General features: G+C 44.5%; 3 protein-coding genes and 1 pseudogene across 8 annotated transcripts; 3 read left to right on the plus strand and 1 right to left on the minus strand.

Moving 5' to 3' along the window:
• Positions 1–2,795: 2,795 nt before the first annotated feature.
• On the plus strand, positions 2,796–14,975 carry LOC125534278 (disease resistance protein RGA2-like). Its single transcript, XM_048697541.1, has 6 exons — positions 2,796–2,824; positions 7,196–7,531; positions 12,772–13,102; positions 13,145–14,159; positions 14,301–14,416; positions 14,472–14,975. Exons 1-6 carry the CDS (start codon positions 2,796–2,798, stop codon positions 14,973–14,975), a joined length of 2,331 nt encoding a protein of 776 aa, XP_048553498.1.
• Positions 14,976–21,600: 6,625 nt separating this feature from the next.
• On the minus strand, positions 21,601–25,735 carry LOC125534960 (annotated as a pseudogene).
• A 152-nt stretch (positions 25,736–25,887) lies between these two features.
• Positions 25,888–33,698, plus strand: LOC125534958 (disease resistance protein RGA5-like). Of its 6 annotated transcripts, none has more exons than XM_048698016.1 (12): positions 25,888–26,755; positions 27,174–29,108; positions 29,252–30,593; positions 30,688–30,803; positions 31,350–31,518; positions 31,605–31,792; positions 31,897–31,950; positions 32,077–32,162; positions 32,266–32,569; positions 32,683–32,759; positions 32,869–33,112; positions 33,201–33,698. In XM_048698016.1, the coding sequence occupies exons 1-3, from the start codon at positions 26,058–26,060 to the stop codon at positions 30,585–30,587; spliced, it is 3,969 nt and encodes a 1,322-aa protein (XP_048553973.1). In that variant the 5' UTR covers positions 25,888–26,057; the 3' UTR covers positions 30,588–30,593; positions 30,688–30,803; positions 31,350–31,518; positions 31,605–31,792; positions 31,897–31,950; positions 32,077–32,162; positions 32,266–32,569; positions 32,683–32,759; positions 32,869–33,112; positions 33,201–33,698. The 6 variants fall into 6 exon arrangements, with proteins under 6 accessions (XP_048553973.1, XP_048553974.1, XP_048553975.1 ...); XM_048698017.1 differs by having other exon boundaries at positions 31,907–31,950; XM_048698018.1 differs by having other exon boundaries at positions 31,350–31,498.
• A 28,133-nt stretch (positions 33,699–61,831) lies between these two features.
• LOC125540554 (noroxomaritidine synthase 2-like) lies at positions 61,832–63,442 on the plus strand. The gene is made up of 2 exons (XM_048704170.1): positions 61,832–62,650; positions 62,780–63,442. The coding sequence occupies exons 1-2, from the start codon at positions 61,892–61,894 to the stop codon at positions 63,440–63,442; spliced, it is 1,422 nt and encodes a 473-aa protein (XP_048560127.1). The 5' UTR covers positions 61,832–61,891.
• Positions 63,443–71,829: the final 8,387 nt, after the last annotated feature.

A 71,829-nucleotide genomic window follows, 5' to 3' on the forward strand; every position in this document is an offset into this window, starting at 1 on the left:
CAAGGCCAGGTCTACTAAATATTTCAGATCTGCTTTATTTTAATCACATGGAGAGATGATGCTTTCTGTAGTAACTAACAAGCAACTCCTCTGTGCAGGTCATAATGACAAAGTAACAAACAAGATTGTCATTTGCTCAAGCCCAAAATACCGGATGATGCAGCTGACAGCTTTTTATTACCCAAAACTGGCACTGCAAAGGTAACAAGGGATTATTCATTTCTGCTCTGAGTAGAGGGACATTATATGTGTACTGTAATCAGCTAAATTCACCAGCCATGTATCTGCAGATGTGAGCATGGAACGGAGGGTACGTAGCTGCCTGCCTGTTGGTGAAATAAATGGCCAGCTTGTGTTCTTGTGAGCAGAAGAAAGAATGCTGCTCATCTCATCTGGCTTGCTTGAGGTCCTGGTATTCAGTTGTTTTTTGGAAAATGCTATTCCGTGTGCCTGCTTACTGGAGCACGCGGCGTCGATCATGGCCAAATTAAGGCAGTGAAGTTCCAAGATGTCATCATCACCAGAGAGGAGATGAGATGAGCACCATTCGCTGCACTCTGCACCATCGAGCAGCTCAAGATGCTCTTCAAATGATGAGCCGCTTCTTGGCCATCGACTGTAGGATCTTGTGTAGCAGACTTGGGTAGCACTGTGTGTCGATCGGCTATGGGAAGATGACCAAGGTGGTAGACTGGTAGTGGTGTATGGAATGGGTGCAGATTAGAAGCAGAGTCATCCCATTCCAGTCCAATTTTGCCATGAGGCCTTCATCATGCAGTTGTCGAACCTGTGAAGTTTCCCTTTTCAAGTGTACGTACATTCATAAAAATGGCAAGGAGAAGATGATTTTTGGTCGGTCACCACATGTTATTAGACATTCTATGTACTCCCTCCGTTCGGAATTACTCGTCCAATAAATGAATGTATCTAGATGTATTTTAGTTGTAGATACATCCATTTTTGTGACAAGTAATTCCGAACGGATGGAGTAGTATATTATCATTGCCGTCATCATCCTATATTTACGTCTCGGAGTTATAACGGCGCACCTTTCCTTCTGGTTACAGTTACACTGATCGTGATCTGTTATTTACTCTGATTGTCAGCTCTAACTAGCTAACATAAGATATGATGAAATATAAGTTGCAGTACACGGGGCCTTTGCAACCAGTCCGGTTCAGAAAAGCTTGATGCCGAATGGTTTCAGAGCGGCGACTGCGCCACGGCCACCATGGCGGGTATGGTGTGGTGTATGCCAATGGACGCATATAAGAAGAAGCTCTGACAGTGTGCGAATGTCGAGGAGGCGCGGTGGAGTCAAGGGCTTTGTGTCCTGGCTGTGAATTTGATGGTTCAGTTCTCTCAGGACGATTTTATCTTTGCCGAGAGCGATTTAGCCACTGTACCTGATCAACAATATTCCCTCCACTACAGCGATTCAGAGATGAAGACGCTTTGCGTCCGCAGGGAGGCAGTTTACTCTTTTTTTTAGACAACCTTGCGAAACTTTATTAACCCGTCACAATGTTTACAGGGACGAAGGAAAGATCTCCTGGATGGCCTAAACAAACATGGCAGCCCAATCCAAGAGTAAGGGAATGTTTCGCTAGGTTGTGAGCTTCAAAGTTTGAGCTCCTAAATTCATGAACTATATCACAAGAAATATAGGAGGACGATCTATCTAACACCTCCTTCAAAACCGCACCATAAGAAGCGCGGCTATCATGCTTTATGTCATCGACTACCACCTTGCAATCCGAGGCAATATGAGCGCGCCGAATATAAAGATCATCAGAAAGTGCCAGAGCTTCCCTTAGAGCCAAAGCTTCAAGTGTAGGGGGGTCTGTAACTAATGTGATTGAATACCATCGCCGATGCTTCCAGAAAAACACGTCTCTGCAAATCGCTGCTGCTGTCCCATGCCTCCCCCTTCTCGATACTGCTCCGTTGACATTAATTTTTGCACTACCCAGTACCGGTGGCTGCCAAGATGGAGGCAGTTTACTCGGGTCAACAAGACAGGGACAAAATAGCAACACGCTGGGCTGCGCATGCACGAGAAAGCAAAATCTTCCCACTAGTTTTAAAATTTCTTGACATTTTTAACTCTTCAATGATTTTGCAAAATTCACGACATTTTTAAAATCCATGAATGTTTTTAAAAATCACGACAATTTTTCAAAATAGTGAACTTTTTCATAATCCATGAATATTTTCAAAATTTTGAATATTAACCCATGAACATTTATTAAATTTGCAAACAGCTTTCAGATTTTTTTTAACGTTTTCTGATTTTGTCAACTTTTCAAATCTGCCAAAAAACCCAGAGAATTTGTATGTGTTCACTACGGATCCATGAATTTTCATTTTCAAAAAAATGTAATTTGTAAGCTGTAAAAAACAAAATTCAGCCCAGTTGAAAATGTGTGTGTGTGTGTGTGTGTGTGTGTGATGGTCATTGTCAACCCTTCCCCTCGTAAGCAGTGGCTAGGGCAAACTCTTTCGTCCAGACTTCGGTAGTGATCCCATGGATTCGCTTTCACTCTTTCTGCCACTCCGTCTGTTGGTGGCGGCATGGGGAAACCTGGTGCCTCGACTTGGGCTAATAGTTTAGACTTAGATTTTCTTAGTCCTTGCACCCGGATGAATGGCATCACTTCTTTTTTGACTTAAGTCTTCTGGACTCTGGTCTTCCTCGAGTTCGTTCATCTGGATGGAGTCGATGGAACTTAAGTGTAAATTCCTACAATCTCCTTGGGGGCGATGATGATCGGGTTTCTCATCGTGCGCGTGCAATGGCGAGATCTGATGAAGAGAAAGGAAGGTGAACAATGGTGACTCCGGGGCGTTATTTAGGGGCATGTGAATGGAGATTTATTGGTTGTCATCGACAAGGTCAGGGCGGCTTTGATAAGGGAGTGGTGGTAACAACGGGTGGGCAGCTCGTTCTTTGTGGTCAGTCTTTGTTGGTGTTCCTGGGGCCTCAATGTAGCTTTTGTTATGTTTGGGGTATTTTGTTCTTTTGCTGAACCTTTAAAATAGATAGATTCAAGGTCCTTTTAACAAAACATATCTTTTTTTTTCTATTTTGTAAATAAAAATGAATTTAATGAAGAGAAAGGAAGGTGAACTAGAAGCGACGTGGGCTGAGAAATGTGGGATGAAAATATACATATAGAATATTGGTGATCATTATGGGCTATGGCTAGAGACGATGCGAGTGACTTGACCTTATTTCCATGTATTTGAGAAAAAAGATGATTAAAACCTCCTTTGAGATAGTTTTTTCTGCTTGCACTTCACTGATGTCTTAGGCAGGTATCTAGAAGATAGGGACCGATGATGCTTTGAGGACCAGTGCGGAGCTGCTTTGCCCCAGCTCAATCAATTTGATGAGCATGTGCAACACTATGAAGGATTCCCTTGCGGCGAACCGATTGCGTTGGAGGGCTCTCAGAGCTTCATCTTGTCTAAACCGATGTTGCCTTTTGATGTGAGGAATTGCGGTCAGCTTTGTTATGTTGTGCATATTTTGTCACCACTATAATACGTTCTAGCCTATATGTTGTGTTGTCAGCTTTTTAACCCACAATGCAAGTTTTGATTGCGAGTGTGCATAATGGGTTTTCTGGAAGTGCTTTAAACTCGATCTCTCCTTTTCTTGCCCCCTGTTCAAGCTCTTGTGTAAGACTAATTGTATTTCTGTTATGTTAAGTAATGAAAAGGGGATAGCTAGTTCAAAAATAAAATTTCTCACTGTGTCATGTGCTTTTGTGCGGAACATCATCTAAGCCCGGGGTTTGTTTGGTGTCGTTTGCTGTAAGGTGTGTCTTAGCGACCATCGAGGCATAAGTTTATGTGTTTTCTGATTTCTCCAAGGGGGTGCAAGGCACTAGTGTCAAGTTTTTTTATTAAGGATACTCTTAATTATGCAAGACCAGTTGTATTTTCCATTATGTTAACTAGTAATAAACAGAGAATAGTCTTGTTAAAAAAAAATCTCAATGCCTCACTTGCTTTTGTGGAAAAATGTCATCTAGGCTAGGGGTTGTTTGGTGTCATCGGTGTCAACAGTGACAGCACCGGAGTGGCCCACCCACTCAGACGGCGGCGACGGCGAGGAGACGTCAAACGGCGGGCAAGGACCAAGGCGCCTCGTCTACCCGTCCAGCTGCTCTGCTCCCCGGCCGGCATGGTCTCCTCCGTCCGGTCCGCTGGAACTGCAAGCAAGCCCCACCCACAAGGTCATCTCTCATCTGCCTGCCCTTCACGGCAGTTGCTTGTGTTTATTCCCACCAGGTTCCTTGCACTGCTTGTTTGCTTGCTGGTCTCCGTCCGTCATATTGTCTGTCTTTCTCTCTTGGTGCGTGCGTCCCCGGAAATTAAGTAGTAATGCCCACGGCCCACCATACGTCAAGGGAGGCCCTGTGCCAATTCAAGTATAATATGACCAACCCGAGTCTAGGTGCCCGGCTTTTTAACACTCGCTTACCAAGTTCATTCACATGGCATGTCCTTGTGCTCAGTGGCCTGCTTGTGCTGCCCAGCGCCTTGAACACCACAATGCCACCAGCGCCAGACCCGCGGCCTAGCCTTGTTTATACTCTTGGATTTGCTTCACAGGATGCGATGTGATTAGCTCGGTTGATCAGATCCGCTGGTGGCAATGTGTAGACGAGCATACACATCTTTCGCTGAAGCAGGTCACTGGCCCCTCCGGCCTGAGCTTGATCACTAGATTCAAGGGCACCACAACTGAGGCTCCTTCAGTTAGTTACCAGTATGTTAGTTGAGACCTTGATACTGAAGGAATCCGTGTGACAAGTGCAGCTAGCCCAATTATTACTACTACATTTGAGGAATCACTCATATACTACTTTTCTTCTTCTGTTTTATGCGGGAAAAAGACTTTATAGATCAAATAATAATGTTTACATCAAGTCCCCCCGTCCTCACTGTCCTGGCTGGCTGGCTCTGGTCTTGGCAGCCCTGGTGCTCTTTGTTTAGTCTGAGCGCTACTTTGTGCAATCTTTGTTTCCGAGTGCTGTGAGGTCTTTCTTTTATGTTCCCGCGGCTGTCCAATGCAAAGCAGTGCATTTTGTTCTGATCAGTCAACAGTGAATCAGGATCTCGATTAATGCTTGGGATTTATTTGCCGCCCTCAACTTTTTACATGCGAAACTAGCCAAGCAAGTGTCTCGCAATGATTCACCTTTTACATATTTCAGCTAGACTCAGTTAAAATTAAAGTTACAACTCTCTACTTCTCTCTCTCTCTCTCTTGAAATAAAATTACAACTCTCTGATGTCAACTGCCGCCCCCTTCCTAAAAGAACTGTGCAAGGTGTGGTGCCCAGCTTTTTCTTATCACCTACGCAATTCGGGTACAACAATTTTTTCTGATCCTCTAACATATGCTGCAACTTCTTCTTCTCCAAATCACTTGCGCAGTTTCTCTTTGCATCGGCAATGGCCCGACCTAGATCATCAACGGGCTCATCTGATGCCTCTTCTTCAGCTTCTTCCCGCATTGCCAGCTCAGCTTCTTCCCGCATTACCGGCTCAGCTTCTTCCCCCATTGTTGTATCATTGTATTCAGGGAACCCATGGCCAGGATAGTTGTCGTCGTCCTCTTCTTCTTCATTGTCTTCCATCATAACCCCTCTTTCTCCGTGCTTGGTCCAAACATTATAGTGGAGCATGAAACGGGACTCAAACAGGTGGACGTGAATGGTTCTTGACGTAGAGTAATTGTGACCGTTCTTACAGCCAGCACATGGACAAGGCATAAAACCATCCGCCCGCTTGTTTGCCTTAGCCGCAAGCAGAAAAGTATGCACGCCCTCAATGAACTGGGGAGAGCATCGGTCATCGTACATCCATTGTCGGCTCATCTTCATTACACAACACCGAATAGACCAAATTAATACAAGTTCATACATAAAGTTCATACAACACTTAAATGCAACAAACAAATAACTCTCTGGCTAGAGCATTTAAATGCAACAACAAATGCGATCAAGATCGCAATTAAGGTAACAATTGATCTAACAGCATAATGATACCAAGCCTCACTATCGATGGCATATTTTCTAATATTTCTAATCTTCAAGCGCATTTTCTCCATCTTGATCTTGTGATCATTGACGACATCGGCAACATGCAACTCCAATTCCATCTTCTCCCCCTCAATTCTTTTCAAGTTTTCTTTCAAGTACTCGTTTTCTCTTTCAACTAAATTTAACCTCTCGACAATAGGGTCGGTTGAAATTTCCGGTTCACATACCTCCTAGAAAAAATATCTATGTCAATTTGATGGGCATAATTTGTCATAAACACGAAATGCAACTAGTTTTAAAAGAGAATATATATACCACATCCGAATCATAACAAGGACGAGGGCCGACGGGGACGGATATCAAAACCATGGCACTATGTATAACAAACAACGTACGGGTAAGATAATTATACGAGTAACTATATATCCAAATCACACAAACATCAATTTTTATATAAAATTTCATGAACAAGAGGCTCACCACAAGGTGGTGCCGGCGACGGGACGGTGCGGGCGATCGACGGTGGTTAAGACGGAGATTTAGAAGGCACTAAGTAAACCACACCTACATATGCAAACTAAGTGTTATTTTTGACCTCAAATTGCATATAAATCAAATACTAGCACATATCTATATTTCCTCCCAAATTACTAAACTCACAAATTAATCACTATATAAAGCATTGCAAGAGCTAATCTAGCAATGAGAGATGAAAGGACAAAGTTGCTAACCTTTGTGATCATTTGAATGGATGGGGGCCTTCAAATCTTGACAAATTTTGGGCAAAATGTGTGATGAGCTCGAGAGGAAGAGGGGAAGAACAGAGAGGAGAGGGGAAAGGGGAAGAACAGAGCGAGCTCGGGTGGACGAAGGGTTTATGTAGGACGACCTTTAGTACCGGTTCGTGCCAAGAACCGGTACTAAAGGTGCTGGAGGGGCCCCAGACTGACAACATCATGCCACCACTCTCATTAGTACCGGTTCGTGGCACGAACCGGTGCTAAAGGTTCGCCACGAACCGGTACTAATGAAAGCGGCCCGGCTAGCCGTTGGAACCGGCACTAATGTACACATTAGTGCCGGCTCAAATTCAAACCGGCACTAATGTGCTTCACGTTTGACCCTTTTTCTACTAGTGTTATCAATGGATTTTTCAGAGAAGAGGAAACCAGTGATGGTCTGCATTATGTTATGCATGACCTATTGCATGATTTGGCATTGAAGGTTGCATCGCATGATTGTCTTAGTTTACATTTCTCTGATGTTGGGCCAGTAGATATTCAGCCATCCACCCACCACTTGTCTATACGCACAGAGAACTTGGGTGAATATAATGCAGTGTCTTCTCAAAACATTAAGAGTGAATTGGAAAAATTGAAGACATCATTGAAGGTTGAACATTTGCAAACATTGATGTTATTTGGAGAAATGGATAAAGGTTTTGCCAAGATATTTGGTGATTTTTTGGGGGAAGGAAATGAAGGAAATATGCCCTAGAGGCAATAATAAAGTTATTATTTATTTCCTTATTTCATGATAAATGTTTATTATTCATGCTAGAATTGTATTAACCGGAAACATAATACATGTGTGAATACATAGACAAACAGAGTGTCACTAGTATGCCTCTACTTGACTAGCTCATTAACCAAAGATGGTTATGTTTCCTAACCATAGACAAAGAGTTGTTATTTGATTAATGGGATCACATCATTAGATGAATGATCTGATTGACTTGACCCATTCCGTTAGCTTAGCACTTGATCGTTTAGTTTGTTGCTATTGCTTTCTTCATGACTTATACATGTTCCTATGACTATGAGATTATGCAACCCCCGTTTACCGGAGGAACACTTTGTGTGCTACCAAACGTCACAACGTAACTGGGTGATTATAAAGGTGCTCTACAGGAGTCTCCGAAGGTACTTGTTGGGTTGGCATATTTCGAGATTAGGATTTGTCACTCCGAATGTCGGAGAGGTATCTCTGGGCCCTCTCGGTAATGCACATCACTTAAGCCTTGCAAGCATTGCAACTAATGAGTTAGTTGCGGGATGATGTATTACGGAACGAGTAAAGAGACTTGCCGGTAACGAGATTGAACTAGGTATAGGATACCGACGATCGAATCTCGGGCAAGTAACATACCGATGACAAAGGGAACAACGTATGTTGTTATGCGGTCTGACCGATAAAGATCTTCGTAGAATATGTAGGAACCAATATGAGCATCCAGGTTCCGCTATTGGTTATTGACCGGAGACGTGTCTCGGTCATGTCTACATTGTTCTCGAACCGTAGGGTCCGCACGCTTAACGTTACGATGACAGTTTCATTATGAGTTTATGTATTTTGATGTACCGAAGGTTGTTCGGAGTCCCGGATGTGATCACGGACATGACGAGGAGTCTCGAAATGGTCGAGACATAAAGATCGATATATTGGACGACTATATTCGGACACCGGAAGTGTTCCGGGTGATTTCGGAGAAAACCGGAGTGCCGGAGGGGTTACCGGAACCCCCCGGGGAAGTATTGGGCCTTAGTGGGCCTGAGGGGAGAGAGAGGGCAGCAGCCCAGGAGGTGGAGCCCCCCCCATGAGGAGTCCGAATTGGACTAGGGAGGGGGGCGCGGCCCCTCTTTCCCTCTCCCTCTCCCTCTCTTTCCTTCCCCCTCTCTCTTCCTAGTTGGACTAGGAAAGGGGAGTCCTACTCCCACTAGGAGGAGGACTCCCCCCTCCCTTTGGCGCGCCCCATAGGGCCGGCCGGCCTCCCCCCTTGCTCCTTTATATACGGGGGCAGGAGGCACCCTAGAACACACAAGTTGATCTTCGTGATCGTTCCTTAGCCGTGTGCGGTGCCCCCCTCCACGATATTACACCTCGATCATATTGTAGCGGTGCTTAGGCGAAGCCCTGCGACGGTTGAACATCAAGATCGTCACCACGCCATCGTGCTGACGGAACTCCTCCCCGAAGCTTTGTTGGATCGGAGCCCGGGGAGCGTCATCGAGCTGAACGTGTGCCAAGAACTCGGAGGTACCGGAGTAACGGTGCTTGGATCGGTTCGACCGGGAAGACGTACGACTACTTCCTCTACGTTGTGTCAACGCTTCCGCGTCGGTCTACGAGGGTACGTAGACAACACTCTCCCCTCTCGTTGCTATTCATCACCATGATCTTGTGTGTGTGTAGGAAATTTTTTGAAATTACTACGTTCCTCAACAGTGGCATCCGAGCCAGGTTTTTATGGTTTGATGTTACATGCACGAGTAGAACACAAGTGAGTTGTGGGCGATATAAGTCATACTGCTTACCAGCATGTCATACTTTGGTTCGGCGGTATTGTTGGATGAAGCGGCCCGGACCGACATTACGCGTACGCTTACGCGAGACTGGTTCTACCGCCATGCTTTGCACACAGGTGGCTGGCGGGTGTCAGTTTCTCCAACTTTAGTTGAACTGTGTGTGGCTACGCCCGGTCCTTGCGAAGGTTAAAACAGCACTAACTTGACAAACTATCGTTGTGGTTTTGACGCGTAGGTAAGATTGGTTCTTGCTTAAGCCCGTAGCAGCCACGTAAAATTTGCAACAACAAAGTAGAGGACGTCTAACTTGTTTTTGCAGGGCATGTTGTGATGTGATATGGTTAAGACATGATGCTAAATTTTATTGTATGAGATGATCATGTTTTGTAACCGAGTTATCGGCAACTGGCAGGAGCCATATGGTTGTCGCTTTATTGTATGCAATGCAATCGCCCTGTAATGCTTTACTTTATCACTAAGCGGTAGCGATAGTCGTAGAAGCATAAAATTGGCGAGACGACAACGATGCTACGATGGAGATCAAGGTGTCGCGCCGGTGACGATGGTGATCATGACGGTGCTTCAGAGATGGAGATCACAAGCACAAGATGATGATGGCCATATCATATCACTTATATTGATTGCATGTGATGTTTATCTTTTATGCATCTTATCTTGCTTTGATTGACGGTAGCATTATAAGATGATCCCTCACTAAATTATCATAGTAAAAGTGTTCTCCCTGAGTATGCACCGTTGCGAAAGTTCTTCGTGCTGAGACACCACGTGATGATCGGGTGTGATAGGCTCTACGTTCAAATACAACGGGTGCAAAACAGTTGCACACGCGGAATACTCAGGTTTAACTTGACGAGCCTAGCATATAACAGATATGGCCTCAGAACACGGAGACCGAAAGGTCGAACGTGAATCATATAGTAGATATGATCAACATAGTGATGTTCACCATTGAAACTACTCCATCTCACGTGATGATCGGACATGGTTTAGTTGATATGGATCACGTGATCACTTAGAGGATTAGAGGGATGTCTATCTAAGTGGGAGTTCTTAAGTAATATGATTAATTGAACTTAAATTTATCATGAACTTAGTACCTGATAGTATCTTGCTTGTCTATGTTGATTGTAGATAGATGGCCCGTGCTGTTGTTCCGTTGAATTTTAATGCGTTCCTTGAGAAAGCAAAGTTGAAAGATGATGGTAGCAATTACGCGGACTGGGTCCGTAACTTGAGGATTATCCTCATTGCTACACAGAAAAGTTACGTCCTGGAAGCACTGCTGGGTGCCAGGCCTGCTGCTGATGCAACTGACAACGTTAAGAACGTCTGGCAGAGCAAAGCTGATGACTACTCGATAGTTCAATGTGCCAAGCTTTACGGCTTAGAACCGGGACTTCAACGACGTTTTGAACATCATGGAGCATATGAGATGTTCCAGGAGTTGAAGTTAATATTCCAGAAGAATGCCCGGGTTGAGAGATATGAAGTCTCCAATAAGTTCTATAGCTGCAAGATGGAGGAGAATAGTTCTGTCAGTGAGCATATACTCAAGATGTCTGGGTATTGTAATCACTTGATTCAACTGGGAGTTAATCTTCCGGATGATAGCGTCATTGACAGAATTCTCCAATCACTTCCACCTAGCTACAAGAGCTTTGTGATGAACTATAATATGCAAGGGATGGATAAGACAATTCCCGAGCTCTTCGCAATGCTAAAGGCTGCGGAGGTAGAAATCAAGAAGGAGCATCAAGTGTTGATGGTCAACAAGACCACTAGTTTCAAGAAAAAGGGCAAAGGAAAGAGGAAGGGGAACTTCAAGAAGAACAGCAAGCAAGTTGCTGCTCAGGAGAAGAAACCCAAGCCTGGACCTAAGCCTGAAACTGAGTGCTTCTACTGCAAGCAGACTGGTCACTGGAAGCGGAACTGCCCCAAGTATTTGGCGGATAAGAAGGATGGCAAGGTGAACAAAGGTATATGTGATATACATGTTATTGATGTGTATATTACTAACACTTTGTGTGCTACCAAACGTCACAACGTAACTGGATGATTATAAAGGTGCTCTACAGGTGTCTCCGAAGGTACTTGTTGGGTTGGCGTATTTCGAGATTAGGATTTGTCACTCCGAATGTCGGAGAGGTATCTCTGGGCCCTCTCGGTAATGCACATCACTTAAGCCTTGCAAGCATTGCAACTAATGAGTTAGTTGCGGGATGATGTATTACGGAACGAGTAAAGAGACTTGCCGGTAACGAGATTGAACTAGGTATAGGATACCGACGATCGAATCTCGGGCAAGTAACATACCAATGACAAAGGGAACAACGTATGTTGTTATGCGGTCTGACCGATAAAGATCTTCGTAGAATATGTAGGAACCAATATGAGCATCCAGGTTCCGCTATTGGTTATTGACCGGAGACGTGTCTCGGTCATGTCTACATTGTTCTCGAACCGTAGGGTCCGCACGCTTAACGTTACGATGACAGTTTCATTATGAGTTTATGTATTTTGATGTACCGAAGGTTGTTCGGAGTCCCAGATGTGATCACGGACATGACGAGGAGTCTCGAAATGGTCGATACATAAAGATCGATATATTGGACGACTATATTCGGACACCAGAAGTGTTCCGGGTGATTTCGGAGAAAACCGGAGTGCCGGAGGGGTTACCGGAACCCCTCGGGGAAGTATTGGGCCTTAGTGGGCCTGAGGGGAGAGAGAGGGCAGCAGCCCAGGAGGTGCCCCCCCCCATGAGGAGTCCGAATTGGACTAGGGAGGGGGGCGCGGCCCCTCTTTCCCTCTCCCTCTCCCTCTCTTTCCTTCCCCCCTCTCTCTTCTTAGTTGGACTAGGAAAGGGGAGTCCTACTCCCACTAGGAGGAGGACTCCCCCCTCCCTTTGGCGCACCCCATAGGGCCGGCCGGCCTCCCCCCTTGCTCCTTTATATACGGGGGCAGGAGGCACCCTAGAACACACAAATTGATCTTCGTGGTCGTTCCTTAGCTGTGTGCGGTGCCCCCCTCCATGATATTACACCTCGATCATATTGTAGCGGTGCTTAGGCGAAGCCCTGCGACGGTTGAACATCAAGATCGTCACCACGCCGTCGCGCTGACGGAACTCCTCCCCGAAGCTTTGCTGGATCAGAGCCCGGGGAGCGTCATCGAGCTGAACGTGTGCCAAGAATTCGGAGGTGCTGGAGTAACGGTGCTTGGATCGGTTGGACCGGGAAGACGTACGACTACTTCCTCTACGTTGTGTCAACGCTTCCGCTTCGGTCTACGAGGGTACGTAGACAACACTCTCCCTCTCGTTGCTATGCATCACCATGATCTTGTGTGTGCGTAGGAAATTTTTTGAAATTACTACGTTCCCCAACAGGAAATGCTCTTCGTGTTCTTTATTTGCCTGACATGACATATCACGTGGAATTCATGTTACATAACTTTTCAGGACTTGTCCACCTACGATTCCTGTGTCTAGGATTCCTGTGTCTAGGGACAAATGAGTGGCAGATGCATTTACCACTTGGCATCCTTAAATTTTATCACTTAAGGGTTCTAGATCTTAAGTCATGGCATGGCAGTTGTGATTTTCCTGAAGACATGAGCAACCTTGCAAAATTGTGCCATTATTATACCCCAAGCGATGAGGATCTTCATTCTCATATTTATAATGTGGGAAAACTTAAACTCTTGGAAGAGTTGAAGGTATTTCAGGTCAATAAAAAGAGTGAAGGATTTGAACTAAAGCAACTAGAGCATTTGACCAAGCTAAGGGAGCTTGGCATCTACAACCTGGAGAAAGTGCATACAAAAGACGAAGCAGCTCAAGCAAAACTGATAGAGAAAAACTACTTGAGGAAGTTAACATTGGACTGGGATAGTGATCGATCTACTGTTGAGCCTGGTGTGGAAGCAATGGTTCTTGAGAACCTTCGACCGCATGGAGATCTTCAAATGTTGTGCATTAGAGGGCATGGAGGCCCTTCTTGCCCAACATGGCTAGGTGATGAGCTCGCTGTTGATGCTCTACAATCTCTTAGTCTTTATTGTGTTTCTTGGGGAGTTTTCCCTTCTTTAGGGAAGGCATGGGATCTTCGTCAACTAAGATTGGAGCATATTGACAAGCCGAAGGAGTTTACTATAGAGAAAAGCTTTTGCATGCTAATAAAGCTTGAACTAATTGGCCTAGGAAGTTTTGATAATTGGGTTTACCCGGCTGAACAAGAGTCTTCCGTTAGTGGAGACTTGTTGCCACCGGATGCTCATATGTTCCCTCTTTTGCAAGTTCTGATTATTCGGGAGTGCCCGGAACTATTGGGGTTGCCTTTCTTAGAACACATTGTTTCCCCAGATTGGTTCCCCAAGCTACAAGAGCTTGAGGTATGCGACTGTCCCGAATTCTTGCCAGTGATTCCCATCTCCTGGATGGAAAGTCTTTGTTTTGTCAAGATGAAATGTATAAAGATGCTAAAGGAGTTAGCGTACTCAAAATCATCCAATGGAGCAGAATTGGAAATTATCGGAGAGGGTGATCTGCATAGCATCGACCAAGTGTTAGTTTTTGATAAAGAAACTAGTCTTGGGAAGCTGAAACTCGAGAGGTGCCCGCCTCTGGAGTTGAAGCACCTCTTGATGCTAACCTCGCTAAAGACATTCATTGTAAGAAAATCAAATGGTCTGGTTGGACCACTAGGAGGTCAGGGTGATGTGGAATGGCAGCTCCCAGTTGAGATTATCACGATGTGGGAGTTAAATGGTAATAGTGGGAAGGAATTGACAGATCTCATCCCTCACCTCCCAAATCTCTCCAAATTGGACATAAGGTTTTGTAAAAACATAAAACACTTGGTAGTGGGGGTGGATTTGCGACATACAACATCGGCTGAATCAGAGATGAATGAAGATGAAATAAGAGCAGCAGAAGAGGAAGAGGATGAAGGGGTGCTGCTCTTCCCAGCTCATCTCTTTGACTCACTTCAGGAGTTGGTCATCTGCGAGTCCCAAGAGCTGGTACTGGTGGTATTGCGGAGAATTGTGGTATTGCGGAGAGGATCTGAAATGTCACAGCTTGCAGTTTCTCCTTGCCTGTGGCCGGCTCAAGGAATTACAAGTCATTGGAAGCCATAGGTTCTTTGCTGGTTGGGTTCCCAATCCCTGGCGGGAGCCTGTTTCATCCACATTGCAGGAGCTCTGCACGGATGATGCCAGGGGACTTCTTAGTGCACCTATCTGCAGCTTCCTATCTTCCTCCCTCACCAAGCTGGAACTTGGTGGGATAGGGTCTGAAGGGATGAAGCGCTTCAGCAAGAAGCAAGAGGCCGCCCTTCAGCTCCTCTCCTCGCTCCAGCAACTTAAGTTTTTGTGTTTCCACAGTCTTCAGCAACTCCCTGCAGGGCTGCACAAGCTTACCAGTCTCGACAAATTATTGCTCCGCTTCTGCCCAGCTGTCTCGTCGTTGCCCAACGATGGCCTCCCGGATGACCTGGTAGAGCTAGATGTCTCTCGGTGCTGCAACGCTGAGCTGAAAGAGCAGTGCAGGGGGTTAGAGGAAACCATCCTATATGTCAAAATAGACTGACCCAAGGTAGGACAAACATACTTTCTTGTGTTTTTTCACTTTGCCCTTTTCCTGCAATCCTGCTTAATAACACTTCGATTTGTTCCCATCCACTGTGCAGGACAATGCCTTGGAATTTCGAGCCTCGTATTGCTCTGCTCTTTCCATACATCTGGTGAGTACATCTGTGGTACATGCATGACTTGTGGCAGCCGTTTTCTTTCCTGTACATCTAAAATAAAACATAAATTGAGAATCCAACACAATTATCAGCAAATGCCTTCTACAGGTCTCTTTTTCTTTCTTAGATGTAATTATCAACACAATCTGTGATCACCATTTGGTATGGTTCTCTGTGTGCAGGTGTTTGTTTGATTTTATAGTCTTCTTCATATTCTGCATTTAAATTTGGGTTATTGTCATTCATCAAGACGTGGTAGTCGACTTCCCTATTTTGGGTGTCACAATCAAAGTATCACTATGGCATAGTGATGGAATAAATGAGGCTTTGGGATTGAGCTACTGATATTGAGGTTATCAGTTTTTTTCTTACACTACTACATTGCTGTCAGTACCAAGTGTTCTTACATTCCTAATTTCTATTGCCTTGTCATTCAGGTGTTCATGTATTTTTTTTGGTAGGCTTGTAGCTACTTGTGTTTACATTTTGTCCAAAGCCCATGAAGATTTGATGGTGTATAAGATCTTCACAAGAATAGTCTGCAACACTTTACAGCACAGGTAATGCATATTCGTGCTGGAAGTCTGAATGTGTGCAACATGTTACATTACTGGTAATGCATTGAAGGTCATGTGCAGTTTTGAAACTCAGTCATAATTGACACTAGCTTATTATGTTGTTCGATCTCAGTATAACATTTACTATAAGTAAATCACCTTTATTAGGTTTTCATTTTCTTTCCTCACTGAAGTAAACACAAGTCAAAAATGTATTTATTCGTCTCAAAAGAATGCTTTGTCCCCCAGCCAATGACGTTATCTTTTAGGATCTATTAATAGTGAAAACTAGTTTATCATGCTGTCCATAGCATATTGGTATAACATTAAATGGAATGTCAAGTTTGTCATTTTCTCTTGTCATTCTACTTCCTCTGTTCCTAAGTATAAGTCTTTGTAGAGATTCCACTAGAAACCACATACGGATGTATATGGATGTATTTTAAGTGTAGATTCATTCATTTTGCTCCATATGTAGTTCATCTAGTGAAATCTCTACAAAGACTTATATTTAGGAACGGAGGGAGTAGTAAGCACTGTCAGATAATGTTTTGCTCCCTGAACCAGAGTCATTTTTTAAGCACTACTTTGGTCTATTTCAAGTTGTGTTATTACTTTTTTCATGTGATTCCTGGGATTTATTTGCTGCCCCTGACTGTTTAAATGTTAAACTTGCATAACTAGTGATGGTGCTTCGGTTTGTAGATCAATCTCCTTGGAAGCAACATACTGAGTTTGGGGAACGTTGTGGTTGACTGAGGCAGTCTTCTGCCACACGCAAGAATGGTGCTGCTTGGTGGATGCAGTTTCAGCCGTTCCCCAAACTTCATACAGATGAATTGCACTGGGAGAAGGAAGCAGCTAATAGTTTGATTATAAAATCTCATATGTGAAGCTGACAGGAAATGGGCCGAAGTTGGGTAGTCTTGGAGTCCTGAATCAGGTATGTTTCTTGAGCTATTCAAAGTTCATAGTACTACTCGTTTTGTCACCAGTTTTCATGATCATGATGTAGCTTCTGTTGTTGAAACTGCATGTGTTTAACTGCAGGACAGGCGTGAGTAACTGCAGAAGGTCTAGATGCCGCTGAACAGTTGAGGGCACTGGAAGGAACACACCAGAAATGTTCATCCATGCGAGGTAAGAAGGCTGTGAACTGCAAGACGTACACTAGCTCGTGGGAGGTTAACTGACTTCAAAACATTTCAGAAACGGCTGCGGAGGTGGGTGATGGATTGGCTTGCAGCAATCCACACAGTAATGGTCATGCAGATATATAGAGATGTGGTATGCTCACAGGAACCATGCCAAGGAAGAAGAAGCAAATGGACACATTGGCCAGGCTCGCAGAAACGTGGCCTGCAACTAGGTATGTACTCCCTCCGTCCGAAAATACTTGTCATCAAAATGGACAAAAATGGGTGTATCTAGAACTAAAATACATCTAGATACATCCCCTTTTATTCATTTTGATGACAAGTATTTCCGGACGGAGGGAGTATATCTAAAGCCCGTCGCCTCGTGACAGTCGCTCAGACTGACTTAAATTGGAGCAATGCTTAGTATTGTCCTTCATTCAGTGTTAGTAATGCATTGCGACGTATTTTTGACCCTGACCCTGAACACGTATCCTTTACTTCTGCTTTGTCAGGCCCTGTGCCCGCTGTGCCCAAGATATCTGGCAGGCCACTGAAATCAGCCATTCTTCCTTCACCAGAGTCATAATCCTGGGGGATTTGTAAGCCGTTTCTTGGCTTTATTTGGCGATGAGAAGACGTCGGAAGTGATAATTGAGGGAAGTCTTTTATCGCCCAAAACTGGCACTGCAAAGGTGAGAAGGAGATTATGCGTGTCTGCTCTGAGCAGAGGGACATTATGTGTACTATAATCAGCTATAACTGAATGACTTGTTGAATTTTGCAGGTGTTGTGATGTCACTCAGAAATTGCTGCGATGAGTACATCATTCACATTCATACCGTGCGTGCGATGGTTAGTGTTTTGGTCATTCGGTATTAGTGTAGTACAAAATATTCTGAACCCTGACCATCAGAAACATGTTGGTTGCACATATCCTTGTCAGGAACCAGACTGCATCATCCTCTGACGAAATCGACACTTGTCATGCAGTTAACTGAAGAAATCAACACCCTGCGGTTGGTTGGCGCCGAACCGGACGGGATCATCTCGGCCGTCCGATCTTCATCTAACGGCAACTTACCGCTTCGCCCGGAGTTACAAGAAGACTGGAGCTGTTGAATTTACCTGCTTTACTTTAGCGATAAAAAAATAAAGTTACCTTTGGTTGGCTGTAATGGGTATAAAACCCCGGATCTACCTGAGAGCCCTGGACGCCGTTGCGTGCCGGATGTGCCTTGTTCGTGGCTGGAGAACGCCAGCCCTGGGGCCCATGCCCACTGTACTAATCCATACACACCTGCTTCTGGGCCATAGTTAAATTTGTTGTTTGTTGAGCATTGTAATGTACTCCCTCCGTCCGGAAATAGCTGTCATCAAAATGAATAAAAGGGGATGTATCTAGATGTATTTTAGTTCTAAATACATCCCTTTTTATCCATTTTGATGACAAGTATTTTCGGACGGAGGGAGTATGTTTTTTTGCATAGGAAGAATGAACTAACTATTGCAGTGTAGTTGAACCAGATCATCTATTGCAGGCTTATTGATTGTACGTACTTCCCTAAAGGGGCAGGGATGATTGGTTGGGGTATATTGTCTCTTCAGAATTTTGATGTGCTTTTTGATCATACTACGTGTCTGGTGGAAGATGTGCCTCCCATGCATCGTTGTTGCCGGTGTGTTTCTCTGCAGCTCATTCTTTTATGTTGGTGTGTTTCTTCTTGTTAGTTGTTACGGTGACATTGTGTGTAAGAATTAATGGATCTGGGGCCTGTTTCCTTTGATTTCCCCTAGCGTTGGTTGTGGCTCGATCGAAAAACCAGAGCTTAGTTAGTTTCAGCAATGCAAAGGTTGGCTGAAGATTTTATTTCTTCTTTGCGTACAGAGAAATTTATAACTAGGTATATCATGGGGTATGTATTAGACGCAGAGTTTGGAATTTACCTGATGATGGAGTATGAGTTGCATTACATTACAGCGGGCTTCTTCTATTGCTGCTGCTAGCCAGAATCTTCGGACAGACAACTTGTTACAGACAGTCAGAGCTATGTAAATGTAAATGTGCTGCTGAACATGGATGGGATGGCAGTGCTCTGCTCACCTTTGATGTGCAAAGGAAAGAGCCCTGCCCCTTAATTTGCCCCAATTAAGTCCGGTTCGATGTCAATGCCGCAGGCTTTCAGGGCGGCAAGCAGGTTCCATGATGCGCACGCGGCCAACATGACGGTGTGGTGTGGTGTATGCTATTGCCAAGGGAGAAACAGGCAGCAGAAGCTCTGTCAGTCTACAGAAGGGCTTGTGTCCTGGGTCTGAATTTGGCAGTTCGTTTCTCTCAAGAGTGAAGACCCATTTTATCGATCGTCCTTACGAGCGATTTGGCCACTGTACTTAAGAGCGATCAATAACATTCGCTGGACTACTCCCAACTTCTCGGGCTGGTCTGGTGGGACGCCTTTCTGGAGATCAACAAGCGATGATTTTTTTATTTTTTTTATTTTATCTTTATTTCGTTTTTCTCTTTTATGTTTTTCCTTTTTATTTAATTTTTTTCAAACATGTTCCGAATATTCAGAAAAACAAAAATGAAACTGTTAACAATTTTGAAATTTTGAACATGTTTTGCATTTCGTGAATATTTTTTGAATACACCAATATTTTTCTGAAATTACAAACAATTTTTCAATCCGTGGACATTTTATGATTTTCCGAAATATTTCCCAAATCATGAATATTTTTTTATTAAACGATCATTTTTTCAAAATCACACATATTTTCTGATTTCCCGAATATATTTTTTTCAAAATCATGAATAGTTTTTGAATTCACGTACATGTTTTGAATATCCAGACATTTTTTTTCAAAATCATGAATATGTTTTGATTTCCCAAATATGTTTTCCAAAATTACAAACATTTTTTGAATTCATGAATATTTGTCAAATTCCCAAACATTTTTTTAATACATGAAAACTTTTTCATAATCATGAACAGTTTTTTAATCCAGGAACATTTTTTGATTTCCTAAACATTTTTGTTGAAAACGATGAACATTTTTTGAAAAAGCACGGACTCCTTTTGGAATTTTGACAATTTTTTTCATGGACTCCAAGGCATTAGTCGCTTCGATAGGGGAGCGGTGATAACAACGCGTTGACAACTCGTTCTTCCGCCCTAGTGTTGTTTGTTGTTCCACTGGCCTCGATGTAGCTTTTGTTATGTTTGAGGTATTTTGTTCTTTTACTGAACCTTTATAATAGATTCGGGTCCTTTTAACAAAAAATATATTATTTTCTACTTTGTAAATAAAAATGAATTTATGAAAGGAAAAAAAAGAGGAAGGTGCACTAGAGGTGGCATGGGTCGAGAAATGTGGGATGAAAACATACATATAAACACATGGATGATCATTATGGACTATGACAAGACGATTCGGGCGACTTGATCTTATTTGCATGTGTATGATAACTGTTATACTAATACTAACATTGCTTTGTGTTATCCAAACAAAATGTGGCTTATAATTTGAATCGAGTAAGTATTAATAGAGGCGCATCACGATACATTTGGAGGGCGGGTATTGCCGATGGTCTTGGTGGGTCATGCCGTGGCGGCGCCCTAGGGTCCATGCTCCGGCTTGTATAAGGTACCATGGCTTGGTTTACTTATGCTAAGATAGAAAGCGTGCACATGCATAGCCGGCCCAAACAAATATTTGATCAAGGCAAGTTAACATAATTTATACTAAAGTTCTATACCATTTTAACATATTTTACCACAATACAGTCTTAATGATTATGTTTTCTATGTATTATTTAGCCGACGTAGGTGACCACATACCAATATGGCTAAATGTTAATTATAATATTTTCCTTATAAACTATATATATATTACTGTTTTTTAAAATTTAAATTGTGTGTTGCAACATAAGTTTTTTATTTTCCTTATGATTCGCTGTTTTTTTTTCAGTGTGTATGTTTTTTTCTGAAATCAATTTTCAGTGTGTATGTTGGTTGGTGAGAATATTGATTTTTTTAAACTTCGAATTTTGAATTGAGTCCTTTAATTGTTTTTAACAAGGGGAAAATGGGACCAGCCGGCCAGGCCCATGTACCCTGGCCCTTGAACAGTAACATCACCGAAATGGCCCACTATCGCACACACTATTCCTTCCTCCTCTGCTCTTCTCTGCTCCCGACCACGGGGGGGCGGCGGCGCCGAGGAGACTGACGGCGGGCAAGGACGAAGACGCCTCGTATTCAAGCTGCTCTGCTCCCCAGCCGGCATGATTGCTCCGCCGCCCTCTCCTCCGTCGGCTGGAAGCAAGCGCCACTCACAAGGAGGTCAGCTCTCGTCTGCTCTGCCCGCGCCCTTCAGGTGCTTGTGTTTATTCCCACCAGGCTCGTTCCACGGAGACCACGAGGTGCTCTGGCAGACGCGCGCTTGTTTGCTTCAGTGAGTCGCGGCTGTCTCCGCCCTATTGTCTGTCTTTCTCTCTCGGTGCGTGCGTCCCCAGAAATTAAGTAGTAATGGCCACCATACATCAAGAGGCGAGCTTGAAGGGAATAAAGCTGGGCCTTGTGGGAGCCAATTCATGTACTATAATATCATCAACTCGACTCTAGGCTACAGCCAACTTGATTTAGAATTAGTTCCCCAAAAATAAAATAGATCAAGATAAAGCTTTCACTAAGTTCGTGTTCAACTTTGGAACCTTGCCTGCACTGGAAGCACTCCTTAAGTGTTGTCACACAGAATACCCGACCGGCAAATTACATAGTTGTACTGATGTAATATAAATATGGTACAATTACATCCAGGTTTATTGTCCTGTATGGCATAACCATAGAGAAAGTACGATGGATTTCGCCATAAGTAGTTCTAGTGCCAGAGTGATTTTGAGAAAGCAAATAGGATAGCACAATAAACTTCACAACAACTAAAACAGAAAAGGAGATACGACCGGGTTGTAGAGGAAGAAATAGCGGCATGGCATGGACAACACGTCAACATCAGGTCTTCGTCATCCTCCTTTTATTTTATCTTCAAACCATCAACTTAGAAGTAGCACCACATAGCAATCTTCACTTCAGCATCTTCTGCAATCAAACTGGATATATTACGTTACCACCTTTCAACCACGATTATGACCATCAATCGTAACAATTCTCAATACAACAAACAGTAATACTGCTTCAGAAGCACTTTTCCCTCTTCTCTTGCATTGTTCTCTTTTATTTACAACACAGGGAAGCAAAAGCAAAATGAACTTGCAACCTAGACATAGGAACAGGATCCTGACCTTGGCATACAGAAGAAGGGATCACGGCGTCCCCTGCACCAGAAGCATGGAGGGTCTCTGATCAGTGGCAACATATTTCGCCGCAGACCAGGTGTCGGCTGCCTCAACCCTTTTGAGCAACAGAACCTTTGGCCTCTTAGGGTGCTCCTTAGCTTTATTTTCCCAGAGTTCAATGGTTCCTTGATTGACCTCAGAGTCCAGAGCGACTTCACGAAGATCTCTGAAACATTCCACTTTGATGTCATCACAAAGACCCACTAGATCTTTGCAGAGCATGTGAAGTGAAACGAGACCTGGCAAAGCTCCTTGTGCAATTGTGGGGAATTTGGATTGTTTCACCACAATGCATAGGCGTTGCAGGCTTGCGAGATCACCATCAAGGTTTATGTCTAAATCATCAAGACGGTCTTCAACCAGTTTGAGATAAACCAGGCACCATAGCCCACGTAGACATGCTAGAAGAACAGGCCCCTCCAGATTAGTACATGTAAGGCACAATTCCCTGAGACCAGACAGGGCCTTAGCAAACTCTTTGAAGTGACTCAGCCTGCCGTGCAGTTTCAGTGAGCTAAGATAAAAAACCAGGGGAGCTGACCCAGCCTGTCTTGATGTCGTGCTGAGCTGAACTAGATCTTTGGAAGAACCATTAAGATGAAGTGATAGAGAACGGGCGCCTTGTGAAGTATCCATGCCAGCCTGAGCAAACTTGCGAATGGCATCTGAGAGTTTGGTGTAATTCCCATCTGTGCTGGTAATCACGCACCATATCTTCACCTTTGTCAGTTTTTTCATACGTTCCATCAATTCAGGGAATGGGGAGTTCCTTTCCACAACAACTCCTGATAGAGTCTCCAAGTTGCATTCTCCTGACAGTAACTTGTCAAGCTTCTTTCTACTCAACTTGTTAAGCTTAATCTTTCCGAACAGGTGTGCTAGGTGGGGCAGACTGATGACTTCCACAGGTAGTGTTTCTATCTTGGTCTTCCTCAAGTCGAGTGTCTCCAAACAATGTAGATTTCCTATTTCATCTGAAAGTCTCCTAACAGAGCTCCCGAGGGTCAGATATTTGAGATGCAACAGCTTGTATATGTTCTTGATATGTTTGTCCCGCAAATTATTGCACTCTTTTAGATCCAACACTTTCAGCAGCTTACAGTTGATCAAATCCGAATAAACAGCTTCTTCTGCATTCCAAAGACTGTTAGAGACCGGGGACGCAGGTCCTCACTGGATACTGTACTCTTAGATGGTTTCAAGAACCTAAAGAAGTTTTTCGGTTGGTTGGGGCGATGTGCAGCTGGACCGGCGGCACCATGATCCATGTTGGTTTCTCTTCTATTTCTTTGGTTATCCATCATGATGTGACGAAAATTGCCTCGGTTCTCAAGGGATGGGGCAACAAAATTCGAAGAGATGGACTTATACAGCATGAACTGGTGCATGATACCGTGAGGTTTGCATGTCTTCTTTTCTCCACGGTTGCTTGTATCGACCGGCCGAATGATATTCCTGTCCATCAGTTGCTCCAACTTTTCATCGGCAGACTCCTGGTAAGTGCGTTCAGTCTCACGCTTTATGTATCCTTCGGCTAACCATCGGCTGGTAAGAGTTTTCGTGCTGACAGGACGATCATTTGGGAATAAACTTGTGTACAGCAAACATGTCTTGAGATGGAAAGGCAAATTGATATAATTATTCACCAGAATCTGTCGAAGTTTTGTGAAGTCTCCATGCTTGTTCTCGTCCATATGAGTACATAGGAGCCTGCTGGTATTTTGGCAGACTGCTCCTGTAATCTGCTCTTGTTGTAACAAATAGTTGGCCACACTGATGAGAGCTAGTGGATGGCCATGGCATTTGCGAACAATTGCAGCTGAACCATCCTCCAAGTCAGTTGAATTTCTATTGAAATCACCAACCCACTTCTTTAGTAAATCCTTAGAGTCTCCTACACTAAGAGTTCTCATATTGTAAATATAACCGTGATCTTTGGTGCATGCTTTGGCTACTGTCTGCACAGTTGTGGTCACTAGTATTCTGATTATCCTTGTCTCAGAAAAGAAACTCTTTATTGCTTCCCAATGATGCTTCTCGATATCATCAACTACAATTAAACACCTGCAGCCAGGTAAATTGACAGAACGTTAATTATTATGTGAAATTGCATAGCTGCACTTGTGTCCATAGGCTAGCACTTGTTTGAATTTAAATATTTGCATGATTCGAAATTCATGGTGATGGACTAGAAGTCTAGAATTGCTATGTGAGTAACAACTATCCCACTAGTAAACAGGTACCAGCTCCCGGTTGAATATTTCGTTCACGAATAGGAGAAACTCCCTCGGTTCCTTTTTGTAAGTTGTACTAATTCTCAAAAAGTCAAACTCTTTATCTTTTGGGAAAATTTACAGAAAAACTAAACAAATGCTAAGAGGGAAAAAAAATCCTGTAGTTACAAGCTCACCAACAAACAAATGTACGTAGATCTTGATCTGTTAGCTGTTACGGCTGGATGTGATTTTTACACTTTGGCCTATGTTAAAGTGAGCAACCTTTACAAAGCAAGTTATCCATCTAATTTTGATATTCTCATATAAGCAAATGTCGGCAAAAATATATTTCCGGGTATTGATGGTACTTATGAATTATTTTCAGAAGTTAGCAGACACACCTGGTCTTTTCAAATCTGATACGTTGTTGCAACCTCGAGACTTGACTTTGCATTTGTGACACGGATAGTAGAGTTTCTTTTGGAAAAAGTTTCTGCAGTATCGCGAGCAAGAGCTCATGCCCATCTTTGTGCTCCGATGCCGTATGCCAGGCACGGGCACCGAACTTCTCTTTGGCTTCATCGCAGTCGAACACCGCCCTTGCGAGTTGGGTCTTGCCCGAGCCGCCAAACCCGACGATGGATATCACCAGGAGCTTCTCACTACCGAGCAAACCCAGGATCTCCTGCTTGGGTTCCTCGATGCCCACCTGATCTGCAGGCTCAGCTAGAGTAGCAAGCAATTGGTCAGCAAGGTCGATGGCTTGCTGGCTGCCGTTGGCACCATTATCGGTTCTCTGCTGCTTGGCCCTCTCCAGCCGCTTCTTGAGTTTCCCAACCTGAATGGCAAAGTCCACTAAGTCGCCTTTTGACACGGCCCCTCGCTTGCACGCGGCACAGGGAAGGAACTGGTCGAGGCAATCCTCGATGTCGAATGCCAAATCGCGCATGTCTGCGGTGGATATGTTCTGCAAGACACTAGGCTGCTGCCCCTTGTGCTGGTCGTTGATTTTAGCAGCAATAATGGCGAGCTCGGTTTTCAGATACCTGATGTCGTCTTCAAGGTCGCCGAACTCGCTGAATCTCTTGTCTATCACCGCCGAGAGCTTGGACACGAGGTTGGTCACCACGGCGCCCACCACGGCGCCCACCACCGCCACCTCCATCTCCCTGTGGCCTGGCAACTGCAACTGCTTTGATGATGGAAGCCTAGAGGGATGGCTGGACGGGGATCATAGAGGGACTTGGCATGATACCTCTTGTTTTCGTTTTCATTATTTTTTCTTTTTTCTTTTCTGAGATGGGACCGCTTGTCAATTATGTTTGTCCATAGAAAATGCCCCGCCCTGTACATCACCCCCTACCATTATCTTCTCACCAGTGCGGTTGAGCCACTCGTTTCTCTCTCAAACAGAGTCAAGAGTCGAGACTGGGAGCTAGGATATGCTCTCTTTTTTTTTTTTGAGGATGGGAGCTAGGAGATGCTGGCAAGATGATAAACTGGGAGAGGATACTGGCCGCACAGATTGGTGCCAGGAAAAATCCAGGAAAAGGGAAGGCACCTCGTCTCTTCCCTGAAGCTCTCTCTGCTCCCTCTCTTCTTTGTCTCTTTCCAATTCAAAGCCCCGCACACACGCTACCACCACTGTCCGAGAGACATGGAACTGCCTCTGGTTAGTGCTTCCCTGGGTGCCATGGGCTACCTTGCAGGGAAGCTGGAGCTGGATCCACTCCTTGATGTGGAACTCAAGCTTGAGGTGTGGAAACTCACAAGCAGGCTGGTGCTGCACTCGGAGGCACGAGAGTCTCCCGTAGAGGCCACGATCTGGATGAAGGATGTGCGCGAGCTATCCTATGACATGGAAAACTGCATCGACCTTGCCGAGCCGGATTGGGTCGCCAGGATGTCTGGATTCAAGGCCCGTGTGAAGGAGGCCAATGAGCAGTACGATAGGTGTATGCTTGGAAGCATCCCCATCTGTTCAAATGCTGCAACTGATTTCCAGATCCCAATCGTTGATGGCCGAAGGAGGCCAGACCTGCCAGTCGTCGGTCTTCATGATGGTCTGTTTGATGCCCTCTACCAGTGGCTGACCGATGATGATAAGGAGCTCAAGGTGGCATCCATTGTCGGTGTCGGGGGAATCGGCAAGACCACGCTCGCCAAACAGCTATGGCATAAGCACAAACCTGGAGGCTACTTTGGCTGCCGGGCCTTTGTGCGGACGGCCAAGAAACCTGACATCAGGAGGTTCCTCAGGAGCATGCTCGCACAAGTTCGTCCGCACCAACCACCCGACACTAATGAGGTGCACGAGCTGATTCACGACATCAGGCAGCATCTACAAGGGAAAAGGTTTTTCTTAGCCCTTTGCACTCTCAATAACATGCATATCTGATAATTATTCAATCTAATTATCAAAATTTTATCACTCTTAGAAGGGGAATAAACTATTTTCTTTTTGTTTCTCTAATTAACGAATCTAGCTTCATAATTAACTAGTTGAGTGACCTGCGCTTTTACGTGCCTAGTTATTTACTCTTATCTTAACTGTTATTTCACTTGCTCCGTCGGATTTGATATATAGAAACACATCCTAGAATACATGATTTATACTTTGTTAGGAATCTTCACATTGAGCGTGTGATTTGTTTGAGAAGGCTTTTGTGTGTGACAGCTACAGATCGATGACATGCACTTTCTTATAATTGATGATTATTTCTCTATTTTGTCTGAATTGTATGTTTAATATATGCTGCAAACTTTTATTTAGCAGATACTTTCTTATAATCGATGATTTATGGGCTACATCTGTATGGGATGTTGCTAGACGGGCTTTCCCGGAGGGTAATGGAAGCAGGATAATAACAACGACTGAAATTAAGGATGTTGCACTTGCATGCTGTCGTTATCAGTCCAAATCCATCTATAAGATGGAACCTCTTAGTGTCAATCACTCAGAAGAATTGTTCATCAGAGGAGTGTTTGCCTCTGGAGAAGAAAAATCTCGCCAATTGGATAAAGTGTGGGAGGAGATAATAAGAAGATGTGCTGGTTTACCACTGGCAATTATTAGCATATCCAGTGTTCTAGCAAGCCAAGGGGAAGCAAATACAATACATCACATGGAGCAAATACAGAACATTTTACCAACAAATACAACTCATGTGGAGGTACTCAAACAAGTACTCAATTTTTGCTACAACTGTCTTCCCAGTCATTTGCAGACATGTCTGTTGTATCTCAGTTTCTACCCAGAGAACTATATAATCTTGAAGGAAGATATAGTGAAGCAATGGGTAGCTGAAAGTTTCATCCTTGCGCCAAGACAGGAGGACAAAATGAAGGTTGCTGGGAACTATTTTCATAAGCTTCTCAATATGGGCCTGATCCAACATATAGAAGTGGGCTATAGTAATGAGGTATATTACTATGCAGTGCACCCCATGGTACACAATCTCATTACATCAAAGTCTAGAGAAGAGAATTTTATGACGGTAATAGATTATTCCCAAAGGACAATGGGGTTTTCTAACAAGGTTAGTCATCTGTCCCTTCAGTTTGGCAGTGCAACACATGCAACTAGACCAGAGATTATCGGACTGTCACAAGTTCGATCACTTGCATTTATTGGACTAAAGAGCTGCTACTCTTCCATTTTGGAGTTTAAGGTTCTTCGAGTCCTGATCCTCCATATTTGGGCTGATGAACCAAGCAACACCGATGTCGACCTCAATCCCACCTCTGAACTGGTTCTACTGAGATCATTGCAGGTTACATGCAACGACACCATACATCTTCCGGATCTGATGCAAGGTCCAAAGCACTTGGACACACTAGAAATAAATGCAAGGGTGGCAGCTATTCCAGCCAGGATTGTGCATCTCCGGAGCTGGTTGCATCTCCGTCTCGGAGTTGGGACAGAAGTGCCTGATTTGACTGGTACCCTCAAAATTGTCACCAGCCTAAACCCTCCTATTTCATTGGACGACACCAGCTGCCCTCATGATTCAGTGATGACAATGGAGTTGCTGTCACCCATCTGTAGAATCCCCAAGTGGATTGAACAGCTTGCCAACCTATGCATTCTGAAACTTGTCCTCGGAGAATTGCAAAGTGATCATATTAGTATCGTGCAACGGTTGCCATCCCTTACTGTTCTCTCATTGCATGTCCAGAGACGAACTACAGAACCAATCGGCTTCGGCACCGGAGCATTTTCTGCTCTCGAGTATTTTGAGTTCAGGTGTGGTGTGCTCTGCTTGAGGTTTCAGAAAGGAACAATGCCCAATCTTCAGAGGCTGAAACTAGGTTTCAATGCCCACCGAGGAGAAGAGTATGGTGGTTCGCTTGTCGGAGTTGAAGGTCTGTCAAACGTCAAGGAGATTTCAGGAATGATCGGGTCAGCTGCCGGTGCTGTGGAACGTGACTTGAAGGCTGCAGAGTCCGCATTCAAGAAAGCCATGGGCAGGCACCTTAACGTGAGTATAGAAAGAGCAGACATGGTTGAGGAACTGGATGTTCTGGCTGAAAAACAGCATGAGATCCCTGAAGAACCAAAACAAGAGTCTCAGGACGCGCGTGGTCAGGCACAAAAACAACATCCGACCCAAGGGCAACCCATGTCAAAATCAAGTGAACAAACTGGAATTCTAAAACAAGTGTATCATTACATGCGTGGTCTGGCATCTCGGTCGTTCATTAAAAGGTACGGTTCTTTCTCCTGATCCTGCCTATTCTTTCTCTATCAGTATTATTATATATATATGCAGAGGGAAACGTGACTCCCCTCTGGCGCGCACCTCGATCACTCTGCTCTAACCACTCCTGCCTCCTCTGCTTTGCTCCCAGATCTGGACCAGCAGAATTGAGAATCAAGGGAAAGGATGATCTGCATATTTTATACCAACTGTTAGTTTCCAATAAAGAAACAGGTCTTGAGAAGCTGACACTTGAGAGATGCCCACCTCTCGAGTTGAAGCACCTTCTGAGGCTAACCAATCTGAAGACATTGATTGTAAAACACTCAGATGGTCTGGTTGGATCACAAGGAGGAGGTCAGGGTGATGTGGAATGGAAGCTCCCTGTTGAGTATATAAAGATCAACGACTTACATGGTAATACTGGCGAGGAACTGACAGAGCTCCTCCCCCACCTCCCAAAGCTCTCCAAATTGGAAATATTTGAGTGTGAAAACATAAAAAAGCTGGTAGTGGGGGTGGATGTGCAACCAACAACACAAGAAACATCAGAGATGGGGGGAGGTGAAATAACAGCAGCAGCAGCAGCAGCAGAGGAAGAGGATGACGGGGTGCTGCTCTTCCCAGCTCATCTCTGTGACTCACTAAGGGAATTGGTGTTCTATGACTGCCCAGAGCTGGTCCTGGTGGACCCGCCAACTCTTGTTCCTGGAGAAGGAGGGTTCCAAGCTTTGCGATCCCTCCAGAGATTAACAATATTGCGGGCCCCAAAGTTGCTATCCACCTTCTCCTTTTCCCGACACCTTTTTCCTTCCTCCCTGCAGTTCCTGAGCCTTGTAGGTGTGGAAGGCATGGAGACACTCGAGCCCCTCTCAAACCTCTCCTCTCTCACCAGATTAGAATTAATTCGTTGTGGAAAGGATCTGAAATGTCAGGGCTTGTGGTCTCTCCTTACCACCGGGGGCCAGCTCAACAAATTAAGAGTCACTGGTAGCCATAGATTCTTTGCTGATTGGGATCCCAATCCCAGACGGGCTTTGGAGGATGCTGAGGGAGGTGAAGAGTGGCAGACACAGCTTGTTTCATCCACACTGCGTGAGCTCTGGACAGATGACATAGCAGGACTTCTTGCTGCACCCGTCTGCACATTCCTCTCTTCCTCCCTCACCAAGCTGCAACTTTGGGGGGATTTGTGTGAAGGGATGGAGCTGTTCAGCAAGGAGCAAGAGGACGCCCTTCAACTCCTCTCCTCCCTCCAGGAACTAGAGTTTTGGTCTTTCAAGGACGTTCAACAACTCCCTGCAGGGCTGCGTAACCTTACCAGCCTCAAGATATTATCAGTCAAGTACTGTCCAGCCATCTCGTCATTGCCCAACGATGGCCTCCCTGATTCACTGGAAAAGCTATATGTCCGCCACTGCAGCGAGGAGCTAGATGAGAAGTGCAGGGGGTTAGTGGGAACCATCCCAGATATCATAATAATATGATCCAAGGTAACACAACCATTTTTTTCTTGTGCTTTTCCACTTTGCCCTTTGCCTGCAACCTCGCTTAATAACTCTGTGTTTGTTCCCATCCACGGTGCAGGACAATGCCTTGGAGTTCCATGTACATTCTTCTAGCCTTGTAGAGCTCTTCCCTTCCCATTCAAACACATGCATGACACAAGGGCTGTGGTCTTCCTTTTCCTGTACTTAAATCTGGTAAGTACATCTAAACTGGAACTTTACTCCTGCTCTACTATATCTGATAAGACACAACGTGTGCTGATTGGCCCTGATCGTTCACCACACACTAATAACAGCAATATTTGGGGATTTTTGGTGAAGTGTATGAACTAGGAGAGGTTGATCTATCTAGCAACCAGAAATTAGATAAAATTGATAATTTGATGGAAGCAAAGTAGATGTGAGAGGAGAAGCAGAAAATAAAATATTCCTGAACTGAACTATAACTGGGCTCCCTCTTGGTTCTAATTTCAGGCAGAGCCATTACATGCAAATTAGCTGCAGGAACCTTCATTAGGGGTGTCTACACCAATATCAGTTATATACACTTCAACTTATACTCACCGCAAAAAAACAAAAATCCACTCTTACTCCTGCCATATCAGATTTGTTTCTCGACGCCCCTTTTCTTTCCACAAATCGATAAAATCGACATCATTATCAGCCAATGCCTTCTGCAAAGCTTTCTTATTTTCTTCCAACAAAACCTGTGATCACCATTTGTTTTTGTTATGTGTGCAGGTGTTTGTTCGATCTTATAGGCTTCTTCATATCTTGCATTTAAATTTGGGTTATTGTTATTCATCAAGACGTGGCAGTCTGCTCCCCTATTTTGGGTGTCACGATCAAATCAGCAGTAGGACATCAGTATGGAACAATTGAGACTTCGGGTCAAGCTACTGATATTAAAGTGATTTTTTTCTTTTCATATACTGCTATGTTGCTGTCAGTACCAAGTGTTATTGCATTTCTAATTTCTGTTGGCTTGCTGTTCAGGTGTTCTTATGTTTGTTTGGTGGGCTTTCAAGCCACTTATGTTTACATTTTGTCCAAAACTCATGAAGACTGAAGGTATGCCTGGAAAATCTTCAGTTTTAGGGACCAAGGATCATTTGGCATAGTTATGGAAAACAATGACTTGTCAGTGTTTTGCTGCTGATCATGTTTGCAGTTTTGCCATCCAGGTATGCTTGCAACTGATAGGTTTGCAGTTTTTCAGTTCAGTCTACGTTTACTAATACCAGGTTTTCTTGCATCTGTCATACTGTTGTTGTTTAACGAAATTTAGTGGCGTATAGGATCATAGGCAGTACCGCAGTAGTAGCAGTCTCAAGGCAAATAGGTAATGCATTGCAGGTCATGTACAATTTCGAAATTGTAAAATTCCACTATGGCACTAAGGTGCATAATTGCAGCCTATTTATGAATCAGGATGTAACATTACTGTGTAAATTACCTTTATTAACAGTGAATCAGGATGTCGATTAATGCCGGGAATTTACTTGGTGCCCTGCCCCCAACTATTTACATGTGAAACCTGCCTATCTAGTGATGGTACTGTAAATACCTTGTCCTGATATATTTTTACCTAATTCAGTCAGACATGCATGTACTATCACTAGCTAATCTCAGTTATGATGTTTCCTTTGCTTTATAGATCAATCTCCTCGGAAGCAACAGATTGAGTTGAGGGAAAGGTGTGGTTGACTGAGGCAGTCTTCTTCCACTGCAATAGCCACACACGAATGGTGCTGGTCGGTGGATGCAGTTTTAGCTACTTTCAACTGTTCCTCGTGACATCCTTGATACCTTGCCCCTCATTCTATTCTTCCTCGGACGTGTACCAACCAAATCCCTCTAAGCGCACACTGGTCACCCAAGAATTGCTGCAGCCGTTGCCAATAGCATCCCCTAAGGCACATTGTGAAGTTGTTGTTGCAGAAAGATTTTTCGAGGGTCAGGTTTGTGCAAGAAAAGTATCATGTTCAAGTTTAAATATTCAGATCTGCTTCATTTTAGTGGCATGGAGGGATGATGCTTCCTGTACTAACTAACAAGTGACCCCTCTGTGCAGACAAACAAGCCATAAGTGAATGGCTTATTATTATTTCCAGAAGATGCAGCTTATTATGGAAAACTTGCACTGCAAAGGTAGGTAGGGATTATTCTGGAGTCATCGAGCAGGCCCCAGTGAAGTGCAACTCTGCAAGATAGCTACATGTTGTTAATTATCAGGTTAATTGACTTGAAAACATTTCAGAGTCAGCTGCCAAGGAGGGTGAAATTGCTAAGGCACAAGGAATATTCCGTGGAATATATGAAGCCATGCTAAGGAAGAAGCAGCAAAATCGCAGCCCATGCTAAGTGGAATATATGAAGCCATGCTAAGTGGCTCTCCACGATGCTGACATTGGCATATAGCACTTCTTGGCTCGCTGTTGAGAGGAATGTCATGAAGAATCTCAGGTTGCAGTCACGAGGCCATACCAAGATACAGTTTCCTTGTAAGAATTGTGCTAGGTTCAAAATAATGCACTGCACTGGAGAGATAGCTTATACGTATCAATTATAACTGGCTGCGAAATGTTTCAGAGTTGGCGCCAGGGAAGGTGGTGAATTAAGTTGCAACAAGTCTGCGGAGTAAGAGTTATGCAGATAGAGATGCAATATGCTTGCTGGATCCATGCTAAGGAAGCGGATACATTGGCTAGGCTAAGCAGGAGCATAGTCTGCAGCTATTTGGCAAATGGTGCTCTGCTCATCTCCCCTGCTTCTCAAGCATACAAACCCGATGGATATGCTTGCTTGCTTGCTTATTCGGAGTAGTATCTGCTGGAAGCTTGTCTGTCGCTGCCTTTGTTGATTGTTGCTGCAGTTCTATGGATTTGAACATCTGCCAAAGCTCGTGCTCATGTTTTCTTTGATTTCCCCGGCCGTTTTTTTCCTTATTATGAACTGTTGTTCTGCATCACAAAACAGAGCTTAAATAATTTCGACGATGCAATGGCTGGCTAGAGATTTATTTATTTAGTTATTTGCATTCGGAGAAATTTGATCTTTTATGAGATGCAGGAAATTTATAGCTGTTCAGAGCTCTTTCTTTCTTTCTTTCTTTGCATTCAAACACCACATCTCAATGTGACACATGCCCCGCACAAGGAAAAAACACACGCAAACTATTCTGACCGTGACTGGCATGCAGATGCAGAACAAGGCCAATTACTTGCACATCTCCTTGTCAGGAGAACAACCAGGCTGGCTGCATCATCTTGTCAAGAAATTGACACTTGTTATGTTGTTAACTGAAGAAATCGACACCCAGCGTTTATCGTGACATAACACCACCCTTGACCGTGCATCCAACAACTCTGAATTCACCAAAGTAAGGCAGTGAAGTTCCCCAGAATGTCATCATCACCAGATAGGAGAGCAGAGGAGAGGAGCACCATTTAATTACTGCACTTGGAGCCATCTATCAGCTCAAGATGCTCTTCAAATGATGAGCTGATTCTTGGCCATCGACTGTAGGATCTTGTGTCCGATACTACTACTTGGTAGCACAATCTCTGGAGGGAAGATGACCAAGGTGGTAGTGGTGTATGGACTGGGCGCAGAGCAGAACCATCCAATTCCAATCCAATTTCGCCATCAGGCCTTCATCATGCAGTCGGCGAACCTGTGAAATTTTCTCTTTTGAAGTGCACATTCATTCATAAAAGAGGCAAGGAGAAGATGATTTGTGGTCGGACACCACATGTTATTAGACATTCTATGTATATTTTCATTGCCATCATCATCCGTTATTTACGTCTCGGAGTTATAACGGCGTTCCTTTCCTTCTGGTTACAGTTACACTGAACGTGCTCTGTTATTTACTCTGACTGTCAGGTCTAGCTAGCTAACATATGACGAGGGGCAGGAGTTGTGTCACCAGATCATCCTTGACCAGTTGCTCGACATCACAGCCAATATGTGTTGCCAACGTGTAGTACTGCTCGCTGTCGGGGAAAAGAACATGTAGTAGTAGTACAGCTAATGAAAATTCAGGGTGAGATGTGGCTCCCTCCCTTCATTGCCGGTGCGCTTCTCCGCTGCTCATTCATGTTGTTGGTGTGTTTCTTCTTGTTACGGTGTCAATGTGTAAAAAACCAAAAACGGATTTGGGGGCTGTTTTCTTCAAATTTCCCCAAGCGTTGTTGCTCGAACACAAAAACAGAGCTGCTTAATTAGTTTTCAACGATGCAAAGATTGGCTGTGGGTTTCTTTCTTTCTTTGCATGCAGATGCAGAGTTTTTTGATTGAAATAATTAGCAGGAGCTCTGCTTTTCAATCAAGCAGTGGGAGAACTGTACATTCACCGGGCCTGAGTTTGGAATTTACCCTGACGATGAAATATGACCGGGCCTGACGGGCATCATCTGAGGAAAGAATGATGGTAGTATTGTTCACGGGTGTTATTCCTGCCACTCATGGAGATGGCGAGATGGATCCGGCGATCGTAGGAAGGGAACAACAAGGACAAGTAGGATAGGCGCCGCCGTAAGCTAGGTTTAGGTCCAGTCTTTTTTTTAATGGAATATATCAAAAATGTAATGAAATTGCTTTGGTTTATGTGAAAATCATCCGGTTTGCTGCGACTACGGTTGTAAGGCTGGCTCCTGCATTTAGCGATTCCGCCGGTCCATGGACGGATACCGTGTCCCAGATTGAGTCAGCGTTGCCCTGAATAATCTTGTAGAACGTACTCTTTCAGATCGAATATTAAATCAAACCCTAGCCAGGTAGCTGCATACAGACATATCTATATATGTACGCAGGTGATCCTTATCCTTATATAAAGATAAAGAAAAAAAAAGTAAACGCGGGTGGACGATGGCCGACGCCGAGCAGCAGCAGCTGCTGGCGGCGGCAGAGCCCGAGGAGTGCAGCCGGTCGGCGGTGATATTCCTCTTGGGCTGCACCGTCATCGCGCTCTTCTCCATCGCCATCTTCCTCGTGATTTCGTGGCCCTCCATCGACGACCGCAATGCTAACGACCTCAAGGTCCTTGCGCTGACGCTCCTCCTTGCCCCGGTCGTCTGCCTGACCGCCCCCATCATCAGCCTCGTCACTGGTATGCTCATTCAACGGCACCATGGAAACCCAGAAGGAGAGAGGATCGTCGATGAGTTGCTTCTGCTCTGGTGATCCATCAAATCGTTTTGCCTGGAACACATCATCATCAGACTAGGTCCATCCATCATCGTAATCTGAGATTTATGCTACCTAGCTAGTACCTGCGGTTTATTATCAGGTTACGAGAGTTTATGCGTCATGCTTGAGCATACATAAATAATTAAGATGATTGGACGCCATTGGAGATGACTTCTATTGTCAGTTTATTTGCAAGTAGGTATGGGGGCAACTTATATATTGTACGGTGATGTTAAAACTCCAACATCAGATTTTTAACCATGACAAATTGAATGTTTTTTGTGCAAATTATAATGCGGCAACGAGGGCAATTTTCTTTAGTAAGCATGGAAAATCCTGGCCAAAACTGAACATGACAAGGATTTGTCGTGCTTGCTAAAAGTTGCCGTTCCTGCGACAATATAATTTATTATAAAAAAGTTTGATTTGTCATGTTAAAAAATCTGATGCTTAATTTGTAGCGAAATCCATATTGTATGGTTGGTTAAACAAACCGCAAAAGCACACACACGACAGACATGCTCGAAAGATGGTTTGGATAAGGCGGATTTATTATAACATCGTAATGCACTAAAGTATAAGACAATAGGTTCCATTGCTAGGCTCCATGCCCGACACAACCTTTCTTATTTATCATTCATCTATCTTCACATTTATCTTCACTGATCCATTTTTCACTATCAGAATGAACCTTTGCCGAGTGTCCGGGTGTTTGCTGAGTTTATTTTATCCGGGCACTCACAAAAGTAAATGAAACCGAGTGGGAGAAAAAAAAACTCAGAAAGACGGGTGCCCATGACAAAGACAGTACTCTTTACCGTGTTCGGCCTACATGGCACTATTTTTTCCTTCTTCTTTTCCTTTTTACATTTTTTTTAAAAGGAGGGTCATCCCGGCCACTGCACTAAAATGATGCATGCAGCCATATTATTAAGCAAACGGTTCAAAATGTCTGTGATTTGGTACAAGCTCACTGAGGAGCCAAAGTAAATTGAATATAAAAGTTGCCACAACCGGCAAAAAAAGGGTCAAGATGACTAAACATCTATCCTATTATTGGAACACCATGCAAACCTGTTGTAAGGATCATGTGCTACCGTCTCCAAACGGTTGCACCCAGCCATAAGCTCCTTGACTACCGCATGACTGAGTAATGATCACGTATGGATCCAAAAGGTACCTCTATATATGACCTGCAAAAGAATTATAAGAGTTTGTGTGTTAAAAATCATGTCATTTTTGAAGTTCCATATAGCCCAAAGTAATGCGCATACTCCTATTCGAATATGTCCTGCAGTATTTGGCTCCACTTCATTTAGCCATATCCCAAATAACGTGTTAATACTATTTGGAGGGCAGACATTAAAGACTACATGACTCGTACGCCATAAAAACATGGCGAGAGAACATTTGAGAAAGAGGCGTTGTATAGTTTCATCTTGATCAGAAAAGCAACATCGTTTATTACCCTCCCATCTCCGTCGGCAATGGGAGGTCGCCGATGATGATCACCTTGTTGAACAGTATAAGGTAGAACAATCACGGACCACCAGCAGAATCGGATCCTAGGTAGAGTCAGCAACTCTGTTCTGTGACATAGTGCTTGTAGTTGTGTTGTGACAAATTTTTTGAAGACTGGAATGGTAAGGTTGATCTATCTATCTATCTATCCGTCTGTTGTTTTCCTAGGCTTTATTTATTGTACAATCAAGAATGTGGTCTTTTAATAGACCACTCTGATAGACTTACAACAGCTCTGTTTTGTGGCTCTATATATTATTGCAAGGAAAGTTACAAATTTTTATGTCCCGATCGATGCCTCAGTTTCATATTATGCTTACTCTACTGTGTATGGTTTACTATGCTTATTTTGTTGACGTCTAGGATCCTTGCGGTGAAAATGTTTCTATTGGACAAAATTCACGTTGTGACGCATATAAATAAACAAAATAGAAGCCAACCGGGCGGGGCCCTGCAGCTCCGGAGTGGGCCACCAGTTCCTTCCTCCTCTGCGCTGCTCTGCTCTGCTCCCGATGACGAGTCCAACAGCAGACAGCGAGGGGACGCTGAGCGGCAGGCAAGGATGAGGACGCGTCGTCTTCCGGCTCCTCTGCTCGCCGGCCGGCTCCGTCGGCAAGGCAGCGCAGTGCCACCCACAGGGTCAGGTCAACTCTCATCCCCATGTGTTTGTGTTTATTCCCGTGACGTTCGTTTCCATCGCGACCTTCTTCTTCCTCACTGCCCACAGACAAATGCCATAGCCGTCCACCCTCAGGACAGCCCCACCCGACAGAGTTTCATGTTGTCTCTGCAAGTTCTCCGTGTTGCCACAAATAATTTTTCTGAGGAAAATGTGCTTGGCCGCGGCGGATTCGGCATCGTTTACAAGGGGGTGCTGCACGATGGAACAATTATTGCTGTGAAGAGAATGCTGTCCACGGTGATCAGCAACGAGCCCATTGATCAGTTCCAAGCAGAAATCGCAATCCTGAAGGTGCAGCACCGCCACCTCGTGTCTATACTGGGGTACTCGGTCGAAGACAACGAGAGGCTGCTCGTCTACGAGCACATGCCCAATGGTTCTATGAGCAAGCATCTCTTCCGGTGGAAGCTGCTAGGCTTGGAACCCCTCTCCTGGAAGAAGCGGCTCAGCATTGCACTGGACGTCGCTCGTGGTATGGAGTACCTCCACTCGCTGGCGCAGCACTGCTTTATCCACATGGACCTAAAGCCGGCGAACATCCTGCTCGGGGACGACTTCCGCGCAAAGGTGGTAGACTTCGGGCTGCTTAGGCCGGCACCAGACAGGAATGCTTCGGTGAAGACAAACGTGGCAGGAACTTGGGGCTATTTAGCACCAGAATATGTTGGTATGTTAATTTCACCTCAATGAATGGATTTTTTGGGTCCAAGATCAAATACGCGTAGCAGACAATTTTTGTGGCTCCAAAATCAAAATACGCGTAGCAGATGAATGGTCAAGGTTTATCCTTGTCACCATTTAGAGCCATACTCATCAGCATATTTTGAATCTCCCTCCACTGACCCTGTTCATATGCGTAGCATATTTTGAATCAGCATATTCTTTTTGAAAATGAAATATACTATGCCGATGCGCTTGAACACCAAGTGAGTCTGAAGCCTGTTTCCAAGCAAACACTTTAACTTTAGGAGGTACAAAATTATTTGTAGAACGTAAAATCAACATGAACAGGGGGCAATAGCCCCCACCCCCTCGGTGCACTTCACGATGTTGTAATTATTCAGTTGTTATTTATAGCCGAGTACATGTATTCCCTCCGTTTTTATTTACTCTGCATATTAGAGTTGACTGAAGTCAAAATTTGTAAAGTTTGACCAAATTTATAGAAATGAATATAAATATTTACCATAACAAATCTATATGATGTGGAAGTACATTCAAAAATGAATCTAATGGTATTGATTTGTCATTGTATATGTTAATATTTTTGTCTATAAACTTTGTCAAAGTTTGTAAAAACTTAACTTTGACCAAAACTAATATGCAGAGTAAATAAGAACGAAGGGAGTATCTTATAATCACTAGGGCATAAAAATTAACGGCTTTGATCGAAAGAATGATGTGCTTTTTCGCCATCAACCATAGCTTCAATTCGTTACCGGATTTGGTAGCGGCACTATCAGTCGATCGCCTTGGGAAGATGACCAAGGTGGTAGTGGTGCATGCAATGGGCGCAGAACCATCCAATTCTAATCCAGGTTTACCATCAGGCCTTGATGCAGTTGGTGAGCCTGTGTGATGTTGTACAAAGTGAAATTTCGCTTTTGAAGTGTATATTCATTCATAAAAAAAGGCATGTAGAAGATATTGGTGTTCACCACATGTTAGACATGGTATGTACTCCCTCCATTCCTAAATATAAGTCTTTTTTAGAGATTTTAATAACAACTACATACGGATGTTTATAGATATATTTTTGACTGAAACTTAGCAGGAGCTCTGCTTTTTAATTAAGCAGAGGGAAAACTGTACGTTCACCGGGCCCGAGTTTGGAATATACCCTGTCGATGAAATGTGAGTGGGTGCAGTAGACGGGGCCTAACTGGCATCATCCCAGGAAGGAATGAAAGCATTGTGCACGGCTAGGGTGTGCTAGCCATGATGTGCAAGGAAAGAAACCTGCTTTTGCAACAAGCCCGCTTCAGAAAAAGCTTGATGTCACGTGCTTTCAGAAGGGCAACTACGGCTGCGGGTGGCCGTGATCCGCGTCCATGGGGGTGTGGTCTATGCAGATTCACGTCCCTTTCTTTGCAAGGGCGTTACAAATTCAAACCCACATCTCATCCATGCCCGCAGAACCACATCCCTTGGATTTTCATTTCAATCTTCCTCTATGTTGTTTGCAAAATCTTTGAGGATGGCTTCCTTTTCACCACTTTTTGGAAGCGTTTCGCCATTTCTTTTCCTTTTGTGTGTTTCTTTCTGGTTTTCTTTTTGGTTTTTTCCATGTTCTTTTTTTCATTTGTTCACTCTTCCTTTATTTTCTTTTCAAAAATTAATGAGCATTTTAAATTTCTTCAATAGTTTTCACATTCATAAATATTTTTTCATATGCATGAATATCTGTAAAATTCACGAAACCTTTTTAGAATAGTGAACATTTTTCATAATTCATGAATATTTTTAAAATTGTGATTATTAACACATGAGCATTTTTAAAAATTGAATAATATCTTTTTTTTAACGTTTTCTGATTTTGTGAAATATTTTTAATCTTCCAAAAACACAGAGAGCTCGTTTTTTTTAAGCTAGCGCCATGAGAAAAAGTGTAGCGATGCATGCTAGCTAGGAGGCTAGGCTTGCTGCAGATTTACATGCGCATGTTTTTATTTGTCCGAAAATCCTTCCCATATAACTCCTTTTCCTAATACGCATTTTATCCAATTTTGTATGTTCCATGTTGGACTCGGCCTATACATGTCATATGTATCCCTCCGAATAAACCTTCCCACCTTCCGGTAAGTTTCCTTTTCTAATTAATTTTCCTTGATCTAGTTTTGCACACACATGTTAGACTATGTGACCTTTGGGATTTTACAGATTTACACGTGCATGTTTCTTATTTGTCTGAATTTTTTTCCAATATAAGTCTTTTTCCTAATATGTACGTCATCCAATTTTGTATTTCGACATACCTTGCTTACATATCGAATGGACGCAATCAAGTATTTCGAAGGAGAGTTTGTCCACACTAGCTATATAACAGAGATCATGGTAATGTTATTGGTGACCTAAAAAGTTTGTCATCATGTTTTAGAACATATATATTTGGTTACATGCCTAATCTATTCTAGTTATATTGGGTATGATTTCATGTATTTAAGGAATTTACAGACTAGAATGTTTAGCAGCGTTCACTGCTCAGAACACGCTGCCAGGTCACCGTTTTGTGGCGTTTAGGAGTCACTTGGACGCGCTAGCACTAGTAGAAAAAGGGTCAATCGTGAAGCACATTAGTGCCGGTTTGTATTTGAGCCGGCACTAATGTATACATTAGTGCCGGTTCCAACGGCTAGCCGGGCCGCTTTCATTAGTACCGGTTCGTGGCGAACCTTTAGCACCGGTTCGTGCCACGAACCGGTACTAATGAGAGTGGTGGCAGGATGTTGCCAGAGTGGGGCCCCTCCAGCACCTTTAGTACCGGTTCGTGCCACGAACCGGTACTAAAGGTCGTCCTATATAAACCCTTCGTCCACCAGCACTCTGTTCTTCCCCCTTTCCCCTCTCCGGCCCTCTCCTCTGTTCTTCCCTTCTTCCTCTCGAGTTCATCACAAAATTTGCCCAAAATTTTTCAAGATTTGAAGGCCCTCATCCATTCAAATGATCACAAAGGTTAGCAACTTTGTCCTTTCATCTCTCATTGCTAGATTAGCTCTTGCATTGGTTTATATAGTGATTAATTTGTGAGTTTAGTAATTTGGGAGGATATATATGTATATATATATATATATATATGTGCTAGTATTTGATTTATATGCAATTTGAGGTCAAAAATAACACTTAGTTTGCATATGTAGGTGTGGTTTACTTAGTGCCTTCTAAATCTCCATCGTAGCCACCGTCGATCGCCCGCACCGTCCCGTCGCCGGCACCACCTTGTGGTGAGCCTCTTGTTCATGAAATTTTATATAAAAATTGATGTGTGTGATTTGGATATATAGTTACTCGTATAATTATCTTACCCGTACGTTGTTTGTTATACATATAGTGCCATGGTTTTGATATCCGTCCCCGTCGGCCCTAGTCCTTGTTATGATTCGAATGTGGTATGTATATTCTCTTTTAAAACTAGTTGCATTTCGTGTTTATGACAAATTATGCCCATCAAGTTGACATAGAAATTTTTTCTAGGAGGTATTTGAACCTGAAATTCCAACCGACCCTATTGCCGAGAGGTTAAATTTAGTTGAAAGAGAAAACGAGTACTTGAAAGAAAAATTGAAAAGAATTGAGGGGGAGAAGATGGAATTGGAGTTGCATGTTGCCGATGTCATCGATGATCACAAGATCAAGATGGAGAAAATGCGCTTGAAGATTAGAAAGATTAGAAAATATGCCATCGATAGTGAGGCTTGGTATCATTATGCTGTTGGATCCATTGTTACCTTAGTTGCGATCTTGATCGTATTTGTTGTTGCATTTAAATGCTTTAGCTAGAGAGTTATTTGTTTGTTGCATTTAAGTGTTGTATGAACTTTATGTATGAACTTGTATTAATTTGGTCTATTCGGTGTTGTGTAATGAAGATGAGCCGGCAATGGATGTACGATGACCGATGCTCTCCCCAGTTCGTTGAGGGCGTGCGTACTTTGCTGCTTGCGGCTGAGGCAAACAAGCGGGCGGATGGTTTTATGCCTTATCCATGTGCTCGCTGTAAGAATGGTCACAATTACTCTACGTCAAGAACCATTCACGTCCACCTGTTTAAGACCGGTTTCATGCCCCGTTATAATGTTTGGACCAAGCACGGAGAAAGAGGGGTTATGATGGAAGACAATGAAGAAGAAGAGGACGGCGACAGCTATCCTGGCCATGGGTTCCCTGAATACGATGATACAACAATGGGGGAAGAAGCTGAGCCGGTAATGCGGGAAGAAGCTGAGCCGGCAATGCGGGAAGAAGCTGAAGAAGAGGCATCAGATGAGCCCGTTGATGATCTAGGTCGGGCCATTGCCGATGCAAAGAGAAACTGCGCAAGTGATTTGGAGAAGAAGAAGTTGCAGCGCATGTTAGAGGATCACAAAAAATTGTTGTACTCGAATTGCGTAGGTGACAAGAAAAAGCTGGGCACCACACTGGAATTGCTGCAATGGAAGGCAGAGAATGGTGTATCTGACAAGGGATTTGGAAAGTTGCTGGTAATGATAAAGGATATGCTTCCAAAGGACAACGAATTGCCCGAGAGTACGTACGAAGCAAAGAAGGTTGTCTGGCCTCTAGGGTTAGAGGTGCAGAAGATACATGCATGCCCTAATGATTGCATCCTCTACCGCGGTGAGTACGAGGATTTGAACGCTTGCCCGGTATGTGGTGCATTGCGCTATAAGATCTGCCGCGATGACCCTGGTGATGTCGAGGGCCGGCGCCCCAGGAAGAAGATTCCTGCCAAGGTGATGTGGTATGCTCCTATAATACCACGGTTGAAACGTTTGTTCCAAAACAAAGAGCATGCCAAGGCGATGCGATGGCACAGAGAAGACAGTAAGAAAGACGGAAAGTTGAGAGTACCCGTTGACGGGTCGCAGTGGAGAAAAATCGAAAGAAAGTACGGGAAGGAGTTGGCAGATGACGCAAGGAGCGTATGGTTTGGTCTAAGCGCAGATGGCATTAATCCTTTTGGGGAGCAGAGCAGCAACCATAGCACCTGGCATGTGACTCTATGTTTGTATAACCTTCCTCCTTGGTTGTGCATGAAGCGGAAGTTCATTATGATGCCAGTGCTCATCCAAGGCCCTAAGCAACCCGGCAACGACATTGATGTGTACCTAAGGCCATTAGTTGAAGAACTCTTACAACTGTGGAATGGAACAGGTGTACGTGCGTGGGATGGGCACATGGGGGAAGAATTTGACCTAAAGGCGTTGTTGTTCGTGACCATCAATGATTGGCCTGCTCTCAGTAACCTTTCAGGACAGACAAACAAGGGATACCGCGCATGCACGCACTGTTTGGACGATACCGACAGTATATATTTGGCTAATTGTAAGAAGAATGTGTACCTGAGACATCGTCGATTTCTTCCGAGCAGGCATCCCGTAAGAAAGAAAGGCAAGCATTTCAAAGGTGAGGCAAATCACCGGACGAAGCCTCGCCACCGTACTGGTGCTGATGTACATGATATGGTCAAGGATTTGAAGGTGGTCTTTGGAAAGGGTCATGGTGGACAACATGTTCCGAATGACGCTGACGGACGCGCACCCATGTGGAAGAAGAAATCTATATTTTGGGACCTTCCCTATTGGAAAGACCTCGAGGTCCGCTCCGCAATCGACGTGATGCACGTGACGAAGAATCTTTGTGTGACCCTGCTTGGCTTCTTGGGCGTGTATGGGAAGACAAAAGATACACCTGGGGCACGGGAGGACCAGCAACGTATGCACGGAAAAGACGGCATACATCAGGGTCATGCAAGCTACGCTCTTACCAAAGAAGAGAAGGAAATCTTCTTTGAATGCCTGCTCAGTATTAAGGTACCGTCTGGCTTCTCGTCGAATATAAAGGGAATAATAAACATGGCAGAGAAAAAGTTCGAGAACCTAAAGTCTCATGACTGCCACGTGATTATGACGCAACTGCTTCCGGTTGCATTGAGGGGGCTTCTACCGGAAAACGTTCGATTAGCCATTGTGAAGCTATGTGCATTTCTCAATGCAATCTCTCAGAAGGTAATCGATCCAGAAATCATACCAAGGTTACAGAATGATTTGGTGCAATGTCTTGTCAGTTTCGAGTTGGTGTTCCCACCATCCTTCTTCAACATCATGACGCACGTCCTAGTTCACCTATGCGAAGAGATTAACGTTTTGGGTCCTGTATTTCTACACAATATGTTCCCCTTTGAGAGGTTCATGGGAGTCTTAAAGAAATATGTTCATAACCGTGCTAGGCTAGAAGGAAGCATCTCCAAGGGCCGTCAAAATGAGGAGGTCATTGAGTTTTGTATTGACTTTATTCCTGACCTTAAGCCGATTGGTGTTTCTGAATCGCGGCATAAGGGCAGACTGGATGGAAAAGGCACGCTAGGAGGGGAACAAATAATATGTATGGACGGATATTCTCTCACTGAAGCACACTACACAGTTCTACAGAATTCCGCCTTGGTGGCTCCGTATATGGATGAACACAAGAATTTGCTACGCTCCAAACACCCGGAGCGGTCTGATGACTGGATTACACGTGAACAAACCAGGAGTTTCGCCAGCAGGTTGCAAGCACGTACCATGCATGATACCTCTATTGAAGATGACCTGTACTTGCTGTCCCAGTTACCATCTTCGAATATAATGACTTTCAAAGGGTACGAGATAAATGGTAATACATTTTACACGATCGCCCAAGATAAGAAGAGCACCAACCAAAACAGTGGTGTCCGCTTTGATGCAGAAACCAAGACGGGAAAGGAAACATATTATGGTTATATACAGGACATATGGGAACTTGACTATCGACGTGGTTTGAAGGTCCCTTTGTTTCGGTGCAAATGGGTCAATATGACACGAGGCGGGGTAACGGAAGACCCGCAGTACGGAATGACAACAGTGGATCTCAACAATCTTGCGTGCAGACGAACCATTCGTCCTAGCCAATGATGTGGCACAGGTTTTCTATGTGAAGGACATGTCTACCAAGCCAAGAAAAAGAAAAGATAAGGAAGCGAATGCATCGTACGATGAGTCAAAGCGGCACATAGTTCTTTCTGGGAAGAGAAACATCGTGGGAGTGGATGACAAGACAGACAAGTCAGAAGATTATGAAAAGTTTGATGAAATTGCTCCATTCACAGTGAATATTGACCCGAGCATCCCGTTAAATGATAAAGATTTTCCATGGCTACGACGCAAAGGGACACACGCGAAGAAAAAGTTTCACACCCAAAGATCTGGGATGTGATCGGCTTAGCTATCATCACTTTCTTCTGTGTTTCACACCCAGGAGGGAATCTCTGTAATAGTTAGGGTAGCTAGTTATGTGTTTTGGCATTTGAAACGCGAAGAAATTTTATGTGCAAGCAAATTCTTTCATGCATTTATTGATTTTTTCAGCTAAATGACCCTGAAATTGAAAAGCATTTCAAATGAACTCAGAAAATGATGAAAGTTGGCATGGTATCATAATTTCACCCACATAGCATGTGCAAAAAAGTAGAGAGGGTTACCGCAAAAACTGGATACACTTCGTGTACAAAATGGACAATCTGTTTCGAAGTATCAGGGTTTCGGACGAAAACTCATCCGTTACAAAGGCATTTCATTTTTAAATAACTTAAGCATTACCAAATTGAATATAATGATAAAACACACTAATATTAAACATAATAAAAAAGAATCACTGGAAAATGTATTTTTAAAGTTAAGTTATTCACAAACTAGTGATTCACACAAATTTCAAATAATTCAAAATTTAAACTATTCAAATTTAAAAACTACCGGCACTAACTGAAAGTTTCTAAAAACTATCAAAAATATTCACAAAGAAACTCTAAATACAGCAAAAAACAACTAAAAATAAATAAAATAAAATAAATAAAACAAAATAAATAAAGCAGAAAAGAAAAAACTAAATGAAAAAAGCCCACCTACCGGGCCACAGCGGCCTGCATACGACTAGAAACCCAACCTGTTGTTGGGCCAGGATGCAGGCCCGCAAGCCCAATAGGCCCCACAGGGCAGAGTAGCAGAGGTAGGCCCAGAAGGCCTGCTTTAGAGAGGAGCTCGAGACAGCAGCGGCGGCGGGGCTTATAAGCAGGTGTGAGCGCCCTTCGACTAGCGAGGTGGGACTAAACTTCTGCGCCCCTCGCCTGGCAGCGCACCCCCTTTAGTACCGGGTCGTGGCACCAACCGGTACTAAAGGGGGGGCCTTTAGTACCGGTTGGAGCCAGGAACCGGTACTAAAGGGGGGTGCTCCCCCCCCCCCCCGCTTGGCCTGGCCAAAACAGGCCTTTAGTACCGGTTGGTGGCTCCAACCGGTACTAAAGGTGTCCCCTATATAAGAAACACTTCGAAAATTTTCAGTTTCTCATCTCCCACTTCTCTCTGCCGCCGCCCCGTCCCGCGCTGTCGCCGCCCCCGTCGCGCCGTCCCCGTCGACTCCGCGACGCCCCCGTCCTCGTCGCGTCGTCCCCGTCGACTCCGCGGCACCCCGGTCGCCGTCCCGGTCGCCGATCCCCTCGCTTCGCCGTCGCCGTCGCCTTTGGATCGACCTCGCCCTCGCCGTCGCCGTCGCCTCGACCTTGCCCGCGCGCGCTGTGAGCCCCTCCCCCGGCCACTCTCCTCCCTCCAATCGATCGTAGCGCACACCGGCGCCGGCGCCGGCGCCGACCGTAGCGCACACACACGCGCGCGCGCACACACACACTACATGCACACACACACACACACACACACACACTACACACACACTAGACGCGCACACACACACAATTTTTCTGTTTTTAGCTTTTAGTTTTTTCCGTTTTTCTGTTTTTCATACAAAGTTTTAGATGAATTAATTAATTAGATTAGATTAATGTCAAATAGTATGTAGAAATGTTAGTTATAATATATATAATGTCAAATGTTATAGAAATGTTAGTTATATAGAAATGTTAGAAATTTTGGAAATGTTAGTTTTAGCTAGCTAGATGAATTAGATTAATTTCAAATTGTTAGACGATGATCGATGTTTTTTTAGTTTCTTATATTTTTAGTTATAAAATTTAGAATTTGCATATATGAAATCATCACAATCCATCATTTAAAAAATGTTACTTTACTTTTGCGGCATATAGTATTTTGTTGTCGACGATGCCCGGCCCGCATCCTCGCCACACGTCCGCGACGACGTCCTGCTTCAGAGGACCCATGTCCGGGACTGGGCTCCGCCGGGCTGGCACTGGGAGGTGCTACCTTCAGGGGCGTGACGCTTGGTGAGGAACCCGGCCCCGGGTCCCGTCGTCGACCCTCATCTCCTTTGGTGGCATTCACGTGGGGCACTTTCGGTGCGGAGGGAGCCGGCCCCGCCGGAGGTGGTACGTCGCCGTGTCAGGGAGGAGGACGAGCACGTCCATCGCTACATGGCTGCTATGGACGTCAGGTTCTCCAATACCTGGCAGGTTCTTTGGGGAGATCACCCGAGCTATGATCCAGTGATGGTTCCTTCTCTTTGGGTGTCCACCGCCCGCACCTCAGGAACCGCGAGTGGCCTAGATTACTCTGTACTATTCGATCTTTATTAGCTTGCTAGCTAGCTAGCTAGTGATGTATTCAATATTATATCCATTATTCGAGATGATGTATTCGAGATTATATCTATTATTCGAGATGATGTATTCGAGATTATATCTATTATTCGAGATTATACTAAATTGTTTTATATTTATTTTGGCATAGTTAAATAAAAGCTATGGCAGACAATACCGACAGAGAGAGAGAACAGACCATGCTCGATATCATACGCGGGCCAGATGATGATCAGAATGAAGAAGATTTTGACGGCTCCGAATTTCTAAACAACACCGGAGAGGGTGATATGATATTCGATCGCGACGACCGAGAAGATGAAGTCATGAACTACGACGAAGAACATGTTGATCCTGAAACAACAAACACCGGCGAGGTATATATATTTATATAAGCAGGAATCTAGTGATCATCGCATGTTTTAAATGAGTTGAAGATATATTAACAAATCGATCTTTCTTCTTTCAGCCATCCGGATCGAGCAAATCTTCAGGCAAAAGGACGAAACAAGGCCCGAACAAAAAGTTGAAGGAGGGCGTAAAGTACAATATCGAGGCAATCAGACCTAATGGCGAACCATTAGCGCCTAAGAAGATTGCGGACAAGTTCGTTCGTCAGTGCGGAGTTATTGTGAAGGACCAACTCCCGATCTCCCTTTAAGAATGGAGAAAGCCAGCAAAGCCACGTCCAGATGTTACTTTTGTCGACGAGAATAAAAAAACTGCTTTGGGATACTCTCGTGGAACATTTCACCCTACCAGATAATTTCACAGAAGCAGATGTGCGGAAAGTCAAGGACGCCGCTTTTAGGAAGATGGCGGTTGCATTCAAGAACCACAAGAGAATGACGTGGGAGAAGTACGTCAAGGGAGGAAGGAAGACTCCAGTATTCGAGGGGATACTAGAGAATCAAAGTGCTCATTGGGACTGATTTCGTGAAATTCAAAGGATTCAGAATTAGCTAAGGAACGGTCGAGAATAAACAAGAAGAATGCCGAAAAAAAGGATAAGTTCCATAAGCTGGGGCCAGGTGGCTACGCGGTGGCAATGCCTAAGTGGGATAAGTCTGAGAAAGAGATGGAGGATGTAGGTGTCACTCCGGTTAGTAAGAGCTGGCCCCCCAGGTGCAGGACTTGGTTCTATGCGCATGGGGGGGAGTTGGACCCGAAGACAGGCAATGTTTCGACGAAGGCATGTCTGAACGGAGCCGACGATGCGCTACTTGTTGCAATAGAAGAGGCTCGATCGGGGGTGTTCCAGCCCAACAGAGAGAACGACGAGCTTACGCGTGCCCTGGGAAATCCTGAACACCCGGGAAGAACACGAGGCAAGGGCGCTATTCCGTGGTATGAGGGGTTTTCAGACTAGAACGCCGACTACAGAACCCGTGCGAGAAAGAAGATTGCGGAGGAGAAGAAGAGGAAGATGGAGGAGGAGCAAAGGAAGCTCGACTATGAACGCCTTAAGGCCTAGAAGCAAGTCAAGCGGAATTGGCAGCTAAATTCCAACGGCAGCAGGAGCAGATCGACTCACTTAGCCAGCAAATGGGGTCTCAGCAGCTGCAGCAACTAGCGGATGATCCAGCATTGGATACCACCGCCCCATCCATGCCGAGAAGCAGCGTGGGTTCCGCCCCGGGCGACGCAGTAGTGCTGGATAGATACCCCGTGGATGACATCACGGAGAACACTAACTACGAGCTACACTTCAAAATGAAGAACATATCCATGAAGGTGGCGGACGCCGTTGCTTTTTCAAATTCCCCCGAGGCAACCTTCCATTGCAACCCGATTCCAGCGGGCTATGCTCGTGTCTTGGTTGATGAGGTGGTGGACCAATATTCGGGGCTAGAGCTTGACATTCCTGGAGGTGATGAGGAGCACACACTCGGAGATGCCAAACATCGTATCATCCTATGGAGAAAGGATTGCATCATTTTTCGAAGGCCACCGACACCGCGTCACCCGACTCCTCGTCGAAGTCCGCCACCGAGTCAGCAGACTCCCGCTCCTCCAAGTCCACCAACGCGTGAGGCCACTCCTCCTCCTCCAAGTCCGGCAAAGTGTCAAGCCACTCCTCCTCCAAGTCCGACACAGCGTCAGACGTCCACTCCTCCTCCAAGTCCGGCACAACCTCAGGCCACTCCTCCTCCAAGTCCGGCACAGCTTCAGGCCACTCCTCCTCGTCCAACTCAGCCCCGTCAGCCGTCTCCGCCGCCTCAGCAATCGCAGAAGAGACACCCCGCAGCTATGGTGCGTAGCGGTACCAGTCGAGGTCATAGTACAGGAAGTACAAGCGGAGGCAAGCGATATAAATATGGTCCAAACCTCACTACTCCTCTTCCTGTGAGGGCTTACGACAGGACCGAGGAGCAAACCAATGCCATAGTGCTGGCAGAAGTCGACGCCCATTTTGGACCGAAACCGCCACCGCCGCCAAGGGAGAAAGTGCCTGTGGAAGTAGTTGACCACTTCATTCGTATGGCTGAACCACCAGCTCCTAAGCCTGTTGACACAGACTATGAGCGCCACATCAGGAAGTTACATCGACAACGTCTACAGAAGGAGGCGAGCTCGAGCTCGAGCAAACAACAAGCAGCTGTTGAAAAATGCGGGAAAACCGTTGCCCAGCTAGGAGAACAGGCGGCGCAATCGACCCCCCCCCCCGCTTGTTGTGCCGACAACACGTGACAGTACGCGCGCCCAATATTATTGTGGCCAAACAGTTTATGTTCCCGAGGTGGGCGATGTGGTAATAACCCAGGAGCATATAATGCAGGCTGAAGAACTCAAGATCACTGTTGGGCAACTCCTCGAGATCGAGGACATGCCTGTGATTACAGAGGAGGAAATAAAACGGAAATATGTCCGGGGCCAACCTTTGGTCAAGCCAGAAGATGTCAAGAAGCTCCCAACGAGAATGTATGAATTGCATCAATGGTACATGGACATTACCAAGAGATCCGATCGAGAGTCCCTCATGGTGTATGTCAAGAAGGATCATTACTACCATGAGAAAGCTGTGGCCGTTGAGTATTCTGAACTGTTTCAGTTATACAATCAAGACGCACTTGACAAATCTATCGTCAATTGGTATTGTCTGTAAGTGATTTCTTTCTGTAATTTAAGTCTCAAGCTAGCTGTAGTGATCCTTTTGATCAATCATTACCTGTAATTATCCTCACTATATTCTTTTCTGTGGTATTATGCAGGATGAAGATGTATGAAATGAGAAAAGGTGGACGCTATGGCATTGGGTTCATTGACCCAAACACCGTTAATCAATACACATGGAAAATGAGCAAGTATTATGAAAAGCAGGTAGAGGACAGCATGCTAGAGTTCTTGAAGCGCCTCAAATACAATAAAGATATACTACTTCCTTACAACTTCGAGTGAGTCACACTTTCTTGTACTACAAATTCTCTGTTTTTGCCTACTAGCTAGCTACATGTTTTTGCTTACATATGCCCGCTTAATTAAGACATGCAAACGTGTGTGCATGCAGATTTCACTGGATCTTGTGTATCATTAAAGTTAACGCCGGAACACTTGAAATACTGGACTCGCTACTCAAAGCAAATAGTGACTACAACATCTTGTATGGGATAGTCAACAGGTAATTTCAATCATTATTAACTATATATCTCGGCCTATTTAGTTCGTCATTTCATGATATGAACTATTTAATAACCTATTTATTCATTTTCTTTGTCGGCGGGCAGGGCTTGGGCAAGGTTCATCAGTGTCACGGAAGGCGAATGGAAACCACAGCTGAAATGGTTTCGATCCAAGGTAAGTAATTAAGTAGTACTAGCTAGCTAGCTGGCTGCCATCTCTTTAATTATCATGCTTGATTAATTATTATCTGATCAAATTAAATTCCATTCTCGTAATAAAGGCCCTGAAGCAGGCGCAGGGGACTAATCTGTGTGCATACTGCGTTTACGAGAACATTCGCATGATGGCGTCCGAAAGGAGCAGATCAAACTAAAAAGTTGAAGGAGGGCGTAAAGTACAATATCGAGGCAATCAGACCTAATGGCGAACCATTAGCGCCTAAGAAGATTGCGGACAAGTTCGTTCGTCAGTGCGGAGTTATTGTGAAGGACCAACTCCCGATCTCCCTTCAAGAATGGAGAAAGCCAGCAAATCCATGTCCAGATGTTACTTTTGTCGACGAGAAGCAAAAAAATCTGCTTTGGGATACTCTCATGGAACATTTCACCTTACCAGATAATTTCACAGAAGCAGACGTGCGGAAAGTCAAGGACGCTGCTTTTAGGAAGATGACGGTTGCATTCAAGAACCACAAGAGAATGACGTGGGAGAAGTACGTCAAGGGAGGAAGGAAGACTCCAGTATTCGAGGGGATACTAGAGAATCAAAGTGCTCATTGGGACGATTTCGTGAAATTCAAGGATTCAGAATTAGCTAAGGAACGGTCGAGAATAAACAAGAAGAATGCCGAAAAAAAGGATAAGTTCCATAAGCTGGGGCCAGGTGGCTACGCGGTGGCAATGCCTAAGTGGGATAAGTCTGAGAAGAGATGGAGGATGCAGGTGTCACTCCGGTTAGTAAGAGCTGGCCCCCCAGGTGCAGGACTTGGTTCTATGCGCATGGGGGGGAGTTGGACCCGAAGACAGGCAATGTTTCGACGAAGGCATGTCTGAACGGAGCCGACGATGCGCTACTTGTTGCAATAGAAGAGGCTCGATCGGCGGTGTTCCAGCCCAACAGAGAGAACGACGAGCTTATGCGTGCCCTGGGAAATCCTGAACACCCGGGAAGAACACGAGGCAAGGGCGCTATTCCGTGGTATGAGGGGTTTTCGGACTGGAACGCCGACTACAGAACCCGTGCGAGAAAGAAGATTGCGGAGGAGAAGAAGAGGAAGATGGAGGAGGAGCAAAGGAAGCTCGACTATGAACGCCTTCAAGGCCTAGAAGCAAGTCAAGCGGAATTGGCAGCTAAATTCCAGCGGCAGCAGGAGCAGATCGACTCACTTAGCCAGCAAAGGGGGTCTCAGCAGCTACAGCAGCTAGCGGATGATCCAGCATTGGATACCACCGCCCCATCCATGCCGAGAAGCAGCGTGGGTTCCGCCACGGGCGACGCAGTAGTGCTGGATAGATACCCCGTGGATGACATCACGGAGAACACCAACTGTGAGCTACACTTCAAAATGAAGAAGATATCCATGAAGGTGGCGGACGCCGTTGCTTTTTCAAATTCCCCTGAGGCAACCTTCCATTGCAACCCGATTCCAGCGGGCTATGCTCGTGTCTTGGTTGATGAGGTGGTGGACCAATATTCGGGGCTAGAGCTTGACATTTCCCGGAGGTGATGAGGAGCACACACTCGGAGATGCCAAACATCGTATCATCCTATGGAGAAAGGATTGCATCCATTTTTCGAAGGCCACCGACACCGCGTCACCCGACTCCTCGTCGAAGTCCGCCACCGAGTCAGCAGACTCCCGCTCCTCCAAGTCCACCAACGCGTGAGGCCACTCCTCCTCCTCCAAGTCCGGCAAAGTGTCAAGCACTCCTCCTCCAAGTCCGACACAGCGTCAGACGTCCACTCTCCTCCAAGTCCGGCACAACCTCAGGCCACTCCTCCTCCAAGTGCCTTCAGCCTCCTCCTCGTCCAACTCAGCCCGTCAGCTCTCTCCGCCGTCAGCAATCGCAGAAGAGACACCGCAGCTATGGTGCGTAGCGGTACCAGTCGAGGTCATTAGTACAGAAGTACAGGCGGAGGCAAGCGATATAATATGGTCCAAACTCACTACTCCTTTCCTGTGAGGGCTTACGACAGACCGAGGAGAAAACCGATGCCATAGTGCGGGCAGAAGTCGACGCCCATTTTGGACCGAAACCGCCACCGCCGCCAAGGGAGAAAGTGCCTGTGGAAGTAGTTGACCACTTCATTCGTATGGCTCAACCACCAGCTCCTAAGCCTGTTGACACAGACTATGAGCGCCACATCAGGAAGTTACATCGACAATGTCTACAGAAGGAGGCGAGCTCGAGCTCGAGCAAACAATAAGCAGCTGTCGAAAAATGCGGGAAAACCGTTGCCCAGCTGGGAGAACAGGCGGCGCAATCGACCCCCCCGCTTGTTGTGCCGACAACACGTGACAGTACGCGCGCCCAATAATATTGTGGCCAAACAGTTTACGTTCCGAGGTGGTCGATGTGGTAATAACCCAGGAGCATATAATGCAGGCTGAAGAACTCAAGATCACTGTTGGACAACTCCTCGAGATCGAGGACATGCCTGGGATTACAGAGGAGGAAATAAAACGGAAATATGTCCGGGGCAACCTTTGGTCAGGCAGAAGATGTCAAGAAGCTCCCAACGAGAATGTATGAATTGCATCAATGGTACATGGACATTATCAAGAGATCCGATCGAGAGTCCCTCATGGTGTATGTCCAAGAAGGATCATTACTACCATGAGAAAGCTGTGGCCGTTGAGTATTCTGAACTGTTTCAGTTATACAATCAAGACGCACTCGACAAATCTATCGTCAGTTGCTATTGTCTGTAAGTGATTTCTTTCTGTAATTTAAGTCTCAAGCTAGCTGTAGTGATCCTTTTGATCAATCATTACCTGTAATTATCCTCACTATATTCTTTTCTGTGGTATTATGCAGGATGAAGATGTATGAATTGAGAAAAGGTGGACGCCTATGGCATTGGGTTCATTGACCCAAACACCGTTAACAATACACATGGAAATGACAAGTATTATGAAAAGCAGGTAGAGGACAGCATGCTAGAGTTCTTGAGCGCCTCAAATACAATGAAGATATACTACTTCCTTACAACTTCGAGTGAGTCACACTTTCTTGTACTACAAATTCTCTGTTTTTGCCTACTAGCTAGCTACATGGTTTTTGCTTACATATGCCCGCTTAATTAAGACATGCAAACGTGTGTGCATGCAGATTTCACTGGATCTTGTGTATCATTAAAGTTAACGCCGGAACACTTGAAATACTGGACTCGCTACTCAAAGCAAATAGTGACTACAACATCTTGTATGGGATAGTCAACAGGTAATTTCAATCATTATTAACTATATATCTCGGCCTATTTAGTTCGTCATTTCATGATATGAACTATTTAATAACCTATTTATTCATTTTCTTTGTCGGCGGGCAGGGCTTGGGCAAGGTTCATCAGTGTCACGGAAGGCGAATGGAAACCACAGCTGAAATGGTTTCGATCCAAGGTAAGTAATTAAGTAGTACTAGCTAGCTAGCTGGCTGCCATCTCTTTAATTATCATGCTTGATTAATTATTATCTGATCAAATTAAATTCCATTCTCGTAATAAAGGCCCTGAAGCAGGCGCAGGGGACTAATCTGTGTGCATACTGCGTTTGCGAGAACATTCGCATGATGGCGTCCGAAAGGAGCAGATCTCAAAGACAGGAATGGGTACGCTTGTCAGAACACTATTCATAATTTTTACACCATTATCGATATCTAGTCACACAACTAATACACATGCATATTGATCTCCTTCTTAACAGTTCAAAGAGGTGCGGGACAAGCTCCTAGAAACGGAGCGCGTAGAAGCACTTCAAGAGGAAATAGCGGGATTTTTGCTCGACCAGGTCATAAATCCGAAGGGAGAATACTATTACCCGCTACCGCCCCCATCGAACATGTCATGAACCACTTCCAATTGTCATCGTGCTTCGAAGGCACCAATTAGGCTAATGCCACTGGCTCCGAAGGCAACATGCATATGTAGGAGAAATTGTATATAGCTATACATGTGTGTATGTGTAAATTAGTATGGTGGTTTGTGAGACATTGATGATATATATATATATATGATTGGTTCTACTAGAAATTCTATTTATATATATATATATATATATATATATATATATATATATATATATATATATATATATATATATATAACGTGTACAATGTGTAGTACCGTAAAATACCAACAAACGAAAAAGAATTAAAATGGAAAACACAAAATTAAATGAAAAAGAAATCATAAAACCAAAAATCCCCCAAACATTTTAGTAACGGTTGGTGTTACCAACCGGTACTAAAGGGCTCCCGGCCCCCGGAGCTGGCTCGTGCCACGTGGTTGCCGTTTAGCACCGGTTCGTGCTGAACCGGTACTAAAGGGGGGGGGGGGGCCTTTAGCGCCGAAATGCTAGTGCCGATTCCGAAACCGGCACTAAAGGGCCTTACGAACCGGTGCTATTGCCCTGTTCTGCACTAGTGTAGTAGTTGTTTAGGTTTTTTAAATTTGTGGTTGTTATTTTTTTAGAGGATGTTAACAAATTTTTAGATATATATATATATATATATATATATATATTATTGAGAAGTTTATATGTATATGAGGAACTACTGCCTGCATTCCTGTGCTGATATTCTGTAGATGCACAACGGTAAAATAAACGTAGTAATAGTTCGAAATTAACTAACAAAATTCTTGGTAAATTAATTGTTCCCCATGAAGTAACCACAAATTCTTAGCGAAATTAACTAAGAACAACTTGGCCAACAACTCCTCTATAGGTAAAAGCCTAAGTGAAAAACATCATTAATGCAATGGATGCCACTAGAAGAAATCCTGCTACTCATCCAAGTGGGAGTACGAAACAAATCGTCACAACAACTAGGAGTGCACATCGAAGCTTTTTAAAGTTCTCTAACTGCGCTCGCAGCTCGCTATTTTGGATGTGCAAAACATTAATTTGTGCTTGCTTCTCATCCATCTTCACTTGCTTCTCATCCATCTTGACTTCTTCTCTCATGCATCTATCAATGCATCGTCCAACTGGGTTGTGAGTAATCGACTGCGGTACGCGACCAACTAATTTACATGTGTGGCAAGAGAAAGGTTGTTGCATGCATGTGTGCGTACGAATTAATGCAATGAAACGAGAGTTCCAAATGCTCTAATTAACTAACGGAAAGATGGAGATGTTTGGTTATACCTTGGTTCCTTTGCGTGCACACATCAGAAATTCTTTGACTTTCATTTCTTCAAGTGTACGTGATTCTCCTCACAACTAGGCTGTTGCAGCCACGAAGGAGCCCATGTCGTACGAAATGCCGCCAGATCAGACAGACGACCCGCTGTTGCAACGCGAGGAGTCACCGTACACAGCCAGGTTCGCAGAACACGTCGAAGAGCTTATGGCCGAACAGGGGAATGGGAGCTGAGAGAGAGAGAGAGAGAGAGAGAGAGAGAGAGAGAGAGAGAGAGAGAGAGAGAGAGAGAGAGAGATATTGTTTGGTGATATTAGCGACGTTTGATGTGCCAAAGTGCTGCCAATATTTACATCCACCACATTTGCAGCGTCCAAGCTCGAAAGCTTGCTGCTGGTAGTAAATGAACTTGCACGTTCCGCCAGTATGAGCGCTACTAATATTTCGTACACTAGTGACGTTTCGGCCCACTGGACGCTGCTAGTAGTTCCTGGCTGATGGCTAGCTTGGATGTACACCACTAGCAGCGTGCGAAGCGCTCGAATGCTGCTAAAGGATATCTATCTGCAGCATTCGTTTAATCGGCAAGCGCTGCTACTACTTGTCCAAGTTAACTGATGCGTTCGTTTTTCGTTTTTCCAGGTCGCTGCTGATAGGGAAAATCCTACAAGGCCTTGTTTGATGGAGGACGTTTGGGGAGGTTTGGAGGAGAATATCCACTCAGGGCCCAAAATCCTCACAAATCCCTCTCAGCCCATTTGACACACAGAGATTTTTTTTTGACAGAAAAATTGTAAGGGAGGCCCCTACAGTATAATTGGTGCAACAAACCCAAATTACAAGTACCATGTCTTGAACCTGGATGGGTGAGAAGGCATCAACCCCTTCCACCACTAGGCTATGCCTTAGTCTGCCAATACCCATGAATCCCACCCAATCCACGTGGTATAGAAAACTCACGTAGCCACTCATGGAACTGAGGAGAGTTGGACGCTCGCTATGCTGTTGTTGTTGTTGTTGTAGGAGGTTTAACCAAATAATAGAAGGATTTATGAGGAGGGAGGGATTAGTGAGAAATTGAGGGGATTGGGTGGAGGAGAGGAATTAACCAAATCCTCTCAAATCCCCATCCACTTTGGGGCTACAAAACCTCCCCTGTCAAACGAGGCCTCAGGGGTTTCTATACTAGTGAATCTCTATTTAAGATATAGATACATATTTGTTTTTATGCGATCTAGATTGGATATTGGATAGATAGAGCAGACGCGCCACAAAAGGAAACGAATCAATTCATGCTATAAAGTCAGTGAGGTGATAAGTACTCAAGGGTGTGCAATACTTGTTCCATTAATTCCCTAATATTAGGGTGGTATTTAATTGCCACCAAAAACTCAGGATGACTTAGCGTGCTCGCCCTATATAAACGCTAGCAAATCGATGTACTCATCAACACATTTGGTAGATCAGATCAAACGGTAAAAAGAAGAGAGTGCCAGTACATAGCTAGCATTGTATTTTGTGATGGCGATTAGGAAGAGCAATGCAAGCTTTGTATGCTGGGCGGCCCTGATGTTGGTGATGGCCACTCTGATGTTGTCATGTGATGCTGATCCAAAAGGTTAACATCCTTCTTTTTCCTATTGTGTGCATATACTTAATTTTTCCTTGCATCTATGTTTGTAGCTAATAGCACCTATCAACAATGATTGATGAAGGAACCCATATTTTATTTATGATTGTAATTCATTTAATCTTTTTGTGTAGAATCATGCGGTTTGATTGAAGATGGATGCAACGAAGCCCAGTGTAGGGACTATTGTAGGATCATTGGTCACACCAAGGGATCTTGCCGGGAAGCCGAGTATTGTTGTTGTTTGATTGCCGCAAAGCCCAAGGTCGACGTTGTGCATCATCGTGATTGAGCTTCTATGAACATTATTTTATTAGATATATAGCAAAAGAGCCCTTGTAACGGGTACAAAATAAATAAATTTTATGCAGAAACATTTAGCACCTCCCATCACAGTTGCATAAGCTGAGTCATCAACATGCCACTTTGGCCCGGATTTGGGACAGCCCCTCCTTTTATCTTCTGCCATGATTGCTCCCCATTTTCTCAAACCATGGTTCCGCCTCTTGGGTCATGACTGTGGAACCTTGGCACCATGGATCATGTGTTGCCTCGCCTCTGACTCAGCTCATTGTACGACAAGAAGTGGTAGAAAAAAATATGCTTAAGTTGCACCTAATTCTTAAGTAGCTATCACAGGAAAAAATGGGCTTTCTAACCCTACAAGCATGTCAAGAAGTTAAATGCTAAAGCTCCACACTGCAGCTTGAGGACAATACTATTTAAATCCAATCTAAGCAGCTTAGTGGTCATATGTGCACTTGAAAAACTATGTAACTTATCAAACAAACAAAATATACAACATGGATGGGCCTTGCATTGTTATCAGATGCAATGGCAGTGTACATATATATACATACATCGCTATGTGTATGATCAAACTAAAATATATATTTTTTGAAGCCATGCATTGCAGCAGGAAATATTGCACCAAAGATCAAACAAAAATTTAAAAAATTTAAAAAATATCAATGGATTAATCAATTGAGAAAGATTCCAGCTACAATAGTTAGTTAACAAATAATAATATCACTGCCAAAAGAATAGCAATTGGCTGCTCGCATTAGGAAATTATACTCCTATGAAGGATGGTGGAGTACCCTCCACCTTGGGCGCCTCACAGGCAAAGAGCGCCTCCGATCCGTCTGTTGTTCGGTGGCTACTCGGGGGCGTCGCGACCCGATCCGATTTGCCCGGATGGCTCAAATCAGGGCGACCCGACTCGGATGTCCATGACAGGTGGATCGCCCGACGAGCCCAGGGCCACCATCACTGGGCGGCGTCAAGATCGCTCGCAGGAGCCACCACATGCTTTCTTGCATGCGAAGTCGTGCCCTGAATCACTTGGCGGCGTCCTCGCCCCATGCCAAGAAGGATCGGTCGCGACATGCACGCTAGTGGGTTGAGAGCGCCTCCGGGCAATCCATCCGGCGGTTGCGTGCCGTGGGGGCCTCCCCGGGGCTCTCCGAGCGTCTGATATGCGCGGACGGCTCGGATCACCGAGCGTCCCAGGGACACCCGTCATTGGGCGGTGGCGGGCGCTCGCCCAATGGCCCTGCCATTGCCCTGTCGCACGATGTTCTGCATCGTCCACGGACCGGGATGGTCCAGTTGCAACAGGCGGGTCGTGCGGCATGACCGTCTGGCTGGCTCGCTCATGGGCCATGCCCTTGTTAGCGTGCTTGCTACTCCTGGTCTCTCTAAACACCCCCACCCCAGAACCTATTTCAGCACCCTCGACACACACCCTCGACTCTAACCGTCAACTCTTTTGTGGCCTCGCCGTCGCCGATGTTGTAGCCTTGTAGGCCAACGATGTCTTCCCTGTCTCGTGGGACTTCGCAATTGCATGCATTCCCTCTATGAGCCGTATAAGGTTGGGCGTACGTAAACAAATAGATAAATAGGTTCACCTACGACTGAACAAGAGATTCTACGAAAGACAATCAGGAATTTCTAGTTATCTTATGGTTTGCGAACTGTTTTGCTTTGTTTCCTTGATTTATCCATCCAGGTAGATAAAGTATGAAAATTAACAGAACAACCAAAGACGGTGGGAATAGGGACAGTTGTTAGCACTAATCTTTATATTTTGTATTTGCATATCTAATTTGCTTTCGTTATGCATGTATCACAGGTTAGGGATCGGAGTAGCTAGTCTCGCGAAGCTTCAGTGGATGCGTGCAGAGAAGGCGAGGTACCAAGCCACCATGCGATACTGCGAGCACAGTGAGATGACGATGTCAGGTGCCGTGTGAGGCGGCAAGGTCGTGTGATGCGGAAGCGTGTGGGCGGTTGAATTCTGACCGGCTACGCAATTAGTTGAAGCCATGAGAAGTGGTGTGCCAGTTAGTTAGTTTGTTAGCTACATGCAAGTCTGTTTGCCGTGCATGTGCAAGTGGTTGCCGGATCATGCTTTAGTGGTTGGTGTAGTGTGCATGCATGAAGTTAGTGTGTGCGTCAGTTAGTTAGTTAGTTAGTTAGTTAGTGAAGTGAAAATATGTGTAGAGGCTCGGTTAGATTTCTCTCCCTCTTTCTCCGTTCTTTTAATATTATTGCTTTTTTATGGGCTTTTGAAATTTTAAAATGATTGTTAATGCACAAAATACACATTGCATTTTTTGGAAGGCTATCCTCGTTTCAAAAAGAAAGGAAAATAATTGACGGTTGGGCAGATTAATAGTGCAACTTAATCACAATTTTCCCGCAAAAAAACTTAATCACAATCAACACAATTTTTTTTTTTGCAGGAAATCACAATCAACAATTAAAGGAGAGGTACCTGGATTCGTAGTGACTTATAACTAAACAGTACTAGCCAACCCAATCAGGTGCAGTTAAGTTAACATGCACTAACAGGGGATGCTTGACCAATGGACTGAGATATCAGATGGAGGTACCAAACTTGCCTTATATATATGAACCCGGCCATAGCCATGTCCATTGAAGAATACATCTTAGTACTAGCTGCTAGCATATCCCACACTACTCACGCTAACAATGTCAATTATGTTCTCGCAAGAGCTTCCCATCTACACAGCACTCCTGCTACTTGTTCTTCCCCTGTACTACTTGTACTCCAAGGCTAGTTGTAGATCAAAGAACCCAGCGGTGCTCCCCACAAACTGGCCAATACTGCGCATGTTCCCTTCCTTCGTGGCCAACCTCCACAAGATGAATGACTATTTCACCCTGGTCCTCGCCAGATCAGGCCACAACTTCAGGGTGCACGGCCCACCCGGGACCGGGATGCGGTTTTTCGTCACATGCGATCCTGCCAACATCCGGCACATCTTCACAACGAACTACACCAACTTTCCCAAGGGTGCAGAGTTTGCCGCAATCTTTGACATCATGAGCGGCGGCATCTTCACCATCGACGGTGAGCCAGCTTGTCGGCAGCGCACGAAAATCAAGAGCGTGCTCAGCAACCCACAGTTGGTTGCAAGGATTGAGGGTTGGTCCCGCGACAAGGTGGAGAACAACCTCCTCCTGTTGTTTACGCACATGGCGAGAACCAGCACTTCGTTCAACATGCAAGAACTGATGTCGAGGTTAATGTTTGACCTTGCTGCTATGCCTCTCTTCGGCGTGGACCCCGGCCTTCTATCTTTGGACATGCCTCCCATGGAAGCCGCAGTCGCCATGGACACAGTCATGGAGGTGGCATATTTTCGGGTCGTGGTGCCAGCTTCTTGTTGGAAGTTGATGAGGCGGCTGAACATCGGCCCTGAGAGGAAGCTCAAGGCAGCACACAAGGTGCTGCGTGGGTTTGTCATGGAGATGATGGAGAGGAGGAAGATTGACACATCTTCCGTTGGTAATGGCAAGCAACATGAGGGTGTTGATATAATGTCTTCCTTCCTCGACGACCCCTATTATACCGATGATGACATGTTCAATGCATTGACCATTAGCTACATGATCGCTGCGAGGGACATAGTTGGAACGGCTCTGACATGGATTTTCTACAACCTTTCCCAGAACCCTAATATTGTGTCAATCATCCGCAATGAACTGTCGCCGATCGCATCATGCAAAGTAGCGGCCCATCCAGATGCCATGGTAATCTTTGAGCCGGACGAGACCAAATCTCTAGTCTATCTGAGAGCTGTCTTGTACGAGACTCTAAGGTTGTACCCACCGGCCCCTCTCGAGCGCAAGATGGTGGTCACCAATGATATCTTGCCGAGTGGTCATGAGGTGCATGCCGGCGACACCATCCTTATTTCTCTCCATTCCATGGGAAGAATGGAGGGCATATGGGGTAAAGACTGCCTCAACTACAATCCAGATAGGTGGCTCTCGGAGGATGGTAACAAGCTGAGGTACGTACCATCTCACAAGTTCTTGGCCTTCAACTCGGGTCCGAGGATGTGCCTCGGCAAGGACATCGCGGTTATGCAGATGAAGACCGTCATTGCCTCAACGTTGTGGAACTTCGATGTGGAGTTAATGAAAGGGCAATGCATCGAGCCTAAGTCATCTTGTATACTGGAGATGAAAAATGGGCTCATAGTTAAGCTAAAGAATCGAGAAATGTTACATTAGAGCAAGTCTAATAAGGCATACTCAACCGAGTATAGCAAGTGTCATGTCATTTAAATCCTAGGTGCAAGGGAGAGAAAGGAGAGAGAGTGAAGTGGATGCTAAATATGTAGCCAGGGTGTAGCACAAGCTACGAGGCAGAAGAGCTAGCTTGCAGCATGTGCAAGCGCTAGATCTGGTTCTTAGTGTTCTCATCCAATCATGTGTGTTTTTCTGCCTTCTTCATGTGCAAGAATTAAATGCTATAGCCAACTTTAGTAGTCAATCTACAGCCATTCTATTATATGAGTTTTTTTCACAAAGGTTGTAGGTGACATGGAATATGTATAGAGCCGGCAGCGGGCTTTCTTATTAGCCATGCTCTTAGACTCTGATCTTTATATAATCTTGCTTAAGGACTACGAGAACAGTTTTATGTTGCCCACAATCACAATATTACTTATCGAATAATAGAAGCATCCATGAATCAAAATTTATCTTTCTTTACTGAACAACCAACATGCTGCCATTTATTACTCCATTGTGTGAGACATGGAATAAAGGCATCGAGATATCATGCTTTGGGGGGATAACTATGTTGCCCAAAGTGGGAAGGAGGTTTTGATTAAGGCGGTAGCCCAAGCATTGCCAACATATGTCATGGGAGTTTTCAAACTTCCCATGTCGGTTTGTGATGATCTGAGTGAGCTCATACAGAATCTCTTCTGGGGTGCGGAGAATGGAAAGAGGAAAGTGCATTGGCTGAGTTGGGATAAATTGAATCGTACCAAACAACAGGGTGGCATGGGATTCAGAGACATGCGTGTTTTTAATCAGGCTCTCCTTGCCCGCCAAGCATGGCGTCTGATTCAGTCTCCGGAAAGCTTGCGTGCTCGTGTGCTTAAGGCCCGATACTACCCCCAAGGAAACATTCTGGATACGGTGTTCTCGGGCCTACCATCATCTACTTGGCCTGCCATTGCTTACGGTCTTGAGCTGCTTAAGGAAGGGATGATATGGAGAATCAGTCCGGATATGGCGGGACAACTGGATCCCTAGCTCGCTCATCAGTGCTTAAACCGATAAGTCCTCGGGGTCGATCCCGCTTAAATAGGGTCTTGAGTCTGCTGGATCAACATGAGAAGTGGGACGAAGCAAAAATCCGGGCGACCTTTGCCCCGATTGATGTGGAAGCCATACTATGGATCAGAACCTCACCACGGCAAGAACCTGACTTCCTAGCCTGGAATCCTGAAAAGAACGGATATAGGTTGGGGATGTGCCTTCTGGATCAGTCCCGTACTGGGCACCTGTGCAGGGTGTGCGCCTGCACAGGGCCCCCAAACCAACGGGGCCCCAAATCAGCCGTATTAGCTAACTACTCCAGGTATAGTTTATTCTACATGGAAGCTTGAACCAATTAATTATCCTTCCTCTCCTCACGCACGGCACTCTCTGTTCCTCTTGGTCTTCATCAAACATCAGGCACATTTTTCCGTTCTAATTAAAATCCTATATCACTGAACCTTCACTCTTTTCTTACTTTCCCTTTCCAATCCCCATCTAATAACTCTCCACGATTTCCCCAAATTTACCCATTGTGATGGCATCTAAATACTAACGCTCTAGTACACCCAGTCCCTGTATTTTTATTTGTTCTTTTTTTGCCCGATATTATTTGGTGTTCTTGTTCTCAAATATCAAATCTGCAAGTCCGCATATCAGTGTTTCTCTGGACATGCTTCGCTACTCGTTGCCGGCCGTGCAACCGAAAAGCATCAATTGGAGCTTCGATTGAAATTGGAGATTTCGAGTTGTTCGTTGTCAAAGCTGGTTCATCAACAGGAGTAACCAAAGTAAGAGCACACATGTTGCTGCCCTATAATCTTGCTTCTCAAGTACATCATAGGTTGCTTCATTGCTTTTTATTAAGTTCTTAGTTCTTGATATTTTTCTCTTGGCTTTATTTTCTACAATGTCTTCTAGAAGTAGCAAGTAGTATGAGTCATGTCAGGATATGAACAAGAAGGAAAAATAAAAATGTCAAGGACCCATATTTGGATTTCGCACCAAGCCTCCGTTTTCTCAGTTACGGCCCTGCGGAAGAGCAGGTGCTTGAGTGCTCTAAATGCCCCGCTTCCAGTGTAAGGGATGTCTACACATTTTTCCTTTTCTTCATCACAAAAACCAAAAATACTCCCTCCGTTTCTAAGTATATGACCTTTTAGAGATTTTAATATGGGCTACATATGTATGTATATAAACATATTTTATTGTATGGATTCACTTATTTGAGTTTAAATGTAGTCGGCATTGAAATCTCTAAAACAAATATTTAGGAGTGGAGGGGGTACAAGTTAGGCAAGCGAAGGCAGCCGCGCCACAATACTCACACCATCAGCCACCTCCCTCGCCTCAGTACTGAACTTGTAGAGGCCGTGGAGCTGACCAGATTGAGCTTCCGAATCAGAGAACCCCGAGGGAATGGTGCTCTGGTAATCCAACCCGGGACATATGGTAGTATGTAAACTTGCCGAGTTGGTCACAATAATCCCATTCAAACAAGATTTCTCAAGTTGGTCAACTTGCAGAGCCCCTTGTTGTTCTCTACCAAGCTTTCAAACACGTATAGGGTGTGCAAGGATTTCAACTTGCCGATGCCGTCAGGCAACACTGATCCCGCCAAGCTGAGATGTGATAACAAGGGTAGGCTAATGATAGCTTGCAAGTGCACAGGATTTAGTTGTAGCCTTTTCAAAGTAAGAGTATCAATCCAGCAGGGAGAACAGGAACCGGACTTTTTCCTCTTGTAGAGAATTACATATATTTGTGCCTGCAAATAATTATAGACTTAAAGCAGAGCAAGACGGATAAAAAGGATTGTTGAGTATTTTATTTTCTTGTGGGGGAAGGATTGTTGAGTAATGTTTGTAACTTGTAACTAAACAACATAAAAATAAATGACGTGTGAGAATTGTGTTAACTAGTGAAACAATAGAATAAAAGGGCGCTCTCGGGGACTCCGGAATCCCCATTTGCATGTTTCTAACGCACATATGCATAAGCATAGTATATACTGAATACTTGGGCCACTGCTGACAATTATACTGGGCAGAGCCGGGTAAAGTACATGTTCTACTTGGGAAATTACGGGTACGCTCAAGAGCTTTTTCTAGAGTAGGGGGGGGGGGGGACTGGCCCCCTTTGGCCCTCATGAAACTCCGCCACTAGACGCAACCATTAAATACCTTAGAAGAAACAACCTACTGATACTGGACAGGTCAAGGCTGTAGTTAAAGAAATAATACTTATGTTCAATGTGTAGCACTCAAACATATTTGAACTCCAAAAAATAAAGCACAAGTGAGCTCCGGCAAAATAAGACTGGTCAAACATGTGATAGTGACCCTTTGTTGACTGTCTCTGAAATTCTGGCATCCTCTTCATCGTTGTATTGGACAGAGACTCGATTGATCTCCCATGTCTCATCTTTTGAATCATCAATTACATGAATAAAATTCTCTATACTTGACTTGGATCTGATCAGATCAAGAATTATATCATGTACTCTGCAAGACAACACTTCATTGTTGTAGTCATCTATCTTACCAGGTTGGATCATACACATGCTCATGAGCTCTTTGAAGTACTTTTGTGCAACATCCTTCTGCTTCCAAGCCACTGGTTCAACTCACGTGCACAAAACCTTCGGTGACCCACAACCTCAGCAAATCATTTTTATCTATCACACGATCCTTTGGATACATACAAACATAAAGCAGACATATCTTGAGATAATCGGGAAGATGTATGTAGCTAAGATCCAATATCCGCTTCATCTTTTCAAGATCATCTCCTTTAGTCACATAATCCAAAGATTTCCATATATACTCCCAGGCTGATTTTTCCTCACCAGCTAGAAGGCTTGCTATATTATTAATAGCAAGTGGCATACCACCACATTTTTTCAGAATATATTTTGAGATCTCTTCTTTTATGGGTGCATCCAGGAAATCTTTTTCGGGACCAAATATTCTTCTAAAAAATAGTCTTCTTCACTGAGTGGTTCCATCCTATAAACATATTTGCTTTCATGTTTGCAACATGCTCGAGCAACACGTTCAATCCTTGTTGTTGTTATCACTCTATTGTCATGGCCGTGGAAAGCACTGTGATGGGTAGAACTTGCACTGCTCTATTTGCTTGCTACAATGTCTTTGCGTGCTTGAAGTGATATCCTTGTATCTGACTAAGCCTGTCTCTGCATTTTTGTTGCTATCAAGTTTGCCCTTTCTTGAAGCAGACTCAACAATCTTACTCATTTTCAGCTGTGAGCATAGAAATTAAATTGTCAAGAAACGATCCAGGAGAAAGAGACATAAGACACATACAGACGCAATATGACACATACAACTACTAGCCGAGGCTCGTCTCCATCCGCAGATATATAAGTATTGCAATCGCCAACTGTGATATGATCTTGGGACGACCTGTCAGAATCCAAGCGTCTAGGAGTGGTCAGCTGGAAATAATTTCCCTTTTCCATTTTTCCCGAATTTTTTATATTTTTTCTTTCTTTGTTTCTTGACTGATTTTCTGGGTTTTTATTAACAATTATTTTTTGAATTCGCTAATAAAATATCACGAAATTTTTATGAAGTTTTAAACAATTCTAAATTTTGCAATTGTTTTTGAATGCGCAAACATTTTTCATACTCGCATTTTTAAAAGAAATTGTGAACATTTTTCAAATTCCTGAAAAATTTCAACTTAGTGAGCATTTCAACTTTTGATGAACTTTCTAAATTCGCAAACAATTTTTGAAACAGATGAATATTTTTATGTTTTGAAAAACAAACATTTTTTAAAACTCATGATTCGTTTTTCAATTAGTGGATATTTTAAATTATTAAATATTGCTAAATTCACGTTCATCTTTTATATTTACGGATTTTCTAATTAAACTAAAAATACTAAAATAAAAATGAGGTTTTCTTCTGTTTATACTTGTTCAAATAACAAACGTGAACCCCTTTGTTTGTTTGTTTTTTGACCGGTTTTCTTCTGTTTTTTATTTTTCTATTTTCAATTTGGTGAACTTTTCTGGAGTTCATGAAATTCTTTCGATTTTGTGAACTTTTTTCGAGTTCGCGAACATTTTTTGAACCTTTTTAATTCATGAACTTTTTTGAAACTCATGAACTTTTCATTTTGGTGAATTTTCCTTGAGTTAATGAACATATTTGGCTTCATGAACCTTTTATCAAATCTGGAATTTCTTTTAATCGGTGAACTTTAATCAAGTTCATGAAATTTTCTTGAGTTCGCGAACATTTTGTGAACCTTTTTCAATTCATGATTTTTTTTCAAATTTGTGAACTTTTCTCAAGTTCTTGAACATATTTGGACTTCTTGAACCTTTTTTAGAATCTTGTTTGTTTTTAATCAATGAACTTTTTCGATTTTGCTAAATTTTCTCGATTTTGCGAACATTTTTTAAACTTTTATGAATCGGTGAACTTTTTTGAATTCGTCAATTGTTTTGAAATACGCAAAAAGAATTCTATTTTCGCCAAAAAAATCAAATGCTATGAACTTATTTGAAAAAGTCAACCGGCCAATGCTTGACCGGTCCGTCAATTGGTCGAATGGGCTAAGTGATCAATCGAGTTTCTTGTGGAGCTACTGACAACAGCTAGTGAAATGAGCGTAGAGCGATTGGTCGAGTTGGCGCTTGATTGGCCGGCCCAACCGAGCATGCGTGTTAGCGACGGCCCAGTCGCCATATAGAAGCTCCCGCTTGTAGCTGTTGTTGGGTCATGGCCCATTATTTGAAAAATGCTATCGCGCTAGATGGGCTATGGCCCATGTGAGTACTTGACCATTGATTGTTTGACAAGTGACCACCAAACATTGATCATTGACTTTAAAAAAACATATATTTGAAAAGAGTTCACAAAATTTGAAATAAGTTCATGACTCGGAAATTTTTTTAATCTGAAAAAGGTTCACAAAAAAGAAAAATTTCAAGAATTTGATAAAAGTTCACGACTTGGAAATGTTCGTCATTTGAAGAAAGTTCTTGAAAATGAAAAAAAGTTCACAAGTTTGAAAGAAGCTCGCAAATATGAAAAGGTTCACAAAGTTTTAAAAAATACAAATTTGAAAAGTTCATCCATTTGCAAAAATAAAAAGGAGAAAAAGAAGGAAAAATACGAACAATAGAAAAAGGGGGGGGGGATGGGAAATCGAGTAAAACCCGTGCTGGGAAAACCAAAAGAAAAACCACCAGAACATTCATGGGAAGGTTCTCAAGAACGGTTGATAAGAAAACCCTAGACGGGCCGGCTCATTTGCTTGGGGAGGGGTGCGGGCCATGTAATGAACACGCCTATAAGTGATCTTAAGGCGTCAAAGAGGAATAGGGCCTCCACCCTACCTGATTTTGTTTATTTTAGAGCATCTATAGTCGGGCGTTCCAAACATGTCTCAAACGATCAAGCGGGCGGACCGGTCACTGACCAGTCACGAAAAGTAAACCCACCCGAACGCCTCAAACCGGCCTCGGACGTCTGGGCTGTCTAGCGCCCTCACATATCCATCTCAAATTTAGGGTGGATATGGGACGGCCCGGGAATGCCCAGGCGCGTCCGTCTGACAGGCCCGACCCACCACCAACCACACGGTTGTCCCACAAAATTCCCAGTCCGATGCCTAGCTCCGAACCTTAGCTCACTTCACTCGCCTCTCTTGCTCTGTCCTGTCCTCTCCCCTCCCGCATTCTGATCCAATCTGGCGCACTGTCGAGCTCCGGCTCCGACCTCGACTCGATGAGGAGTTGGCCCTCCGCATTGCCTTGGAGCGGTCCAAGGTGGACACCGGGGGCAGCTCCGGATCTGCAGCGTCCCTGCAGCTCTCATGTCGGCGCAGTGCGGACACCGGAGCTAGACCCTCTCGACCCACGCTCAGCTCCGGCAGGACAGCGCAGTCTGCACTGCCCCCATGCCGTCCCCTTCTCCCGCCGGCTGCTCCTTCACGCGGGCAACAGTGGGTGCTAGTGCTCGCGCCGCCGGCCCGCATGCGCACTCTGGAATCGGAGGCGCACGCCGCCCACCGCGAGAGGCAGCGGGCAAGGGAGAGGGAGACGGCGGAGCGGTCTGTGCGCCGTCGCTGTAGGATGCCGGTAGAGCCTGACGAGGACGAGAGGCTCCTCGCATGGGTCTCCCGCCGGTTGTCTTGTTTTACTCCGACTCCAAGGATGGTGTCGACGAAAGCTCCACCTCCTCCGACGACAACTGTCGGTGTCAAAACCAGCGGATCTCGGGTAGGGGGTCCCGAACTGTGCGTCTAGGCCGGATGGTAACAGGAGGCAGGGGACACGATGTTTTACCCAGGTTCGGGCCCTTTTGATGGAGGTAAAACCCTACGTCCTGCTTGATTAATATTGATAATATGGGTGTTACAAGAGTAGATCTACCACGAGATCAGAGAGGCTAAACCCTAGAAGCTAGCCTATGGTATGATTGTATGTTGTGATCGTTGTCCTATGGACTAAAACCCTTCGGTTCATATAGACACCGGAGAGGGTTTAGGGTTACACAAGGTCGGTTACAAAGGAGGAGATATCCATATGTGTATTGCCTAGCTTGCCTTCCACACCAAGTAGAGTCCCATCCGGACACGAGACGAAATCTTCAATCTTGTATCTTCATAGTCTAACAGTCCGGCCAGTGGAGATAGTCCGGCTGTCCGGAGACCCCCTAATCCAGGACTCCCTCAGTAGCCCCTGAACCAGGTTTCAATGACGATGAGTCCGGCGCGTAGTATTTTCTTTGGCATTGCAAGGCGGGTTCCTTCTCCGAATACATCATAGAAGAATTTGAATACGAGGATAGTGTCCGACCCTGCAAAATAAGTTCCACATTCCACCGCAGAGAATAATATTTTCGCAGATATAATTTGCTAGCTTGTTTTGGCAGCATGACGTTACGTCATGGCCCGGTGATTATTCGAACCGTTTCTTTTAACTAGCCCCGCACATAACGCGAGGTAGTTTTTCGACACGTCTTGTCAAAGCAGATATCGTGTCCCCTTATTACGGGATTCTCATCAATACGGGCGTGGGTAACCCAACCGCGCCATCAATTGCGGCGCTTGGGGGATAAGCGAGTTTGACTAGGCAAGTGGGGATGCTTAATTTCGTCAGCCCATATAAAGGGATAAGGATTCACCTTTCTATCCACGCCTTCTTCCTCCTTTGCTCATCCGTCTTCGCACACTCGAGCTCCAGCGCCCAAGTCTGCACTTCCCACCTCGGCCTTCTCCAATCATGTCCGGAGCGGGAGGCAAGTGGGTGGTCTCCTCCGTCACGGAGGGAGACATCAAGAAACTGAGGAGAGACGGATACCTGC

Source organism: Triticum urartu, chromosome 2 (assembly GCF_003073215.2).
Source record: "Triticum urartu cultivar G1812 chromosome 2, Tu2.1, whole genome shotgun sequence".
Lineage (NCBI taxonomy): Eukaryota > Viridiplantae > Streptophyta > Magnoliopsida > Poales > Poaceae > Triticum > Triticum urartu.

Bases quoted from the DNA above. Each gene is read 5' to 3' on its own strand.
- LOC125534278 (XM_048697541.1), top strand. From the start codon at position 2,796: ATGGCGAGATCTGATGAAGAGAAAGGAAG. The intron at 13,103-13,144 runs GTATTTCAGGTC...TTTGAACTAAAG, and splicing joins AACTCTTGGAAGAGTTGAAG to CAACTAGAGCATTTGACCAA. The intron at 14,160-14,300 runs GTGGGAAGGAAT...AGATGAATGAAG, and splicing joins GTGGGAGTTAAATGGTAATA to ATGAAATAAGAGCAGCAGAA.
- LOC125534958 (XM_048698016.1), top strand. From the start codon at position 26,058: ATGGAACTGCCTCTGGTTAGTGCTTCCCTGGGTGCCATGGGCTACCTT. The intron at 26,756-27,173 runs GTTTTTCTTAGC...ACTTTTATTTAG, and splicing joins CAGCATCTACAAGGGAAAAG to CAGATACTTTCTTATAATCG. The intron at 29,109-29,251 runs GTACGGTTCTTT...CTTTGCTCCCAG, and splicing joins TCTCGGTCGTTCATTAAAAG to ATCTGGACCAGCAGAATTGA.
- LOC125540554 (XM_048704170.1), top strand. From the start codon at position 61,892: ATGTCAATTATGTTCTCGCAAGAGCTTCCCATCTACACAGCACTCCTG. The intron at 62,651-62,779 runs GTGCTGCGTGGG...TATTATACCGAT, and splicing joins AGCTCAAGGCAGCACACAAG to GATGACATGTTCAATGCATT.